This window comes from Trachypithecus francoisi, unplaced genomic scaffold, assembly GCF_009764315.1.
Source record: "Trachypithecus francoisi isolate TF-2019V2 unplaced genomic scaffold, Tfra_2.0 Lachesis_group12, whole genome shotgun sequence".
NCBI classification, from domain to species: domain Eukaryota; kingdom Metazoa; phylum Chordata; class Mammalia; order Primates; family Cercopithecidae; genus Trachypithecus; species Trachypithecus francoisi.
This window is the reverse complement of record NW_022681457.1, coordinates 96,981,551-97,045,234: the sequence shown is the minus strand read 5'-3', so window position 1 is coordinate 97,045,234 and position 63,684 is coordinate 96,981,551. Positions and strand designations below refer to the sequence as shown.

The 63,684-nt window shown below is 42.7% G+C and overlaps 1 protein-coding gene and 1 non-coding gene across 4 annotated transcripts; both read left to right on the top strand.

Moving 5' to 3' along the window:
• Positions 1–7,813: 7,813 nt before the first annotated feature.
• Positions 7,814–60,911, top strand: STX12 (syntaxin 12). Of its 3 annotated transcripts, none has more exons than XM_033227553.1 (9): positions 7,814–8,079; positions 25,909–25,978; positions 30,148–30,247; positions 38,663–38,800; positions 46,972–47,015; positions 48,917–49,022; positions 54,745–54,817; positions 56,848–56,930; positions 58,855–60,911. In XM_033227553.1, exons 1-9 carry the CDS (start codon positions 7,962–7,964, stop codon positions 58,951–58,953), a joined length of 831 nt encoding a protein of 276 aa, XP_033083444.1. In that variant the 5' UTR covers positions 7,814–7,961; the 3' UTR covers positions 58,954–60,911. The 3 variants fall into 3 exon arrangements, with proteins under 3 accessions (XP_033083444.1, XP_033083445.1, XP_033083446.1); XM_033227554.1 differs by lacking the exon at positions 58,855–60,911 and adding an exon at positions 57,095–57,532; XM_033227555.1 differs by lacking the exon at positions 7,814–8,079 and adding an exon at positions 20,273–20,277 and having other exon boundaries at positions 58,855–59,762.
• Positions 60,912–61,144: 233 nt separating this feature from the next.
• Positions 61,145–61,251, top strand: LOC117093994. The gene has a single exon (XR_004441335.1). It is a non-coding gene; the product is annotated as a U6 spliceosomal RNA (small nuclear RNA).
• The last annotated feature ends 2,433 nt before the right edge of the window (positions 61,252–63,684 follow it).

Sequence of the window (63,684 nt, the reverse complement as noted above, 5' to 3'; positions counted from 1 at the left end):
TTGGAATCCATGACTTCTCCGACTACCAGGGCTTGCCAGGCTGTCCCTCCAGCAAATTATCAACCCTATTTGAAAAGTGAGACCATGTAGTGCTATGATGTCAGGCTGCCTGAAGTGGAAACTTCCTGTCTGTACTTACCTTAGAGTTACTGTGAGGATTAAATAATACATATAGAAGTGTTTTGTTTGTTTGTTTGTTTGTTTTCAGAGTCAGATCTCAGCCAGGCGCGGCGTTTCACACCTGAAATCCCAGCACTTTAGGAGGCTGAGGCAGGTGGATCATGAGGTCAGGAGATTGAGACCATCCTGGTCAACGTGGTGAAACTCCCTCTCTACTAAATATACAAAAATTAGCTGGGTGTCGGCTGGGCGCGGTGGCTCACGCCTGTAATCCCAGCACTTTGGGAGGTCGAGGCGGGCAGATCACAAGGTCAGAAAATCAAGACCATCCTGGCTAATACGGTGAAACCCTGTCTCTATTTAAAAAAATACAAAAAATTAGCTGGGCGTGGTGGCGGGCGCCTGTAGTCCCAGCTACTCAGGAGGCTGAGGCAGGAGAATGGCGTGAACCCAGGAGGCGGAGCTTGTGGTGAGCTGAGATCGAGCCACTGCACCTCCAGCCTGGGCAGCAGAGCGAGACTCCATCTCAAAAAAAAAAAAAAAAAAATTAACTGGGCATGGTGGCACGTTCCTGTGATCCCAGCTACTCAGGAAACTGAGGCAGGAGAATCGCTTGAACCAGAGAGTCAGAAGTTGCAGTGAGCGCAGATCGCGCCACTGCACTCCAGCCTGGTGACAGAGGGAGACTCAGTCTAAAAAAAAAAAAAAAACAAAAAGAGTCAGATCTCGCTCTGTTGCTCAAGCTAGAGTGCAGTGGCATGATCATAGTTTACTGCAGCCTCGAACTCTTAGACTCAAGCAATCTTCCTACCTCAGCCTCTTGAGAAGCTGGGACTACAGGCACAAGCCACTATGCCCGGCTACATGTAGAAGTCATGTAGCTGCTAGGCACTCCAGCCTGGGTGAACAGTGCTTGGCACATAGCATGCACTCAATTTTGTAAGCTATTATCACCTATGACTTCTACAGAATCAACATTTTATGTTTCCTAAGAAGGAAGGTGATAGAGGGATAAATTAGAATGATGTATGTTTACTTGTTTTTTTGCTTCCAAAGTCACTTTATTCCTAGGTCACTTCTAGGCCATCAGACCATTATTGCAACCCACAACTTTTATAACCTCTTTTTCAACTCCACATTACCTACCTCATATATGCCACTTTATTGCATTGATTCCTAGAGTGCCATTTAAGTATGTGTGTGTCTGTGTGTGTGTGTATAAAATTGGCATACACTAAAATAACCCTCCTTAGTGCACAATGAGTTTTGACAAGTGTATGAAGTTGTGTAATCACCACCATAATCAAGATATGGAACATATTCATCAACCCCAAAAGTTCCCTTGTGTCCTTTGGTGACCTTCCCTCCACATCAGCCTTTATGCAACCACTAATCTGATTTATATTCCTATACCTTTGCCTTTTAGAGAATGTCATACAGCCAGGTGCGGTGGTTCACGCCTGTAATCCCAGCACTGTGGGAGGCCAAGGTGGGCAGATCACCTGAGGCCAGGAGTTCAAGACCAGCCTGGCCAACATGGTGAAACCTCGTCTCTACCAAAATTACAAAATGAGCTAGGCATGGTGGCACATGCCTGTAATCTCAGCTACTCGGGAGGCTGAGGCAGGAGAATCGCTTGAGCCTGGGTGGCAGAGGTTGCAGTGAGCCGAGATCGCGCCATTGCACTCCAGCATGGGTAACAAGAGTGAAACTCCGTCTCAAAAAAAAAAAAAAGAGAATGTCATATAAATGGAATCATATAGGATATGGCCTTTTATGTCTGACTTTTTTCACTTAGCATATGTGTTCGAGATTCATACGTGTTTTTGCATGTCTCAGTAATTTATTCCATGTCTCAGTAGTTTCTTTTATAGCTGAATAGTTTTCCACTGTGTGGATGTACCACAGTTTATCTCTTCAGCAGTTGATGGACACTTGAGCTGCTTCCAGTTTTTGGTTATTATGAATAAAGCTGCCTTGAACATTTGCATACAGGTCTTTTAATAGAAATGTGTTTTTATTATTCTTGGGTAAATATATAGCAGTGGAGCTGCTGAATTGCTGGGTTGTAAGGTAAATTTATTCTTAACTGTATAAGAGACTGTAAAACTATTTTCCAAAGTGACCATACCATTTTGCATCCCCACCAGCAATATATGAGCACTAATTTTAATACAGTATTATTTGCAATCTAAGTGAATTTCCCCATTAACTCCTCCCTAACAGTCTCCAGGAAGCTCACCATACTGATAGTGATAGTGATACTTTACGATCTTGGATTACTGCACCCTCTGCCTCCCAGGTGCAAGCCATCCTCCCACCTCAGCCTCCCAAGTGGCTGGGACTACAGGCATGTGCCACCATGCCCAGTTAATTTTTGTATTTTTTGTAGAGACAGGGTTTCACCATATTGTCTGGGATAGTCTCGATCTCCTGAGCTCAAGTGATCCATCCTTTTGGCCTCCCAAAGTGCTGGGATTACAGACATGAGCCACTGCACCTAGTCCTATTCTGACTTTTAATAACATAGATTTAATTTAGCCAGTTTTGAACTTAATAAAGATGAAATGATACAGATTGTACTCATTTTATGTCTGGCTTCTATCTTCTCCTTTTTTTTTTTTTTTTTTTAAGAGACAGGGTCTCGCTCTGTCACCCAGGCTGGAGTGCAGTGGTGCGATCATAGCTCACTGCAGCCTTGACTTCCTGGCCTCAAGGATCCTCCCACCTTGATCTCTCAGGTAGCTAGGACTACAGGTGTGCACCACCATGCCTGGCTAATTTGCATCTGGCTTCTTTAGCTATGCATTGTTGGGAAGAGGTCACCTATGTTGTTCACACAGCAGTAGGCCATTTATTTTTGTGCTCTATAATATCTGTTTATACAAACCTCTGTTGATGGATATTCAAGTTGTTTCCAGTTTGGAACTAGTAAAAATAAATACTGCTATGAACTTCATAATAACACCAAATTGGAAACAATGCAAACATCCATCAATAAGAGAATGGATAAGTAAACTGTAAGTATATTTATATGAGGAAATACTAATCAGTAATAAAAAAAGACCAAACTACTGATATATGCAACATCATGGATAAATCTCAAAAATATTGTCTTAATTGAAAAAAGCCAAAACTAAAGAATATAAAAAATATGAAGTCCAAGAGCAGACAAAGCTAATCTGTAGTGATAAAAATCAGGAAGTAAAGGCCGGGTGCAGTGGCTCACGCCTGTAATCCCAGCACTGAGAGGCTGAGGCAGGCGGATCATTTGAGAGGCCGAGGCAGGCGGATCATTCGAGACTAGCCTGACCACGGTGAAACCCTGTCTCTACTAAAAATACAAAAAAATCAGCTGGGCATGGTGGCGCATGCCTGTATTCCCAGCTACTCGGGAGGCTGAGTCAGGAGAATCGCTTGAACCCAGGAGGTGGAGGTTGCAGTGAGCCGAGATCATGCCACTGCACTCCAGCCTGGGTGACAGAGTAAGACTCCATCTAAAAAAAAAAAAAAAAAATCAGTAAGTAACTTCCAGTGATGAGGGAAATGGATTAGAAAGGAGCATAAGTCAAAGAAAGTTTCTGGGGTGATGATGAAAATGTTCTATCTCTTGGTTTGGGTGTGGAAGTAACATGGGTGTGTCAAAATCCATTGAGCTGAACACTTAATATCTATGCATTCGATTGTATATCAATTATAACTCAATAACAATCAAATGTAAGGGCTGAGTGTCATAGCTTACTCCTGTAATCCCAGCACTTTGGGAGGCCAAGGTGGATGAATCGCTTGAGCCCAGGTGTTTGAGACTAGCCTGGGCAACATGGCAAGACCACATCTCTACCAAAAAAAAAAAAAAAAAAAAAAAGAAAATTAGCCAGGTGTGGTGGTGTGTGCCTGTAATCCCAGCTACTTGGAGGCCTGAGGTAGGAAGATGGCTTGAACCAGAGAGATTGAGTCTGCAGTGAGTTGAGATCATGCCACTGCACTCCAGCCTGTCTCAAAACAAACAAACAAAAACAGTAAATAAGTATAGAAAAATGCTGCTTGGTCCTAAAAATGTTCCTATGGACTATACCTGGTTTTTGGAACACATATAGTTGGGTATATAGTTAGGAGTAGAATTGCTGGGTCATAGGGTGCATGGGAATCCTGGCTCTGTCACTTAACAGCTGTATGACATTAGGCAAGTACCCAGAATCTCCAGTTTCTTTATCCATACCAAGGAGCTAATATCACCTTGATGGGTGCAAACCCATGAAGACTACTTTCGTTAATTAACAAAAGTATGTAGTGCTAAGAGACATTTTCTCTAAAGCCACAGATTTTTAGAAAATTTGTTGCTCAAATTATCAAGAAGAATGGAATATACCACTCTTACCTGGAGGATCAGTTACTTTGGTGCAGAAGAGCAGCCTCAATTTCTAACGCAGGTGCAGAGCTTCAGATAAGGGGTTTCCAGACACAACATTCCACATTTATCTTGGCATCATGGTTTCCAAGGAAACAGGATCTTGTTAGCTGGGGCCTGATGATAATCCCTTTACACATAGCCTGGTGTGTTTAGGGGCTATCAAAACACTGCTTCTTTAAAAATTTATCTACATTTCTTTCCCCCAAATCCTGGAATAACTCACTGTCTTCCTGTGTTTTGCGACATGCTGCATGATTCCTTTGGCGTGCAGTTTCCCTTGCAGCAGCAAGTTAATAAACTTAACTTTTTCTGACTACAGGTGGTCTTTATCAGATGGGTTTTATCTTGAGATTACTGATAATGTACACAGAATGTGTTCATACTGCCTGGCACCTAAGAGGCATTTAAGAAATGATAAAATTATTATTTTTATTATTCATGTGTTAATCCAATAAATGTTTGTTTGACATCCAGTATTTGCAAGGCACAGATTTACTGCTATGAGAGATGATCCCTACAACCTCCGCCTCCCAGGCTTAAGCTACACTCCTGCCTCAGGCTCCCGAGTAGCTGGGACTATAGGCTCAGGCCACTGTGCCCAGCTAACTTTTGCATTTTTGGTAGTGACATGCTTTCGCCATTTTGCCCAGGCTGGTCTCGAACTCCCGAGCTCAAGCAACGATCAGCCTGCCTCAGCCTCCCAAAGTGCTGGGATTCCAGTAGTGAGCCACTGCACCCAGCCTTAAAACGATTTTTATTGTATATGGAGAAAGAAAACAATATTTTTAATTCCTATAAGAAAAATACCTTTACTGAACTTCACTTTAAATAGTGTGAAATGTAAATTTAAAAATTAGGCCGGGCACGGCGGCTCATGCCTGTTATCCCAGCACTTTGGGAGGCCGAGGCGGGCGGATCACGAGGTCAGGAGATCGAGACCATCCTGGCTAACACGGTGAAACCCCGTCTCTACTAAAAAATACAAAAAGCTAGCCGGGCGAGGTGGCGGGCGCCTGCAGTCCCAGCTACTCGGGAGGCTGAGGCAGAAGAATGGTGTAAACCCGGGAGGCGGAGCTTGCAGTGAGCTGAGATCCTGCCACTGCACTCCAGCCCGGCCGATAGAGCGAGACTCCGTCTCAAAAAAAAAAAAAAAAAAAAAAAAAAAAAAAAAAAAAAAAGAAACAGTAAGGTTGTATAATAATAACCAAAACAGGCCTGTGCGGTGGCTCACGCCTGTAATCCCAACACTTTGGGAGGCCGAGGCGGGCGGATCACCTGAGGTCAGGAGTTCAAGACCAGCCTGACCAACATGGTGAAACCCCATCTCTACTGAAAATACAAAAATTAGCCAGGCTGTGGTGGTGCATGCCTGTAATCCCAGCTACTCAGGAGGCTGAGGCAGGAGAATTGCTTGAACCCAGGAGGCAGAAATTGCAGCGAGCCAAGACTGCGCCATTGGACTCCAGTCTGGGCAACAAAGAATCCATTTCAAAAATAAAATAAAATAACCAAAACAAGAGCCCCCAGATGTCATCCATCTCTTTCTAGAGATAGGGAAAAAAATGCTCTCAAATTCTCCAACGAAAAATAGAGATAGCCACCCTTAAAAAATCCTAAGGGGCCGGGCGCGGTGGCTCACGCCTGTAATCCCAGCACTTTGGGAGGCCGAGGCGGGTGGATCACGAGGTCAGATCGAGACCATCCTGGCTAACACGGTGAAACCCCGTCTCCACTAAAAATACAAAAAACTAGCCTGGCGTGGTGGCGGGCGCCTGTAGTCCCAGCTACTCGGGAGGCTGAGGCAGGAGAATGGCGTGAACCCGGGAGGCGGAGCTTGCAGCCAGCCGATATCGTGCCACTGCACTCCAGCCTGGGCGACAGAGCGAGACTCCGTTCCCCCCCACCTCCCCCCAAAAAAAAAATCCTAAGGCTAGTGGGTGGATCGTTTGAGCCCAGGAGTTCGATACCATCCTGGACAACATGGCCAAACCCCATCACTACAAAAAATATAAAAATTAGCTGGGCGTGGTGGCTCACGCCTGTAATCCCAACTACTCGGAGGCTGAAGTGGGAGGATCTCTTGAGCCCAGGAGAAGGAGGTTGCAGTGAGCGGAGATCGTGCCACTGCACTCCAACCTGCGTGACAGAGCGAGATCCTGTCTCAAACAAAATTAAAATAAAATAAAGAAAAAACCCTAAGGCCATATACAGGCTCATTCACTTGGGGTCTCCTTTCATCCAGGCAAGCAGCTTTCTGTCTTTGCATTTTCCAAAGACTGCAAAGCAGGCTGGGGTGGGGTGGGGTGGGGTGTAGAACACAGGAAACGCAGCCAGTTCCCCTTCACTTCTCACCATCTTGATCTCCTCCCAAACCAAAATCCTATGTCTTTCCTTTTAACATACGCTTACAGAAATGCAGTCTTCTGTAGGAAAATTGAGGTCATGCATTCCAAATTATTTAAGGGTATGATTTTTAAATTTTAGGAATCTAGTTCTCCAAGAAATCCTGGTTTGGGATATAGATGAACGAGCTATTTGGGAGAGATTTCGATGAGAATGAATTTTAGAGAAGTAGCGAGGTGAGGAGAGAGTCAGTTTAGCGTTTGGGTTTTGCAGTCAAACTTCAGCAAGGCGAACTAACCTCGCTGGTCTTAATTTTCTCATCGGTAATAGGGAAAATAATAATGCTGACATTGATGAGTTACTTTACTTCAATATTTAAAAAACCCACTCTCCGTTATCTATTCTAATGATAAAAATATAGATAGAGCCTCATCCCTTGCTGTGAAAAATCTTATGAACAAGTGAATTGCGGTGAGGATTCACACATAGTATGTGCTTAATAAACATTATTATTTTACTGTTTAGATTAGAAGAGGGGTGGAGGGAGAAATGAAAGCGGTTTGGAAACTCCAAATACTACCAAAGCCCTGGGGATGGAAGTGGAGAGGAATTTCGTGTTACGATTTGGTTCCTGGTCTGAGTTTCAACGTTGAATACTCCCATATTTGGGCCTGAATTCTCAAAACAGAATAGGATGTAAGGGCTGAGATCATCTGGTATAGTTTTACGCAAATCGAAAATTCTTGCCTCTTGTCAATGTGCCCTGGCAAGAAACAACACCTCCACCCCAGCTCATCCAATCTCAGCCCCAACTAGGTGACGTCATCTCTCCGCCCCGCAACCCCCAAGCCCCGGGAGTCCTGTCCTAAACTACAGTCCCAGCCCCAGTCCCAGCGGCGCTTGCGCACTTTGAACCGGGGCGGGGAGGACGCGTGCGCGCTGCGTGAGGGCGGGACTAGTGCGCACGCAGCCTTAGCTCCTTCCCCGCCCTTGCTCTTCCCAGTTTCTCCGTCAGCCTGCGGGTCCCGGCTGGCGGCTGCTTCCGGTAGGAGAGTGGTGTAGGGCGAGCAGGTCTCGGCTCCTCGTCATGTCATACGGTCCCTTAGATATGTACCGGAACCCGGGGCCCTCGGGGCCCCAGCTCCGGGACTTCAGCAGCATCATCCAGACGTGCAGCGGCAACATCCAGCGGATCAGCCAAGCCAGTGAGCCGGGGTACCGAGCTGGGGGGCGGGAGCTGTCCCCGGGACAGGCCTGGGTGAGAGTGCCGGGTCGCGGAGCCCGGCTGGGGCTATGGCCGAGGCCACACCTGGGGCTGTCTCGGGCTGTCCACCCTGGGGGCGGTGGGCTTGCCTCCCCCAGTCTGTCAGGCCCGGGCTGCCCGAGGGTCCCCGGCCCCAGCTGAAGCTTGAGCTGCTTCTCTGGAGTTCTGCCCCCACGGTGCTGGGACCAAAACAGCCGACTTGACAGCCCGAGGGTGGGAAGGGGAGTGTGTGTCATCTTGAGAGCTGTGAGTGCGTTGACTTGTTGACTTGGCGCAGTGGTCAGCCGAGTTTCTCCTGTCATCCACCTTCCTCCCCACCCACCTCGCTTTCCTCTTAGGCCAGTTTGGATGGGGTTGTTTACTGATTTAGCCTTTAGGTTTACATTCTGCTCAGCCCCTGGCTCCTCGGAAATCAGCAACTTTCAATTAAGGGAAGTGGAGACTGCATGTGTTTGGGTGACTTCATACACAGTTCTTCCTGTAATGAATTCGGAAATCAGACACAATGACTGGTATTTGAGAGGTGGGATGACTTCTGTTTTAATAAAGATAATTCACCAGCAACATTTCAACTTACATTATTTTGTCTTTTGTAACAAAGCATCGGGGTGTATTTTTGGATTTCAGGCAGATGAGGCTTTTGTTTTCCTTCCCTACTTAGCTGCTCTTGAACAAATCTGGTACACAGGGAAGCTAAGAGACTTAGCCACAACCACAGAGCAAATAATGCATGGTAGAGTTGGTGGAATTTAGAATGGTATTGCTTGTCTCAAAACTCCCTCCTCCCCATTAGGGTCTGAGTGAAACTGTAGCTGAATGAGTCAAATACAGGGTGTTTCTTGGGCTTGAAAATCATCTTGGAGCCTTATAAACAGGAGATCAGCAGCAGCTTTACTTGGAAAGAATGGTGGTCATCATCCCTATTGTTTATTATTGTGTTTTGTGAGCTTGGTGTACTCTGTTAATAGGCAGAATTAGTCCTGAATTACAATTCTGTATTTTAAATAATATCACTTTGCTTTAGTTTTTAAACTTTAAAAAATTTTTCTTTTTTGTAGAGATGAAGTCTTGCTGTGTTGGCCGGGCTGGTCTCAAACCCCTGGGCACAAGCACTTCTCCCACCTCAGCCTTCCAAAGTGCTGGGATTATAGGCGTGAGCCACTGTGCCCAGCCTAATTTTTTTAATTTTAAAAAATTAAATAATTTTTTAAATTTGTTTTTTTTAAGAGACAGAGTCTAGCTCTGTCACCCAGGCAGAGTGCAGTGATCTGAGTGAAGTGGAACGATCCTAGCTTGCTATAACCTTGAATTCCTGATCAGCTTGCTGAGTAGCAAGGACTACAAGGATGCATCTACCATGCCAGGCTAATTTTTAAATTTTTTGTAGGGATGGGGTCTCACTATGTTGCCCAGGCTCACTTTGCTTTTAAATCTAAATATATATTGTAGAATTTGAGAAGTTTCTGATCAAAAGCAGTTGAGACTCTGGAAGTGAAAGGAAGGGTATGTGACCTCTTAAAATCCAGAATAAAAAAAAATATATATGACCACTGGTTAGAAAGTATAGTACATTCCAGTTTCCTTTTGTGAAGGAGCTGTAATACAGGTTAGATCAAAAAATTCTAGTTCAAGGCTGAAATTTTCTTGTTGAGGCTAAATCTGATTTTAATATCTATTTGCAAAATATTCATTCAACATGTATTCAATATTATATATAATATATATTATAATATATAATATAATATTATATACAATATAATATACACATGAAGATGGATAGGTGGATACATGTTGAATGAATATCATATACATGCTGATATATATATATATAATATATATATATAACCAGAATACTCCCAAAGGTAGATCCAACATACATTTTTAAATTTACATTTAAATTTTTATTTTGAGACAGGGTCTTACTCTATCACCCAGGCTGGAGTGCAGTGGCAAGATCTCAGCTCACTGCAGCCTCAACCTCCCTGGCTGAAGCAGTCCTCCTGCCTCAGCCCTACAAGTAGCTGGGACTACAGGTGTGCACCACCATGCCCGGCTGATTTTTTTTTTTTGAGATGGAGTCTTGCTGTGTTGCCCAGGCTGGAGTGCAGTGGCACAATCTTGGCTCACTGCAAGCCCCGCCTCCCGGGTTCACACCATTCTCCTGCCTCAGCCTCCTGAGTAGCTGGGACTACAGGCGCCCACCACTACGCCCGGCTAATTTTTTGTATTTTTAGTGGAGACAAGGTTTCACCGTAGTAGCCAGGATGGTCTCAATCTCCTGACCTTGTGATTCGCCTGCCTTGGCCTCCCAAAGTGCTGGGAATACAGGCGTGAGCCACTGCTCCTGGCCCATGCCTGGCTAATTTTTATATTTTTTGTAGAGATGGAGTTTCACCATGTTGTCCAGGCTGGTCTTGAACTCCTGTTCTCAAGTGATTCACCCACCTTGGCCTCCCAATAGGCCAGGATTACACGTATGAGCCACCATGCCTAGCCTTCAACATACATTTATTTGAGTATGTAGTAAGTGTAAGAACTGACATGGATCTTTCAACAGAGAACCTGCAGAGTACATAAGCAAAATAAAAGTTAAAAGGGATTGGTGCTATAAAAGACATAAAAATAACATGAAGGTATTCTGGGGAGAGAGAGATTGTTTTTAATTGAGAAGGCATTATGGCATTTGAGTTATGTCTGGAAAGAGGATGGAAAGATTTGGACCTTTGAAGGTAAAGAGAAGAGCATTCCAGGAGGGAATAAAATGAACAGGCATCATAGTGGGGAAGCATAGGGTATATCTAGAAGAGTAATTTAATTTGGCTAGAGTGGTGGATTCCAGAAAGTAGTGGGAAAAAAAGGATTGAAAGGTAAATTGGGGCCCAAACATGAAGGACGTTAAATGCTAAGCTAAGGGGCTTGGATTTAGTTCTTTAGGAAAGTGTGAGTTGAATTCAAAGGGAGAGAGACTGAAATCAGAGATACCAGTTAGAGCTGTGAACATGAAAAGAAAGGAAACGATAGGAGAGGTTTCCTTGGTGATAGAATTGGTAAGATTTAGCTATTGATTGGGCATTGGGCCCAAGGGGATCATTTAAGTCAACTGTTAGTAATATTAATAGCTAACGTTTGAGTACATACTGTGTTCCAGGCAGTATGAAAAGTGCTTTATTTGCATTATCTTATTTTATAATAACGCTGAAGCACCAGGATCATTTCCATGTTATGTATTAGGAAACAAACTATAAAGGTTAAATAATTGCCCTGCTAACAAATGACAATATCTCAATTTGAAACTAGGTCTGTCTCTTATGACCAGCAATTTGTCTTTTTATAACTTTTTATTAATATTACAGTTCTGGGCTGTGCTCAGTGGCTCACACCTGTAATCCCAGCACTTTAGGAGGCCAAGGAGGGAGGATTACTTGAGGCCAGGAGGTTGAGATTAGCCTGGACAATATAGCGAGACCCCATCTCTACAAAACAAATTTAAAAATTAGCCAGATGTGGTAGCATGTGCCTGTAGTCCTAGCTACTTAGGAGGCTGAGGCTGGAGACTCTCTTGAGCCCAGGATTTGGAGGCTGCAGTGAGCTGTGATTATACCACTGTACTCCAGACTGGGTGACAGAGTAATACTTTGTCTCTACATAAATAAATAAATAAAATTAAAAATAAATAAATCAATAACAGTGCTATAGCAGTTAACACTTCAGGTTTATAAGTATGCAAATAACTTGTTTTTTCACTCTCTAGAGGACACTCTGTGGGGGAAATACCTGAAGCCGTAGTGCTTTCTCTTCTTGTGGTGTGTTCATGTCCTCCGTCAGTTTGTTAGCTCCTTTGAGTCAAGGGGCATGACTTATTCATCTTTATATTTCCAGTACTTATCTCAGTCCCAAACATATGAAAGATTCATTGATCCACTATGCAACAAATATTCCTGGAACTCCTGCTATGTGCTGGGGTAAAGCAATGAACAAGAGGTAAAATCCCTCCCATTATTGCATATGTATGTGTATTTGTGTGTGAAGGGGTATGTATACACACATATGTACACACACATATAATTAATGTCAACTAATAATAAATGCTGTGAAGAAAAAGCAGGTAAGTAGATAGAGAGTCAGGGAAGAGGGAGGGTGGGTGTACTATTTTAGTTGATCAAGGAAGACCTCTCTGAGGAGGTAACATTTGAGTGAGTAGACATGTGAATGAAGTGAGCAAGAGAGCTGTGTGAGTAGTTGGGAAAGGCGTTCTAGGTATAGGGCAAGAGCAAAGACTGATGTGTTCAAAGAAGAGCAAGGAGGCTAGTATGGCTGGAGCACAGTTAGAAAAAGGAGGGTTGGCCGGGCGCGGTGGCTCAAGCCTGTCATCCCAGCACTTTGGGAGGCCGAGACGGGCGGATCACGAGGTCAGGAGATCGAGACCATCCTGGCTAACACGGTGAAACCCCGTCTCTATTAAAAATACAAAAAACTAGCCGGGCGAGGTGGCGGGCGCTTGTAGTCCCAGCTACTCCGGAGGCTGAGGCAGGAGAATGGCGTAAGACCCGGGAGGCGGAGCTTGCAGTGAGCTGAGATCCGGCCACTGCACTCCAGCCCGGGCGAAAGAGCAAGACTCCGTCTCAAAAAAAAAAAAAAAAAAAAAAAGAAAAAGGAGGCAAAATAGGGAAAGAGGCCAGAGAGGTAACCAGGGATCATATTATATAGGATCTTGATGCATAATAAATTGTATCAAATTGATTTGAACGAATGAGGCATTTCTACCATTTTGGAATTCTTCCTGCCTCTTTCCCCTTGTACTGTGTGGTACATACCATATCGTGTGACCCTAGGCAGTGTGAGTTGAAATTTTTCCAGGCCGGGCATGGTGGCTCACGCCTGTAATCCCAGCACTTTGGGAGACTGAGGTGGGCGGATCACCAGGTCAGGAGTTTGAGACCAGCCTGGCCAACACTGTGAAACCCTGTTTCTATTAAAAATACAAAAAAATTAGCCAGGCAAGGTGATGCATGCCTGTAATCCCAGCTACTCAGGAGGCTGAAGCTGGAGAATTGCTTGAAGCCAGGAGGCGGAGGTTGCACTGAGCCGAGATCGTGCCACTGCACTCAGGTCTGGATGACAGAGCGAGACTCCCGTCTCAAAAAAAAAAAAGGAATTCTTCCCTAGGAATTGTTTGGGGAGAAATGGGAAGTCTGAAATTGATGGGATGACATTGCATCTACTCAGTTATCAAGCTAGTACCTATCCCCAAACCTTGCCAAGAGACCAGCACACCCAAATATACCCTTAGAATGTGAGCTCACAGACATATACATATACCCACATACCCATTCAGTCCTGCAAGGACTTGTACCCATTAAAAGTTTGAGAGAAGTTATTCTTTTTTCTAAACTGTTGAGCCACAGATGTGGGGTTGGAATTGCTGAGCACATCCAGCCTGAGATAAGGCACCTCACTGCGTGAGTTGTTACAGGTACGGCTAAGGGTGACTGCCCGGTACAAGTGGTGGTTATCAGTATGCGTTGGGTACAGAGGAAAAATATTTGACTTACTGTGGAACGAAGTGTCTGGGCAAGTATTGCTGAGGCAGATATAGCTAAAAACCTATTAACCTCAAAGTTAACTCTGAAGGGATTGAAGAACAGCATTTCTGGCCGGGCGCGGTGTCTCAAGCCTGTAATCCCAGCACTTTGGGAGGCCGAGGCAGTCGGATCACCTGAGATCAGGCATTCGAGACCGGCCTGGCGGCCAACATGGCAAAACCCCCCCTCTGCTAAAAATCAAAAGGTTAGCCGGGCGTGATGGTGGGCGCCTGTAGTCCCAGCTACCTGGGAGGCCTAGGCAGGAGAATTGCTTGAACTGGGGAGGCAGAGGTTGCAGTGAGCCAAGACCAAGATTGCTCTACTGCACTCCAGCCTGGGCAACAGAGTGAGATTCCATCTCAGAAAAAAACAAAAAAACAACAACCAAAAAAACCCAGCAGCATTTCTGTTCTTTATGTTGCTATTGATGTGATCTTGTTTACTAACAGAATAAGAAGAGTGGAGGTCTCACTCTGTCACCCAGGCTGGAATGCAGTGGTGCAGTCGTAGCCCACTGTAACCTCAAACTCTTGGGCTTTAGCGATCCTCCTACTTGAGTCTCCCAAGTAGCTAGGACTACAGGCATGTGGCACTGCGCCTGACAAGTTGTAAAAGTTTTTTAGAGACGGGGGTCTTGCTGTGTTGCCCAGGCTGGTCTTGAATTCCTGACCTCAAGCCATCCTCCTACCTCAGTCTCCCAAAGCATGAAGAGTTTAACTTTTAAATTGATTATTATGAAATCCTTGGGGTTCTACTTTCAAAGTTATTTTCATGTTTGCCCCTTACTTTTTATGTTTCTTTGCCGTCCTCTTAAGTCTTCATCAGCTCAACATCTGTATTTCAGCAGCATATTCATAGTGTCTCTGATTATGGTCTCGCCCCATTCTAGTTTATACTGATAATGCTATCAGCACTATGTCTAAAGTCCTGTTTTTATTATACTGCTCACTTCTTCAAGAGCCTGAAGTGGCTCTCTGTTGTCTACTGAATCAGATGTTTTGTTTTGTGGTTTTTTTTTTGAGCCAGAGCCTCACTTTGTCACCCAGGCTGGAGTGCCATGGTGTGATCTTGGCACACTGTAACCTCCACCTCCTGGGTTCAAGCATTTCTCCTGCTTCAGCCTCCTGAGTAACTGGGATTACAGGCCCCTGCCACCACGCCCAGCTAATTTTTGTATTTTTAGTAGAGACAGGGTTTCACCATGTTGGCCAGGCTGGTCTTGAACTCCTGACCTCAGGTGATCTGCCCATCTCGGCCTCCCAAAGTACTGGGATAACAAGTATGAACCACCACGCTCGACCTGAATCAGATCTTTTTTTTTTTTTTGAGACGGAGTCTTGCTCTGTCACCTAGGCTGGAGTGCAGTGGTGCGATTTCGGCTCACTGCAAGCTCTGCCTCCTGGGTTCACGCCATTCTCCTGCCTCAGCCTCCCGAGTAGCTGGGACTATAGGCGCCCGCCACCACACCCGGCTAATTTTTTTTGTATTTTTTTTTTTTTTAGTAGAGGCGGGGTTTCACCGTGCTAGCCAGGATGGTCTAGATCTCCTGACCTTGTGATCCGCCCGTCTCGGCCTCCCAAAGTGCTGGGATTACAGGCATGAGCCACCGCACCTGGCCCTGAATCAGATCTTAATATTCCACCTTGCTTTCACTTCCTGCGATCTTAACCCAAATTAGCCATATTTTCTACTCTTCCTTACCCTTTGCTAGGAAGGCTATTTTCTTTACGTTCCTCAACTCTATCTTTGGTTTATATTTTGCTCATTTGGTTCCTCCTTTTTTTTTTTTTTTTTTGAGACGGAGTTTAGCTGTTGTTAACAGCCCAGGCTGAAGTGCAGTGGTGCGATCTTGGCTCACCGCAACCTCCGCCTCCCAGGTTCAAGCGATTCTCCTACCTCAGCCTCCCTAGTAGCTGGGATTACAGGAATCCCACGACGAATTACAGGAATAGCCACGACGCCCGGCTAATTTTATATTTTTAGTAGAGACCGGGTTTCTCCATGTTGGTCAGGCTGGTCTCGAACTCCCAATCTCAGATGATCCGCCCACCTCAGCCACCCAAAGTGCTGGGATTACAGGTGTGAGCCACTGCGCCTGGCCTTTGGTTCCTCCTTTTTTTAGTATCTTTTCTCTCCCTACCTCATTGGCTATCTAAATTATACAAATCCTCTCAGTTGTGCATAAGTCCTGCTCATAGCAACTAAGTTTTTCTTTGCATTTTTATTTTTGAGACGGAGTCTTGCTCTGTTTCCCAGGCTGGAGTGCAGTGGGGCGATCTTGGCTCACTTCAACTTCCACCTCCTAGATTCAAGCGATTCTCCTGCCTCAGCTCCCCAGTAGCTGGGATTATAGGCGTGCACCACCACGCCTGACTAATTTTGGTATTTTTAGTAGAGACAGGGTTTCACCATGTTGGCCAGGCTGGTCTTGAACTCCTGACCTCAGGTGATCTGCCCGCCTTGGCCTCCGAGAGTGCTGGGATTACAGGCACCCAGCCTTCTTTTGCTTTTGAAAGATAAAGTGAAGTCAGAAAGATCATGGACTCTGCAGGGTCAGCACATCTGTGACTGAATCCCTCCTCTTCCATGTATTAACCTCAAGCAGGTTATTTTCCCTTTCCGTGTGTAACCCCATTTATAAAATGAGTGAAATTATTAAAAAGGGATGTTTGAGGCTGGGCACAGTGGCTCGCACCTGTAATCCCTGCACTTTGGGAGGCTGAGGTGAGTGGATCTCTTGAGCTCAGAAATTTGAGACCAGCCTGGGCAACTTGGCGAAACCCCGGCTCTACCAAAAATAAAAAATTAGCTGGGTCTGGTGGTGCACACCTGTAGTCACAGCTACTTGGGAGGGTGAGGTGGGCAGACCGCTTGAGCCTGGGAAGCAGAGGTAGCAGTGAGCCGAGATCACGTCACTGCGGAGGTTGCAGTGAGCTGAGATTGCGCCACTGCACTCCAGCCTGGGTGACAGAGTGAGACGCTGTCTCAGAAAAAAAAAGTGGGGGATGTTTGAAAGTGTCTAGTATACTACCTGGCACATAGTAGGCATTCAGTAAATGGTGACTTTATTATTTTTATTATTTTGAGATGGAGTCTCGCTCTGTCACCCAGGCTGGAGTGCAGTGGCGTAATCTCAGCTCACTGCAACCTCCACCTCCCTGGGTTAAGCAATTCTCATGCCTCAGCCTCCTGAGTAGCTGGGATTACAGGCTCGTGCCACCACACCCAGCTAATTTTTGTATTTTTAGTAGAGACACGGTTTCACTATGTTGACCAAGCTGGTCTCGAACTCCTGACCTCAGGTGATTTGCCCACTGCAGCCTCCCAAAGTGCTGGGGTTACAGGTGTGAGCCACCACGCCCAGCCCCAATGGCGACATTATTAATACTTGTTGAATTCCTTGCCCCACTATAGTTTAATAGGTAGGTAGGCAGACTCAGGAGTCATATTGCCAGGATTTGAATCCTAGATCTGCTTCTTACTAGCTGTGTAAACACATTGCTTTACCTATTTCTCAGTTTCCTCATTGTTAAAACGGAGTTAATAATACCTATTTCATAGGGTAGTGATGATTAAATGAGATAATTCATGTACAGTACCTGCTACATAGTAATTGCTTAAGAAATGTTAGCCAGGCGCAGTGGCTGTAATCCCAGCACTTTGGGAGGCTGAGACAGGCAGATCACAAGGTCAGGAAATCAAATCCATCCTGGCTAATACGGTGAAACCCCGTCTCTACTAAAAATACAAAAAAATTAGCCGGGCGTGGTGGTGGCGCCTGTAGTCCCAGCTACTCAGGAGGCTGAGGCAGGAGAATGGCGTGAACCCGGGAGGCGGAGCTTGCAGTGAGCAGAGATCGGGCCACTGCACTCCAGCCTGGGCGACAGAGCGAGACTCCGCCTCAAAAAAAAAAAAAAAGAAATGTTAGCTCTCATTTTGGTGTTTTTCCTTTGAATTTATATTACAAGCAATTTTCCCTCACAGTTTAGCACTTATGTTATATATTCTTTAATTCAAGCTTTTTGATATTGTCACTCCAAGCAGAGAGATCACTGTTAGTTTTGTGGAGACCGTGCATCATACATTTATCTTTAGCCACAGTGCCTGGAACAACATTGGATATATAGCTGGCATTCAATATGTACTTAATTTATTTTATCACTGCTAAGTACATTTTTCTTGGTCTTGCGTTTGATAATAATAGCTATCTTTAATTGAGTGCTTTTATGTGCCGGACATTGTTCTAAATTTAGCTTCGTATCATCTCATTTCATCCTCACAACAACCATATGAAGATTCTCTTATTATTTTCATTTTTTAGGCAAGGAAACTAAGGCATAGAGGAATGGAGTCTTTTACTCAAGATCACTCTGCCAGGAAGTAGCGGGACCAGGACAAGCATAGGCATAAGCAGTGTTTTCTTTTGTTTGTTTGTTTTTTTGTTTTTTTTTTTTTGAGACAGGGTCTTGCTCTGACACCCAGGATGTGCCAGTAGTACAGTGGTGCCATCATAGGTCACTGCAACCTTGAACTCAAGGGATCCCCCCACCTCCACCTTCCAAGTAGCTAGGACTACAGGCACGCACCACCACATCCAAGTAATTTTTAAATTTTTTGTAGAGACTGGCTCACTTTGTTGCCCAGGCTGGTGTCAAACTCCTGGGTTCAAGTGATCCTCCCACCTTGGCCTCCCAAAGTGCTGGAATTACAGGCATGAACCACCATGCCTGGCCATATAGGCAGTCTTAATTCAGAGCTATGCTGTTAACCGTTGAATATGCTGAAACTGGTATGGTTAAAGGGAAATTATACCTTTGATATTTAGTATCCATTTTCACTTTAGTCTAGAACTTTACTGTTATAGTACAGTGGCTATTTTTTAAAGTCAGGTTGAAGGACACGGTGACTCACACCTGTAATTCCAGCACTTTGGGAGGCCAAGGTGGGCGGATCACCTGAGGTCAGGAGATTGAGACCAGCCTGACCAACATGGTGAAACCCCATCTCCACTAAAAATACAAAAATTAGCAGGGCATAGTGGCGGGCACCTGTAATAATCCCAGCTACTTGGGAGGCTGAGACAGGAGAATCACTTGAACCCGGGAGGCAGAGGCTGCAGTGAGCTGAGACTGCACCATTGCACTCCAGCCTGGGCAACAACAGCAAAACTCTGTCTCAAAAAAATAAAACATTTTTTTAAAAAGGTAATTTTCATTGTAGTGATATAAAAACAGAATGTAGGCCGGGCGCGGTGGCTCAAGCCTGTAATCCCAGCACTTTGGGAGGCCGAGACAGGCAGATCACGAGGTCAGGAGATTGAGACCATCCTGGCTAACACGGTGAAACCCCATCTCTACTAAAAAATACAAAAAACTAGCCGGGCGAGGTGGCGGGCGCCTATAGTCCCAGCTACTCGGGAGGCTGAGGCAGGAGAATGGTGTAAACCTGGGAGGCAGAGCTTGCAGTGAGCTGAGATCTGGCCACTGCACTCCAGCCTGGGGGACAGAGCAAGACTCCATCTCAAAAAAAAAAAAAGACAGAATGTAAACATAATTTTCAGAGTAAAACACCGAGATGACTTCATTTTATAATCACCACATCGGCTATCATTTTCTCATTTGGTGTAAATAATGTTTTTTTGTTGTTGAATTTGTTTGTTTTTTAAAATACTGAATTAGAGCATTAGATCCTGTTAAATGAAGAGAAATCTTTTTCCTACCTCTGATGATAGTTACTTTCAATATAATTTGACTTTGCTTTGACTTTGCTTTGGATGAAGGTTCATTTGGAGATTCAGATTCTCCCAATATCAGCTAAAAGCACATAAGGAGTTTTCAGTTTAGAGTAGTTCCTAGTGTGGATGTTAGCTGTAATGTATAACAAATTGATTTGCTTCATACTCTTTTAAAAGTTTTAGCCAGGATATGCTTTTTTAAAATGAGAGGTCAGTGATAGGAGAAATTGAGTCCTAGTTGTTTTTTTGTTTTATTTTGTTTTGTTTTTGAGATGGAGTCACGCTCTGTTACCAAGGCTAGAGTGCAGTGGCACGATCTCAGCTTAGTGCAACCTCCGCTCCCGGGTTCAAGCAATTCTCCTGCCTCAGCCTCCTGAGTAGCTGAGACTACAGGCATGTGACACCATGCCTGGCTAATTTTTGTATTTTTAGTAAAGACGGGGTTTTGCCACGTTGGCCAGCCTGGTCTCAAAACCCCTGACCTCAGGTGATCTGCCCACCTTGGCCTCCCAAAGTGCTGGGATTACAGGCGTGAGCCACCATGCCCAGCAGAGTCCTAGTTTTAAAAGAACAAAATTGCTTACACAGAACTGAAGGACTTGTCTTTACCTTTGGCCTAGTCATCTGGTTTCTAGGATTATGTAACATTTCATAGGAAAAAACCAATTATTTTCCTCCAAAAAGTTATAGCACGTCGATCTAACATAAAACCTTCATTTACTAGGATGCTTGGAAAAGGAGTTTTCTCATTAACCAAGTTAGCCAGAAGATTCAACTCATCCTGGTAAAAATATTTCCAAAAAGCATCACTTGGCCAAGCACAGTGGCCCATGCCTATAATCCCAGCACTTTGGGAGGCTGAGGCAGGTGGATCACCTGAGGTCAGGAGTTTGAGACCAGGCTGACCAACATGGAGAAACCCCATCTCTACTAAAAATACAAAAAGTTAGCCAGGCGTAGTGGCATATACCTCTAATCCAAGCTGCTCGGGAAGGTGAGACAGGAGAATCACTTGAACCTGGGAGGCAGAGGTTGTGGTGAGCCGAGATCGCACCATTGCACTCCAGCCTGGGCAACAAGAGCGAAACTCTATCTCAAAAGAAAAAAGTGTCACTTTACTTTTTAATTTTTTATTCATTTGTCTATTTTTTGAGACAGAGTCTTGCTCTGTCGCTTAGGCTGGAGTGCAGAGGCATGATCATAGCTCACTGCAGCCTCAAACTCCTGGGCTGGAGTGATCCTCCTCTCTCAGCCTCTTGAGTAATCAGGACTACAGGCATGCGCCACCATGCTTGGCTAATTTTTAAATTTTTTGTAGAGGCAGTTCTCACTATGTTGCCCAGGCTGGTCTTGAACCCCTGGCCTCAAGTGATCTGCCCACCTTGGCCTCCCAAAGTGTTGGGATTGTAGGTGTGAGCCACTTTGCCTGGCCTCACTTTTCTTTTGATATTTTAAGTATGCTCAAGGGCAAATAAATGTATGTGTAAACATGTTATTCCTTTGTGTGCTTTAGGTTTACTGAAGGATACATCTCTTAGATGTACAATACATGAGCCACCGAGTTACTAGTTTTGAACAAATCCCTGATGTTGGTGATTATAGAGGGCAATATACAAAAAGTTCTGCTTCTCTGGGTTCCAGTAAACTATGACACTGTTGTCCTTATGATTTGAGTTTTAGGGTGTCTGATACCTGAGTCTTGCTCAAAAATTTAAAGAAAATATCTTAATATTTAGGAATTTAGAAAGTGTTAAGGCTTAGATTCGTTCTGGTGCTTAGCTAGCAAATGACCCTATAATGTCCCCAACACCCCCACTTCCTCAACCCCTCCCTATCTCTACCCCCCAAATTCAGGTCATCCCAACAAAGGAAATCAGAAAAGTCTAGATGAAGAAGAGTTCTCCACTGAGAACACGCAGAGAACAGCTGATTATTAATTGATTTTTTTCATATTCTATGAAATTCCCATAGCTCTGTAGCTTATTTAATAAATTTTGATAGATGATTAATAACTTTAGCATACTTCTAAAGTTTCCAAGGAATGCTCTACTTTTTAAATACAGTAAGACGAGACCTATTTCCTTCACTTTTTGTCAGGTCTACCTTTGTGTGTCATCATATATTCAACTATTTTCTGGATGGGTGTGTGTGTGTTGGGAGGAGTTATACATACACAAAAATGAGTAGAATGCGGTCTCTGCCTTCTAGAGGCATATAGTCAGTCCAGTCCTGTTTGTACCTTGCATTTATGAAGTTAAGAAAGTCACAGGTGGAACCTTTCTAAGCCAAACTTCTGGGTTGCAAAAGTACTCATTGGTTACACAGCATAATTCTGCGACTGGAGCTATTTCACTGTTACTGAGTTTTGGAATTGAGCAGTGGTGCGAGTACTTAGAGATCATTTAGTTCTCACATAGTTGTAAGGATTTAATGAGAGAAAATAAAAACCTTACACAAATAGTTTAAGTATTCAGTAAATGTCACTGAAATCTGAATATCATCTATAATTGGTGAAAAAGAGACCCAGTCAAAAGAAATGACTTGCTTAGTGCCATGCATCTAGTTAGTCGTCAAGTCTGGCTTAGATTTCAGGCCTCATTATTCCTAGCTTATATTCTTCATTCATATCTTCTGCCTCAAAGAGCTTGCCAGAATGTAAAAGGGAGGCTAACTCAATTAATCAATAATTTTTTTTTTTTTTTTTTTTGAGACGGAGTCTTGCTCTGTCGCCGGGGCTGGAGTGCAGTGGCCGGATCTCAGCTCACTGCAAGCTCCGACTCCCGGGTTCACGCCATTCTCCTGCCTCAGCCTCCCGAGTAGCTGGGACTACAGACGCCCGCCACCTCGCCCGGCTAGTTTTTTGTATTTTTTAGTAGAGACGGGGTTTCACAGTGTTCGCCAGGATGGTCTCGATCTCCTGACCTCGTGATCCGCCCGTCTCGGCCTCCCAAAGTGCTGGGATTACAGGCTTGAGCCACCGCGCCCGGCCAATTAATCAATAATTAATTATGTATCACCTGGGTGCCTGGCACTCTGCTGGACTCTAGTGAGTACAGAGGAGTATTCCCATAGGTGCCAGGGAGCTGGAGAAGGGAGCAGGTTAGAGGAAGGACATCAGCCTATCTGGAGCAGAGAGCTATTAAGTTAGGGAGGTATCAGATAAGTAGGGTGGGGCTAAGTGGAACACTGGGAAATCTAGGACTGCCCTGTGTGACTACATTCTTTTTCCTGTAAGAGTCAGCCTTTTGAGAGAATGTAATGTGGCACATTCCACTGGAGTTAGTCCTGAGTTTGAATTCTGCTTGTAATGACACTCTGCTCAAAACTTACCAGTGATTTCCCATTTCATTAAAATTCAAAGTCCTCATAATTGTTTGCAAGGCCCTATACAATCTGGGTCCCTACTACCTTCTTGGCCACCTCTTTACTGTCTCTTGCTTACTCTGCTCTAGCCACCCTGGCCTCCATCATATCAAGCACCCTTGCTTTGGGGACTTTGTACTGATTACTCTCTTCTCCTAGAATGCTTCTCCCCAAGATAGCTGTGTGGCTTGATCTTTCACTTTGGATCTCTGCTCAGTGTCACCTTATCAGAGAGGTCTCTCTGACCACTGTATATAACTAGTATCCTCTACTCACCGCTGTCACTTCAGCCCTTACCTGAATTTATTTCTATTTATACTCTGACCACTCTGTATAACTAGTATGCCCACCGCTATCACTTCAGCCCTTACCTGAATTTATTTCTATTTATATAACTTATCACTACCTGATATGTTTATTACCTATCTCTTTTCCTTAGAAGACTCTTGAAGGCAAGTGTCTTCTAGGACATGGAATAGTGTAGAGTAGGTCCTCTACTCTGAATGAATGACTGACTGAGTGAATGAGTTCTGTTAACTCTCATGAGCCTCATTGTGCTCATATGCAACAATGGAATAATAATGCTTACTTAAAGGATTTTTGGAGTCAAATAAGTTAATGCTTGTCAAACCCAGTGTCTAGTACATCATAGTAGATGCTCAATAAATGAAAATCCATGCCCTCTTTCATACATTATTTTTATGGCTGTCCAGTTAATAGCTTTAGTGGTATCCTGATTCCCATTTGACTTAGATAACAAGGACATACCACATGTTAGTGATGAAGAAAAGTGGTTGTCACACATAATGCTATCTTAGCAGAATGCAGTAATTATAGTGCTTAAAATTAGAACCATGGAACCACTGAGCTATAGGTAACCCTCACTTAGTAGAATAGATATATTTTAGAGAAGTCTTGTCAAAAGGCAAATTTTGAATTAAGTGAATCCTATATTTCTGTTATAAAACTGGAATCACATTTTTGTTAGGAAAACATGGTCTCAAAATAAGATGAAATCATAATCTGAAGTGCTACCACCCTATATATACTTGACTCTGGAAATGTTTGCTTTGTATCTCCAACAATGCAGTAATTTTGGCCAGGGAGAAATAGCTTGTATTTACTACTAAGGACTGAGTTGTTCCATTTCTGTTTAGGAATAGAAGCACCCAGCAATCAGTTAGAAGATTTTTGCCTAATCGTTGCTTCTTATCAGATTTAGGGACTATTAGCATGTCATTAGTATTGTAAGGTAACTGATACTTAATAAATTTTAGCTTACTTTTTTACTAATCTTGGTGACCAAATTGGGGACATGATTATGACTGTGTCCCCCAAATATTGTTATTTTAAAGAGTACCATTACCAAAAAGTGAATTTGGAACAATTAATTTTTAAATTTCAAAATTCTAGTAAGTGAGGGTTCTTTCTTGTTGGACATGAGAGCATTATATGTATACTGTTTCTATAATATTCACAAATTATACAATATACATCGGTTTCCTCATTTTCTTCCACTGAACCAGTCATTTAGCAGGCTGGTGTTTCACAAGTGAAACTGGCATTAATCCAGAGAGGATAGAAAGGGCTCTCACAAAGAAGGCTGAATGGCTGGAAGAGCCATTATGTTATGTTATTTCTTGAAGTTCTCTTGAAACTTGATGGTAAGTGTGTTACTTCTGGGCAATGAGTACTCTATTCATATGTTCTGTACTCCAGTATTTGTAATAAAAGACAGTGAATACTCTTGGAAAGCAAGGAAGCAAACGAGAAATCATGTAACGAACTTCCAACCTCTGTGATGAATAAATCTCCCCCATCCTCACCAGCAACCAGAAAAAGAAAATAGAAAGTAAGGCATAAAAGAAATGAAGGGCTCTATTGTTACAGAAATCAGTAAGGGACAGGAGTGTTCAGAGTCCCAGGCAGGCTGGTATTAGAGTATTCCTCCTTATTGATAGATGATCAGTTCCTCTGGACCTCTGCTTTCTTGGTCTAGGATAGGAGTTAAACATCTAGGATTCAAACATTACCATTCCTAGTCTTAGCAAATATCTAGGAAAAGGTAGAGAAGGCTGAACAAAACCATATATTTGACTGTATGATGGTATAGACAGCACAGTTGAAAGAACATAACCATTGGAATCTGATGTACTGGGCATTGAATTTTTGCTCTGCTACTTATTAATTGTATATGCTTGTATAAGGTACTCAACCTCTCTAAATACACTTCCTTACCTGCAAAATGAAAGTGTATCTATTAAGGGTGACTCACGCCTATAATCCCAGGACTTTGGGAGGCTGAGGCGGGTGGATCACAAGGTCAGGAGATCGACACCATCCTGGCTAACATAGTGAAACCCCATCTCTACTAAAAATAAAAAAAAAATTAGCCAGGCGTGGTGGCGGGAGCCTGTAGTCCCAACTACTCAGGAGGCTGAGGCAGGAGAATAGCATGAACCCAGGAGGTGGAGCTTGCAGTGAGCCGAGATCGTGCCACTGCACTCCAGCCTGGGTGACAGAGCGAGATTCTGTCTCAGAAAAAAAAAAAAGAAAAAAAGAAAGTATATCTACTTGAGATTGCTGTTGTGAAAATTAAAAACAGAATGTATATAAAGCTCTTAGTATATAGTGCCTGGCACTTAGAGGTGCTCAATTGGTGGCAACCCATTATTAGTAATAAGTATACATTGTCTTTCCAAAAATATTTGCTATAGAAAAATTATTGTATTTGATTTGATTTTTTTTTATTGTTGCAAATTGATATCTGGCCTAGAGGCCCTGCTAAAGGTGTTGAAATTTTTAACCATTGCAATAGGAGATCTAGGAAAACTAGCAAATTTTGGGGGGATGATAAACAAAACCACCACCTTCTACTTAGTGACATAGTTACTCTATAGGAGAAAGGTGAACCTTATAATTAGTTTTTGGAGGAATGTATGTGTCAAGGTTTTGATCATAGCGTGGTCTCTGTTAGTTGCATGTATTAATACTTATTCTGAATGTGAAGAGACCAGGGATCTTAGAAGTAGGGTACTCATGATGAATGTATTTTTCTTTTGAATAAATCTTTTTCTTCCTATCTCCCCAGCTGCTCAGATAAAGAATTTGATGAGCCAGCTAGGAACTAAGCAGGACTCAAGCAAGCTACAGGAAAATCTGTGAGTAACTTCCTGACAAGGTTGGGTTTTGTGAGGGCCATTTGAGGACACAGTGTCCTTGCTGCACGGCAGCTTAGGTTTCACGTCTGGGAAGTCAGAATGAGAGGCGGTGGGTCATGAGATAATAGTTGGATCTAAAAGAGGGGCAACAAAGTATATTAATGGATTGTGATTTCCACTGCCTTTCAAAGTCCTGGAACTCTGGTCCTTTCTCCTCTTGGGCAGTTTAGCAGAACAATTTAAGGAAGTAGAAAAGGGAATTTGTACCGCTATTAAACTATATTCTACTCACAACTCTGCCTAAATGAGCTTCCTCGTTGGCGTAGGACTCTGTATGATCTAGTCTAACTGGATTTCCAACTACAGTCAGCCTTCCATATCCGTAGGTTCTGCACCTGTGGGTTCAACCAACCACAGATAGAAAATATTCAGAAAAAAGGTCTCTATGGAAGATGTACAGACTTTTTTCCTTGTCATTACTGAAACAATATAGTATAACAATTATTTACCTAGTATTTACATTGTATTGTGTCCAGAGTTGGTTCCTTCTGGTGGGTGCTTGGTCTTGCTAACTTCAACAATGAAGCCGCAGACCTTCACAGTGACTGTTACAGCTCTTAAAGGTGGTGCGAACCCAAAGACTGAGCAGCAGCAAGATTTATTGTAGAAAGCAAAACACAGCTTCCACAAGGTGGAAGGGGATCTGAGTAGGTTGCTGCTGCTGGCTGGTGTGGCCAGCTTTTATTCCCTTATTTGTTCCCACCCATGTCCTGCTGATTGGTCCATTGTACAGAGTGCTGATTGGTCCATTGTACAGAGTGCTGATTGGTCCATTTTGCAGAGCACGGATTGGTCCATTTTACAAACCTCTAGCTAGCCATAGAGAGCTGATTGGTGCATTTTACAGTCCTAGCTGCAGAGTGCTGATTGATGCATTTTACAGTCCTCTTGTAAGACAGAATATTTCTCAGAGTTCCCACCCAATCCAGAAGTCCAGCTGGCTTCACCTCTCAGTATTAGGTAGTGTAATCTAGAGATGATTTAAAGTATATGGAAGGGGGTGCCGGGTGCAGTGGCTCACGCCTGTAATCCCAGCACTTTGGGAGGCTGAGGCGGGCAGATCACCTGAGGTCAGGAGTTCAAGACCAGCCTGGCCAACATGATGAAACCCCATTTCTACTAATAATACAAAAATCAGCTGCTCGTGGTGGCAGGCACCTGTAATCCCAGCTACTTAGGAGGCTGAGGCAGGAAGATAGCTTGAACCCAGGAGGCGGAGGTTGCAGTGAGCCAGGATTGCACCATTGCACTCCAGCCTGGGCAACAAGAGTGAAACTGTCTCAAAAAAATAAAAATAAAAAATAAAGTATACAGGCCGGGTGTGGTGGCTCATACCTGTAATTCTAGCACTCTGGGAGGCCGAGGTGGGCAGATCAACTGAGGTCGGGAGTTCAAGACCAGCCTGACCAACATGGTGAAACCCCATCTCTACTAAAAATACAAAAATTAGCTTGGCATGGTGGCACATGCCTGTAATCCCAGCTACTCTGGAGGCTGAGGTAGGAGAATCACTTGAACCTGGGAGGCGGAGGTTGCAGTGAGCTGATATCGCACCATTGCACTCCCAGCCTGGGTGGCAACAGTGAAACTCCGTCTCAAAATAAATAAATAAATAAATAAATAAATAAATAAATAAAGTATATGGAAGGGTATGCATAGGTTCTGTGCAAATGTTATGCAATTTTATGTCAAGGATTTGGCAGGAGGAGGCCCTGGGGGACTACTGCGTATATATTATTAGCAAAATGTAATCAGAATGGCCCAAGGGGAGCCTGAGGGAGAAAATAGTAGACTGATAGTAGGGACTCCTGATTCTTTTTATCATATCCTCTTCTGCACCATTTCTGCTTTTAGTGCTGTTCTTCATCTTTAAAAGGTACTGAGCAAGCTGGGAGCAGTGACTCACACCTGTAATCCTAACACTTTGGGAGGCCAAGGCGGGTGGATCACGAGGTCAGGCGATCGAGACCATCCTGGCTAACATGGTGAAACCCCGTCTCTACTAAAAATACAAAAAATTAGCCGGGCATGGTGGCACATGCCTGTAGTCCCAACTACTCAGGAGGCTAAGGCAGGGGAATCGCTTGAACCTGGGAGGCGGAGGTTGCAGTGAGCTGAGATCACGTCACTGCACTCCAGCCTGGGTGACAGAGCAACACTCTGTCTCAAAAAATATATATACAAAAATTAGCTGGGTGTGGTGGTACACACCTGTAGTCACAGCTGCTTAGGAGGCTGAGGCAGGAGAATTGCTTGAACCCAGGAGGCAGAGGTTGGAGTGAGTCAAGATCGTGCCACTGCCCTCCAGCCTGGCGACAGAGCAAGACTCCGTCTCAAAATAAATATATATATATAAAATATACATATAAAATAATATATAAATATAAAATATATATCTATGTATATATCTATATATGTATGTCTATATATGTGTATATATGTATGTACATATATATGTGTATATATATATATCAAGCATTATTTTTTGTTTCCTACCCTAGACAATGTGAGGTGAGAGAATGACTATTATTTGTGAGCTTTTCCAGGGAAATGTGAAATATCTCTGGGTATTTTAGTACTACCTGGGATATTCAAGCCACTGATTGAGTCCCTCTTGCTTCTGACTCTTTTTTAAATCCTGGAGGCCCATTTGCAGTCCAAAAAAAACATTAATAATTAGTAGTGTGGTGTGTTAGCCCATTTGGGCTACTATAACAAAACACCATAAACTGAGTAGTTTATAAACAACAACTTTATTTCTCATAGTTCGGAGGCTGGGAAATCCAGTGTCAAGGTGCTGGCAGATACAGTCGGATGAGGGCCTACCTTTTCATAGGTGGTGCCTTCCTCTTGTGTCCTCACTTGGTGGAAGAGGCAAGGCAACTCTTTGGGGCCTTTTTCATAAGGACACCAATTCTATTCATGGGGGCACCACTCTAATGATCTAATCACCCTCCAAAGGACCCCATCTCCTAATATTACCACCTTGGGAATTAGGATTTCAACATATGAATTTTGCAGGGACACTAACATTCAGGTCATAGCATGTGGTTTCACTGTCGTCCCAGAAAGCCTTTGTAGAAATGGCTGGATAGTAGAGGAAACCACAAATGAAAGGAGTACTTTTTGTATTTCTACTACTTTCAGTTCCACTTAATATATTACATATTATTTCCTCTTCAATTCCCCTTCCTCCCTACTCCTTTTGTATTTTTAACAGGTAGGGCTTCTTTGTTTTGGAGGGAAGAGCCAGAAAGTCAGGTATAAAGAGCAGATAGGAAGCCAAGGATAAGGCTAGAAAAGAGCCAGCTTTTTTTTTTTTTTTTTGAGATGGAGTCTTGCTCTGTCACCCCTGCTGGAGTGCAGTGGCCGGATCTCAGCTCACTGCAAGCTCCGCCTTCCGGGTTTACGCCATTCTCCTGCCTCAGCCTCCCGAGTAGCTGGGACTACAGGCGCCCGCCACCTTGCCTGGCTAGTTTTTTGTGTTTTTTAGTAGAGACGGGGTTTCACCATGTTAGCCAGGATGGTCTCGATCTCCTGACCTCGTGATCTACCCATCTCGGCCTCCCAAAGTGCTGGGATTACAGGCTTGAGCCACTGCGCCCGGCCAAGAGCCAGCTTTTTAAAGCAAGACCATGGGATTAGATCTTTGGAGGTTGTTCCCTAGGGTAGGTAGGAAGCTATGCTTTTAATACACATTTCATCTAACTGTCTGTGCCTAGATTCTAGTCAGCGGACTATGGCAGTAATAAGAGAGTTCAGTATGTTTAAACTACTTGATTTAGATGTGGGCGGCAATTGTTCTTTTTATATTTTTATGAGAACTGCTGATATGCTTTTCTTCTCTTCCCAAAGAGTTAAAATTCCTGATCTGTGCTTTCTTCAGCAGATTATTAAAGCAGATTGTTTCTGCTCAGTGAAGGTACCTTGAAGTGGGTTTGCCTGGGTAATATTTCTGGAATTTTGTTGTGAACCTGGGCATCTAGGGACTCATTTCTTCAAAAGGCCCTTCATTCCCTACATTATGAGACACTTTGAGAACAAAGTGGTTCTGAGTATAACCCTCTCAAGAAGTGACAACATCCTGAAACATATCTTTTCTCTCTTAGGCAACAGTTACAACACTCTACAAATCAGCTCGCCAAGGAAACAAATGAATTGCTGAAAGAATTAGGGTCCTTGCCCCTTCCCTTATCTACTTCAGAACAGGTTGGTATTTTCTGTTTTGTTTATTAATAGGAAAGGACTTTGTGTTAGTAGAAAGGCAGTATGTAGAACAAAAAAAAAATAAGTTGGCCTTTGGTGCCGGATTGATAGACATCCTCTGCACCTTAGTTTCTTATCCATAAAGTGGGGGATATGTGACTGTTGGGGCAATAGAAAGAATGTGTGCACCATATGTGGCAAAGTGCCTGCGTTTAGTAGGTAATCAATATGTGGTGGCTGCTGCTATAATTAATAACATATTATTAATATATTAATAAAATGGAGTTAACTGAAGAGGAATCTCAACGTTTACATCTCTTTGGGGTTTGGCTAGCAGTTTTATGTTTGTAGGCTTGCTCCTTTCTCCTAGTTTTTTTTTTTTTTTTAATTATTATTTTTATGTTGTTGTTGTTTTAGAAACAAGAGCGCAGTGGTGCAGTCATAGCTCACTGCAGCCTCCCACTTCTGGGCTCAAGCAGTCCCCTCCCCTCAGCCTCCTGAGTAGCTGTGACTACAGGCATGTGGCAGTGTGGCACCACACCCAGCTAATTTTAACAATATTTTTGTACAGACAGCATCTTTGTTTCCCAGGGTAACTTGTTGTTTCAAGCAATCCTCCCGCCTCAGCCTCCCAAAGTGTTGGGATTACAGGCGTGAGCCACCATGCCCAGCCTTCCTAGTTTGTTTTGTATCCATTATCTATAAATTTTAATGAAACATCTTTCTTTCATGTTTTGCAGTTACCTTCAGGTTCTGTCATGAGTTATTCATAGGTCTCACTCAGGTTAAGGAACTGCTCAGGGAAAAAGAGTTCTCTTTTCAAGTCATTTTCTTCTGTGGCCATTTAAATCCTTTAGAAACACACAATTTTTACTGAGATTCATTGTTCCCTTAATATGCAACATTCTCGAAGTCAGATGTGTCCCTTCTTCATCGTGGCTTGACTTGTCATTCATGATGTACCTCAGGTCTCCAGTAAAAAAAAAACTTTCTGCATCTACCTTCCTATTATGATTCTGTTTTGCTTTTAGCTTCTATGCCATTTGTGGTGGCACTTAACTTTTATTGCTTTTTTAGTTTTATTTTATTTTTGAGATAGGGTATTACGGTGTCACTCGGGCTGAGTGCAGTGGCAATCGTAGCTCACTGCAACCTTGAACTCCTGGGCTCAAGGGTTCCTCCCACCTCAGCCTCCTGAGTAGCTGGAACCACAAGTGTGCACCACCACACCTAGCTAAATTTTTAAATTTTTTGTAGAGATGGAGTCTTGCTATGTTTTCCAGGCTAGTCTCAAACTCCTGGGCTTAAGTGATCCTCCTGCCTTGGCCTTCCAAAGTACTGGGATTACAGACATGAGCCACTGTGCTTGGCCTTTATATTGCTTTTTATTACTGAACTTTTTAAATGATAATGTCCTACCTATATCTGATGGCTCTGAAGACAAAGCCTTTCAACTTCCCTGTCCTGGGTTGTTTTTCAAAGTATGGGTTGTGGGTAGTGGAACATAAAGTCATTTTAGTGTATTAAGGTGAGCATTTAAAAAATCTTAAATGGAGTAGAAGTATCAGAGTCTATACTATGTAATAATGGTAAATATTGTTTTTTTTTGTTTTTTTTGTTTTTTTTTTGAGACGGAGTCTCGTTTTGTCGCCCAGGCTGGAGTGCAGTGGCCGGATCTCAGCTCACTGCAAGCTCTGCCTCCCGGGTTTATGCCATTCTCCTGCCTCAGCCTCCTGAGTAGCTGGGACTACAGGCGCCCGCCACCCCGCCCGGCTAGTTTTTTGTATTTTTTTTTTTAGTAGAGACGGGATTTCACCGTGTTAGCCAGGATGGTCTTGATCTGCTGACCTCGTGATCCGCCTGTCTCGGCCTACCAAAGTGCTGGGATTACAGGCTTGAGCCACCGCGCCCGGCCAGTAAATATTGTTATATGAAACTTTTATTTCATACATACATATGTGTATGTATGTATGGATCATGATGTCAAATTCTTTTTTTTCTTTTGAGACGGAGTCTTGCTCTGTTGCCCAGGCTGGAGTGCAGTAGCACAATCTTGGCTTACTGCAACCTCCGCCTCCCAGGTTCAAGTGATTCTCCTGCCTCAGCTTCCCAAGTAGCTGGGATTGCAGGCACCCACCACCACGCCTGGCTAATTTTTGTTTTTTTTTTTTTTTTTTTGAGACAGACTCTCGCTCTGTCGCCCAGGCTGGAGTGCAGTGGCCGGATCTCAGCTCACTGCAAGCTCCGCCTCCCAGGTTCACGCCATTCTCCTGCCTCAGCCTCCGGAGTAGCTGGGACTACAGGCGCCCACCACCTCGCCCAGCTAGTTTTTTTTGTATTTTTTAGTAGAGACGGGGTTTCACCATGTTCGCCAGGATGGTCTCGATCTCCTGACCTCGTGATCCACCCGTCTCGGCCTCCCAAAGTGCTGGGATTACAGGCTTGAGTATTTTTAATAGAGACAGGGTTTTGCCATGTTGGCCAGGCTGGTTTTGAACTCCTGACCTCAGGTGATCGGCCCAGCTAGGCCTCCCAAAGTGCTGGGATTACAGGCGTGAGCCACCATGCCTGGCCCATGATGTCAAATTCTTATTGTAAATCTCTGTCAAAAAAAATTGAAAATCACTAGTTTAACCTAATAAACTGTTCCATGTAGCATATCTGGAGTTTTGGCCCCAAGTTGCAGAAAAGAGAGGAGGACAAGAGGCTTTGTCATCCTGCTACAAAGTAGTTACCCTTTGGTTGTCTATATATGTTATTCTAATTGTTACTCATGCTGATGTTTCAGTTATGGGCCATTTCTCTCTTGCCATCCAATATCTCCAAACTGCTGCCAGGTTACCCATTTCTTCCTCCTAAGCATGCACTTAGGGAATACACACTTGTAGATAGTTTTCATAGTAACAAAAAAGGAGTCGAAGGGTCTAATGCAGAGTAGTGGAAGTATTTAAGAGTTAAGTAGTAGCCTAAGCAAAATATAAATAGAAAATCAAATCTGCTACCAAAACAAAATTCATCAAATGTCTTCCAAAACCAAATAGAAGTTATTTTTGGATTATGCATGTTGTTGTTCCTTTCCATTATCTTGGATCATTAAGAACATGAAATAGATCTACAGACATACTGTCCTGGTGAAATATAATTCCTTGATTCCCCTCTTGTTACGCTCAGTATCCTTTTGTTTTTCTTCTCTTTTCTCATCTAATTAATCTTAGTCCCATCACCCATCTTTTCACTACTGTTTTATACATCAAACCATACTCCTACTTTCAGTTTTTTTCCATACTTACATACTTTCATCAGTGATTGAGTTACCCAGTCCAGTGGCTTTTTAGGTTTTTTGTTTGTTTGTTTGAGACAGGGTTTCACTCAGTTATCTGGGCTGAGGCGCAGTGGAGTGGCGCAGTCGTGGCTCACTGTATCACTGTAGCCTCAACCTCCCAGGCTCAAGTGATCCTCCCACCTTAGCTTCCTGAGTAGCTAGGACCACAGGCATGTGCCACCACACCCAGCTACTTTTAAAACATTTTATAGAGACAGGGTCTTGCTATATTGCCCAGGCTGGTCTCAAACTCCTGGGCTCAAGCAATCCTCCCTCCTTGTCCTCCGGAAGTGCTGGAATTATAGGCATGAACTACCACGCCTGGCCCTTTGTAGAGTTTTTTTTGGTTTTTTTTTTGGAGACAGAGTTTCACTCTTGTTGCCCAGGCTGGAGTGCAAACGGCGCAATCTCAGCTCACCACAACCTCCACCTCCCGGGTTCAAGCGATTCTCCTGCCTCAGCCTCCCAAGTAGCTGGGATTATAGGCATGCGCCCCACGCCCAGCTAATTTTGTGTTTTTAGTAGAGATGGGGTTTCTCCATGTTGGTCAGGCTGGTCTTGAACTCCCAACCTCAGGTGATCTGCCCGCCTTGGCCTCCCAAAGTCCTGGGATTACAGGCATGAGACACTGCACCTGGCCATAAAGAGTTTTTATTCACCTTTTTTTTTTTTTTTGAGACACAGTTTCACTGTATCACCCAGGCTGGAGTGCAGTGGCATGATCTTGGCTCACTGAAACCTCTGCCTCCCATGTTAGAGCAATTCTCCTGCCTCAGGCTCCCAAGTAGCAGGGACTAGAGGTGCACACTACCACGCTAATTTTTGTATTATTAGTAGAGACAGGGTTTCGCCATGTTGGCCAGGTTGGTCTCGAACTGCTGACCTCAAGTGATCTGCCTGCCTCGGCCTTCCAAAGTTCTGGGATTACAGGCGTGAGCTACTGTGCCTGACCTATTCACTTTTTTTCTGTTTCCTTTGATCCTCTTGCCGACCCCATCTGCCTTGAAGCTTTCCTCTTGCCATGACTGTCTTTCATTCTATCCCCCAACTCTGGAGATCCCCAAGTTGAGTCAGCCTCCTTCCTGGACTCCATATCCTCCTAAGAGTGGGCATGCCCCAGGGTTGTGCCATTGATCCTGGAATTATTTCACTCTATGCTTTCTCCTTAGGAGTCACCTGCTTTTATGACCTCCCTTTCAACTTTGTGATCATGACCTCCAGATCTTTTTCCAATCTAACCCTTTCACTTCTGAGTGCTTGGCCCATATCTTCAATTCATGTTCTGACATCTCCTCCTGAAATAAACTACCTTCATATAAAACTTGTCTGATACTGAGTTTCTCATGTTTCACCCAAACCCCTTAACTAAGTTCATTGACAATACTTAACATCACAGAAAAGTTTGTGCCTTTTGACTTAATATTCTCACTCATGCTAATTAGCCCTAAGGGAAAAAAAAAAAATTCTGAAGGTAAACACACACACACACACAGTCTATATACTCTGGAGCCAAATTTCCTGAATTTAAATCCATCTTTGTCACTTACTGTGTGATCCTGGGCAAATTACATAGCCTCTGTGGTGCTTTCGTTTTCTGAAGTGTAAAGTTGGGACTATAATAATGCCTAATTTATAGGTCATTGTAGAGATAAATGAATTATTATGTAAAGCACTTAACAGTAGTACTGGTACAATGTAAGCACTATATAAATATTAGCTATTACATTGGAGCTCACTTTAACTTTATAATATTTAATAATTGTGAAAAATCTAGAAGGAATATTTACATAAAATATAGGTCAACTTGATGGAATATATGTAAGTGATTAAAGATCATGGCCGGGCACAGTGGTTCACACCTGTAATCCCAGCACTTTGGGAGGCTAATGCGGGTGGATTGCTTGAGTACAGGAGTTTGAGACCCAGCCTGGGCAACATCTCTACAAAAATTAGCTGGGCATGGTGGCTCATGCCTGTAATCCCAGCACTTTGGGAGGCCGAGGCGGGCGGATCACCTGAGGTCAGGAGTTTGAGACCAGCCTGACCAACATGGCAAAACCCCATCTCTACTAAAAATACAAAAATTAGGTGGGCGTGGTAGCGGGCACCTTTAATCCCAACTACTCAGGAGACTGAGGCAGGAGAATCGCTGGAACTCAGGAGGCGGAGTTTGCAGTGAGCTAAGATTGTGTCTTTGTACTCCAGCCTGGGTGATAGAGCGAGACTCCATCTCAAAAAAAAAAAAAATTAGCCAGGCATCGTGGTACACATCTGTAGTCCTAGCTACTCAGGTGGCTGAGGTGAGAGGATCATTTGAGTCTGGGAGGTTGAGGCTGCAGTGAGCTGAGATCGCATCACTGCACCCCAGCTTGGGTGACAGAGCAAGACCCTGTCTTAAAAACAAACACAAACAAAACATAATTGTAAAGTGTATGTTAACATGGAAAATGTTCATGGTGTACTTAAAAGTTATGATAATACTTTGCATGGTGAGGTTAGGGAATGATGTCCTCCCTGTTATTGTTGTAATTTTGTTTATGCAAAAATAAAAATCTCAGAAGAAAAAGTTGCTCATCTAAATTTGCTTTTAGTATTACCATCACTCTTTCAGGTTTGAAATTTCAGTCGTTCTTGACTTTATCTCTCTTTCCCCACCACCAGTCAAAATGTTTCTTAAATTCATTTTTTATGATTTTATTACTGATACTGTGTCCTCCTAACCTTCAACCTAGACTATTGAATTAGTGATCTGTTTGACTTGTTTCTTTTTTCCATTCCACCTTTTACACCATCACAGACTAATTTTTTTAAGTTACTATTTTGTACCCATGATGTTTCTTGCTCAAAAATCTTCATTGCTCTTTGTTCTTTAGAGGTTGAACCTCAAACTCATTCGCTTGGTGGTTTTTTTTTTTTTCCCCGAGAGGGAGCCTGGGTCTTTCACTCAGTCTGGAGTGCAGTGGCACGATCTCAGCTCACTGCAACCTCCACCTTCCAGGTTTAAGCAGTTCTCCTGCCTCAACCTCCCACATGGCTGGGACTACAGGTGTGCACCACCATGCCTGGCTAATTTTTTGTGTTTTCAGCAGAGACACAGTTTCACCACGTTAGACAGACGGTCTCCATCTCCTGACCTCATGGTCTGCCCACCTCAGCCTCCCAATAGCTTGGCGTTTTGTTTCATTTTTTGAGACCGAGTTTCGCACGTGTTGCCCAGGCTGGAGTGCAATGGTGCGATCTCAGCTCACTGCAACCTCCACCTCCTGGTTCAAGCCATTCTCCTGCCTCAGCCTCCCAAGCAGCTGGGATGACAGGTGCCTGCCACCATGTCCAGGTAATTTTTTGTATTTTTAGTAGAGACGGGGTTTCACCATGTTGGCCAGGATGGTCTTGAACTCCTGCCCTCAAGTGATCCACCCACCTTGGCCTCCCAGAGTGCTGGGATTACAGGCGTGAGCTACTGTGCCTGGCCTAACTTGGCATTTAAAACCTGCTACGGTTGGCCCCTTTCTTACCTTTCCAATTTTGTATTTTAGCTACTCTCATTACTAAACCTGTAGTTCCAACCAAACGGTCTGCCTAGAGATCCTCTTCAAGTTCTGCCACGATGCCTTTGCTCACACTATTCTCTTGCTTGGATTTGCCTTACCCCTTCTTTCTGCTTATTCATTCCTTCCTCTTACTTCACTGTCCACCTTCTCTTGAGGCCTTTCTTGACCACTTGAGTTCTTACTGATTATTCCTGCCTCTGAACTTCTGTAGTACTAATTGGATATAGCAGTTATTTATAATTGACTTTGTTACTTGTCTGTCTATATCCTTTATTTACAAATAGATGGCGAGCTGTTTGAGGTCAGGGGTGAGTTTTCACTTCTGTGTTCTTAGAACAGGACAATGCTGTCAGTATATGGTGTATGTGTGTGTTTTTTTGTTTTTGTTTGTTTTTTTTTTTTGAGACAGGGTTTCACTCTGTTGCTCAGGCTGGAGTACCTGGCATGATTTCAGCTCACTGCAGCCTCAACCTTCCAGCTCAAAAGATCCTCCTGCCCCAGCCTCCTGAGTAGCTGATGTGTACCACCACGCCCGGCTACTTTTTTTTTATATTTTGTAGAGATAGGATTTTGTCATGTTGCTCAGGCTGGTCTTGAACTCCTAGGCTCAAGTGATCCTCCTGCCTCAGCCTCCCAAAATACTAGGACTACAGGTGTAAGCCACTGTGCCCAATCTCAGCATATGTTTTTTGAGACACAGAAGTAACAAGTTTAGTAGAGGTAGTCTGTAGATAAACAAAGTACTTATCAAGTCTCAAAGATTTTAAACCTCACTAAAAGCCTGTGAAATGCTTCTATAGTTTACAGGGAAGCTGTGAATTCAATATAGATGAATAGGGTTTTAACATTTTAGCTAAAACCCATCTCTGTTTGGGTTCAATTGTAGTCCAGAGGTATTTATTCTCTTTTATATTCTCCAGGGCACCAAAATTCTGAATTGCAGTTCTTTGGAGATTACTTTAGAAATTAAATACAGGCTGGGCACAGTGACTCACACCTGTAATCCCGGCACTTTGGGAGGCCAAGGCAGGCAGATCACCTGAGGTCAGGAGTTCTATAATAGCCTGGCCAACATGGCAAAATCCCGTCTGTACTAAAAATACAATAAAAAAATTAGCCGGGCATGGTGGCGGGCACCTGTAATCCCAGCTCCTCAGGAGGCTGAGGCACAAGAATTGCTTGAACACGGGTGGCAGAGGTTGGCAGTGAGCTGAGATCATGCCACTGCACTCCAGCCTGGGCGACAGAGCGAGACTCCATCTCAATAAAAAGAAAAGAAAAGAAAAAAAAAAAAAGAAGAAGTTAAATGCAACCCAGTTCCCAGGTTTGTCAGAATGAAAGAAGAAAAATTCTGACTTGGTCTATAAGTATTAACGAGGGACTTAAGCTAGCAAAGAGCACATTTATTAATTTAAAGAAGAGACTATTTCATATTAATGTTCCTAGTTGGAAATCTTTAAGGGATATAATTTTGCTTTTAAGTAGATTAAAACCAAGTGATTCTGGGTTAATATGAAATCTCAAGTTCTTGCTTGATTTCCTTAGCGCCAGCAGAGACTTCAGAAGGAACGCCTCATGAATGACTTCTCTGCAGCCTTAAACAATTTCCAGGCTGTGCAGAGAAGGGTATCCGAAAAGGAAAAGGAGAGTATTGCCAGAGCAAGAGCTGGATCTCGTCTTTCTGTAAGTTGATTCCCAAAAGAAGACCTTTGCAATATCAGAATGTTCTTTCCCAAGTTTGTGTTTTTTTTTTCTTTTTCTCTTTGACCAATAAACATATAAGTTAACTGCTGTGAAAATGGCAGGTTGGTGTAACCTACGTAAAAAATATGTATGCATGTGATCATAGCCTAGACAGGAATCTGAATGAGGGTTAAGAGATATAGGAAGAACTATGTCTAATTTTCTTTTTTATTTTGATATATTGGTTTTAACGTTAAAAACTTGAAAATAAAAATAATGAATCTGTGTCCTGGAATATAATGGGCTAGTTTATTTGGACTAGCCCTCTGTTTTTGAAAAGGATGACCAAATACTGGATTTTAAAAATCCAGCTTCTCAAAAGTATCAAAGATTTATGAAAATATTAAGATAAAGCCTGAGAGGTCACCAGAACACTGAAACTGCTTTTGCATTGAGTGTCTTTACTGAAGGCAAACTTGAACTTCAGTTTTGATATCCTCATGGCATGAGGAGGATAAAAGTCAAAGCCAAAGGTCCACGCAAGATGGAGAATATAAAAGAAGGTACAACTCAAATTGAACTGGGCCATAAGAGACTATATCCTTAGAATATTAAGTCAAAAGCAAACTCTCCTATCCCCCAGCAGATTGCAAAAAGATTGCATTAGCACTGAACTCAGCAGATGGAGGAAGAGGGCATGAGGGAGGAGAAATCCAGACAAGATTACCACAAAGTAACCTTCTTCAGGCAGATTTTCTGCTCAAATTCATCCTACCTGAATGGTTCAGTGGTCCTGGACTGGTACAGTCACCTATGTGCAGGGTAGAAGCAAACACAGATTCCTTCTAGAAAGACACCTTTATCCTAGCCCTGAAATAATACTCTCAAATAATTTTTCTAGGGCAGTAAGTACCAGTCACTAAAAATAACCATGTGTGCAAAGAAACAAATTACTCTGAACAAGAATTAGTAGAAACAACAGTGAAGTGAAATATACCTACAAAGACTTTGTATATTAGAATTATAAGACAACTATACTTACTGTGTTTAGAGACATAAAAAGCTGAAAACCTCTGCAGGAAACTACACAAAGCTTTGAAAAAGTGTCAAAAGAATTTCTAAAATGGAAAGATATAATACAGAAATTTAAAAACTTAGTGGATGAGTGGTTTAACTAGAAAATTGGTTAGAAGATATTATCCAGCATGTAGCATAGGGGGTTAAAAAGTTAAATATGGAAGAAAGATTATGAGAAATGGAGAATGGAGAGAAAAGATCTAGTGTAGTTTTAACTGGAGTTATAGAATGAGAATAGGGCAAACATAGATCAGAGGTGATATCTGAAGAAATAATTACTGATAATATTCCAGAACTGATTAAAAATACTAGCCTACAGTTTCAAGAAGACTAACAAATCCCAATCAGGATAAATAAAATCTCTAATGTAGATATATCAAAGACAAACTTCAAACCAGAGACAAAGAGAAAAGTCACAAAGATAGCTGGAGAAACATTAGAATATCTTCAGAGATACAATAGTTAGATTGACAGTTGACTTCTCAACAACAGTGGAAGCCAGTAGAGTGCTCTTGAATGTTGATGAAGGACAATAACTGCCTACCTAGGATTCTAAATCCAGTGAAAATATATGTCAAGAATGAGGGCTAATTAAAGACATTTTCAATCAAAAGAGAGTTTTCTATCAGCACCTTATTGAAGGAAATTCTAAAGAATATATTTCAAGTGGAAGGAAAGTGATCTCAGATGGAAAGTCTGAAAAGCAGAAAGAAATGAAAAAAAAAGTGGTAAATATGTGAGAAGATAAATCACAGACAGGAAGAAGACATTGCTGTATGTTTAATAGCAAAGGACTAGCATTTAGAATATATAAAGAATGGCCGGGCGCGGTGGCTCAAGCCTGTAATCCCAGCACTTTGGGAGGCCGAGACGGGCGGATCACGAGGTCAGGAGATCGAGACCAGCCTGGCTAACACGGTGAAACCCCGTCTCTACTAAAAATACAAAAACTAGCCGGGCGAGGTGGCGGGCGCCTGTAGTCCCAGCTACTCGGGAGGCTGAGGCAGGAGAATGGCGTAAACCTGGGAGACGGAGCTTGCAGTGAGCTGAGATCCGGCCACTGCACTCCAGTCCGGGCGACAGAGCGAGACTCCGCCTCAAAAAAAAAAAAAAAAAAAAAAAAAGAATATATAAAGAATTCGGCCAGGCGTAGTGGCTCACGCCTGTAATCCCAGCACTTTGGGAGGCCGAGGTGGGCAGATCACGAGGTCAGGAGTTCAAGACCAGCCTGGCCAACATGGTGAAACCCTGTCTCAACTAAAAATATAAAATTAGCTGGGCGTAGTGGTGCATGCCTGTAACCCCAGCTACTCTGAAGGCTGAGGCAGGAGAATCGCTTGAACCCGGGAGACAGAGGTTGCAGGGAGCTGGGATTGTGCCACTGCGCTCCAGCCTGGGGGACAGAACAAGACTGCATCTCCAAAAAAAAAAAAAAAAACCCAGAATTCCCATGAATCAATATGAAAAAGAAAGATACAACTCAATAGAACAAAAGTTATCAAACTTTTTGATCTCAGGAACCCATTACACTCCTAAAAATCATTAAATTCTCTGGCCGGGCGCAGTGGCTCACACCTGTAATCCAGCACTTTGGGAGGCTGAGGCGGGTGGATCACCTGAGGTCAGGAATTCGAGACCAGCCTGGCCAACATGGTGAAACCCTGTCTCTACTAAAAAATACAAAATTAGCTGGATGTGGTGGCCAATGCCTATAATCCCAGCTACTCAGGAGGCTGAGGCAGGAGAATCGCTTGAACCCGGGAGGCGGAGATTGCCATGAGCTGAGACCGCGCCGCTGCACTCCAGCCTGGGCAACAGAGTGAGACTCTATCTCAAAAAAAGAGAATGAGTGCTGAGAGAAGGGTGAAGCCCTTTATAAAACCATCAGATGTTGTGAGAACTCACTCACTATCACGAGAACAACATGGGGAAAACTGTCCCCATGCTTCAGTTTTCTCCATCTGGTCTCACCCTTGACTATTGACCATCTCGCCTTGGATTATTACAATTCAAGGTGAGGTTCGGGTGGGGACACAGAGCCAAACCATATCAGACCCCAAAGAAGTTTTGTTTATATGAGTCATATCTATTGATGTATACTGTATTAGAAATTAAAACTGAGAAAAATTTTAATGTTTCTTTATTCATTTACAAATAGTACACTTATGTATTAACATGAATATAAATTAGATTTTTTTATGCACATGGGGAAAGAAGGAATTAGATTTTTAATTAAAAACAAATTGTTTTTCCAAGAAAAAAATTAGTGGGCATAGTAGCATTGTTTTCATTTTTGCAAATTTTTTTTTTAATGTCTGACTTACCAGAAGACAGCTAGATATTCATAGCTGCTTTTGTTTTTTAACCTCCATACTAAAGATGTAAGTGATTTATATACCACCATTATAGTATTAGAATATTCTGAATTTGACTATTTACTTACTTTTACCAGTGAATGTTATACTTTCATATGTTCTCATGTTACTAATTATTACGCTTTTCATTCAGCTTGAAGAACTCCCTTTAGCATTTCTTATGAGGCAGGTCTAGCGGTGATGAACTGTCTCAGCTTTTTTCATCTAGGATTGTATCTGCTTCTATATTCAGTCTATTGTGATAGGTTGTTCTGGTTGAAGTATCTGAAGAAAATACAAGCTGGCAGAAATATACAATTGAAAAAGGAATATTTTTATAACCTTTTCAGATCATTTTTGATACTCTTCTTTGATACTACATCAAAACTTGACAAAAGTTAGTTGCATTGTAGAATCTAAAACCATTATAATGACTTCATACTCTTTTACATTAACATCTGTTGGTCTATGTTATACTTTGATTGGATCTTTTATCCATGCATGATTTTTATAGCATCATGCATTTATCATTTGGATAATATTGGTTCCCTGAGTTAGACAGCTCTTCCAAATATCGATACATTTCATTTTACAATATTAAAAAAAATACACGTTTCCATCAGTTTCTCCAGAAAAGTCTTTAAATATTCGGAAACTCTTACAGTGGTAGATACAAGTCTTCCAAAATTCTATTTTTATTTTTACTTGAAAGCTACATTTTTATCATTGGCAACAAACACCCTCTGTTGTTTTCCTTGAAGTGACAGGCTCATACTTATTTTCAAGAAGTTGTCTGCCAAATACCCATCTGAAAAGTTTATATGTTTACATTCATAAAAGTTTTAAAGTGTTTAAATAAGTTTTTAGTAAGTTCTTATAAAATTATATTGAATAAGTAAAAATGGTATTCCCTAAAAAAAGTGGCTAGTTCAGCCTGCAGTTCCATTACACAAGTGCTTTTCCTAGAGACAAACATTGTATTTCTTTATGCAGCAGAAGTAGTTTATGTGCACTTCCCATTTCACAATACAGAATAGTAGAAAGATGTGTATTGAGGGGTCAAGGTTTAATTAATAATTTGTATGGCTTTGAGGACACACTGACTTTTAAAATACTGTGTGTGGTGATGAAGAATACAATAATACTAGGCAATTTGGTGCCACTGCCTTGAGCCATTTTATCTACCTGTATTAGGCCATTTTCACACTGCTGTAAAGATACTACGTGAGACTGGATACTTTGTAAATAAAAGAGGTTTAATTGACTCACAGTTTTGCATGGCTGGATAGGCCTCAGGAATCTTACAACCATGGTAGAAAGCCAAGGGGAAGCAAGGCATGTCTTACATGGTGGCAGGAGAGAGAGAAAGAGAGTGCAGGGGAAATACCAGACACTTAACAAACAACCGGATCTCATGAGAACTCCCTCACTATCATGTGAACAGCATGGGAGAACCACCCCCATGATCCAATCACTTCCCACCAGGTCCCTCCCTCTGCACGGATTACAATTCGAGACAAGATTTGGGTGGGGACATAGAGCCAAACCATATCACTACCATTGCCTTTTTTTAATTTTTGATTTTTGTGGGCACATGGTAGGTGTATATATTTATGAGGTACATGAGATACTTTCATACAGTCATGTAATGTATAATAATTACACCATGATAAATGGGGTATCTATCCCATCAAGCATTTATCCTTTATGCTACAGACAATTAAATTATACTCTTCTAGTTATTTTTGAATATATAATTAATTATTATTGATTATAGTCACCCTGTTGTGCTATCAAATACTAGGTCTTATTCATTCTTCCTATTTTTTGTGCCCATTAACCATCCCCACTTCCCCGCCACCAGTCCCCCACCATTGCTTTTGCTCCATCCTGTTGATATTTATACTCATGGAGCAAATAAACACATTAGTATTATTTTGAGTAATGGTCAAATGAAAAGGTACTCAGCTTCTTTAGTAATGGTGAAATTACAGATTAAAATAATAATGAAATACTATTTCATGCCCACAAGGAGGGCAGAAGTTTAAAATTCTGTGAACACTGGGAGTTGTCATTATGGATATGATGCAACGGGAACTTTTTTATCTGGCCAGTGGTATAAATTAGAACAACTACTTTGGAAAACATTTTGGCTGTTTTTGGCTCTATCTTCAGAACACATGCAGACCTTGTGATCCAGCAATTCTACCCTAGAGAAACCTGTATGTGTTATACCAGGATGTATGTACAAGAATGTGCATAGCAGCGTTGTTTGTAGTAGTCAAAAATTGGAAACATCCAGATGTCTGTCAACAGTTGAATGGATAAATTGTGATATGTTCATACACTATAATATCATACAGCAAATAAAATGATTGAACCACAGTTACATTCAGTATCAGAGATGGATGTGGTATAATCTGGAATGATTCAAAAAAAGCACTAAAGAATATAAACGGTATAATTCCATTTATGTAAAGTTCAAAAACAGGCAAAATGATATTGAATAAGGATATATCTCACTATTCTTAAAATGCAAGAAGATGATTTTCACAAAGTCAAGATAATAGATACTTTAAAAGGGAGGGATGGAGTTGTGATTGGAGAAGGGCACATGGGTGGGCTTTTAGGACTCGCAGTGTTATTTCTTGATCTGGGGAAAAGGTAAAGTAAAAAGAAAAAAAAACCCCAAAACCCACAGTGTTCTTCTGAGTGGATAGAAATTTGAAATTCTCTTCATTTTGCTTGTCCTGTATTGCTATTATAAAAGGGGTAAGCTTTTTAAAAATGAAAATACGTTGATTTTTACCATTTTTGCTTTGTTTTATTTTTATTTTATTTGTTTATTTTTTCTGAGAGGGAGTCTCGCTCTGTCGCTCAGGTTGGAGTGTGGTGGCATGATCTTGGCTCACTGCAATGTGTGCCTTCTAGGTTCAAGCAGTTCTCCTGCCTTAGCCTCCTGAGTAGCTGGGATTACAGGCACCTGCCACCATGCCTGGCTAACTTTTGTATTTTAGTAGAGATGGGGTTTCACCATGTTGGCCAGGCTGGTCACAAACTCCTGACCTCAAAGTGATCTGCCCACCTCGGCCTCCCAAAGTGCTGGGATTGGGATTACAGGTGTGAGCCACCGCATCCGGCCTGTTTTTAAAGTATAAAAGTAATACATTCATTAGGCTGATTTTTTAATAATAATGATATTTATTCTTATAGCTTGATTAGAAAGCATACTTTTTCCTCATCAAACAGTAACACCTGAAAGACTCGATTGCTAGTCTTTCACCAAATGCCAAAAGTCCTGGTAAATTCCCTTTTAAAGTAACACTATGTGCTTGCCTAACTTTCTTAATTCAATAGTATTAGATAAATTACCGTTGGAAATACTATTTTTCAAAAATGTTATTATGTGCCAAAGAGGAGACTATGATAAATCAGAGTTATTATAAGAATTAAACAAAATAATGTACAGAATAATACGTTCTCAATAAATTCTGTTAAGTCAAAATCTGCCACGATTTGAAGCAGCCTTCTTGAAAATAAAGGTTAGTGGGCTGGGCACTGTGGCTCATGCCTGTAATCCCAACACTTTGGGAGGCCGAGGTGGGCGGGTCATGAGGTCAGGAGTTTGAGACCAGACTGGTCAATATGGTGAAACCCCGTCTCTACTAAAAATACAAAAATTAGCCAGGCGTGGGGGCATGCATCTGTAGTCCCAGCTACTCAGAAGGCTGAGGCAGAAGAATCACTTGAACCCAGGAGGCAGAGGTTGCAGTGAGCCAAGATCGCACCACTGCACTCCAGCCTGGGCGACAGAGTAAGATTCCGTCTCAAAAAAAGAAAAGAAAAGAAAGGTTCGTTTATGTGTGTTTATGCCAAATCCCATGTCTTCAGAGTTTAATATATATTGATGATAGATTGATTAGCAACTTTCTCAAGGATCTCATATACTCTTTTTTTTTTTTTTGAGACGGAGTGTTGCTCTGTTGTCCAGGCTGGAGTGCAGTGGCGCAATCTCAGCTCACTGCAACCTCTGCCTCCCGGATTCAGTTTTCCTACCTCAGCCTCCTGAGTAGCTGGGACTACAGGTGCCCGCCACCACGCCTGGCTAATTTTTTTGGTATTTTTAGTAGAGATGGGGTTTCACCATGTTGGCCAGGCTGGTCTTGAACTCCTGACCTTGTGATCTGCCCGCTTCAGCCTCCCAAAGTGCTGGGATTACAGGCGTGAGCCACTGCACCCAGCCAGATCTCATATACTCTTGACTACACATCAGTAAAAATCAAAAAACCTCAGGAGAAAAAAAGGTAACACCATTTACATTAGACTGATTTTTGAAGTGAGTCTGCTTTAGTGCCTAATATGCTATGTCCATTTAAAAAATTTTTATATATTCTGAAATTTTGTTTTCTTGCAACTTTTCAACTTCTCTTAATCTACCTCCCCCCAAATTTTAAAATATTTTGTTGTTATTTTTATTGTTAGCCCTCTCTCCTACCCTTATTATTCTCTACCCTGTTCAGTATGGTTTCTGTTCAGGACTCAAACTGGAATGCAGATTTTCTTCAACCACTTTACACCCACTTCTTGGTTGAGACAGATTGCCAGAGTCCTATGTAATCTTACAGATTCTGTGGGTGTCAAAGGATATTGCTTCTTTATACTATGCTAAGGAAGCCCTTGTTTTGTGTGTCTGTGACTTGTTTCTGGATGACAGCAGCAATAATGCCATCTACTTTCTAGGCAGAAGAGAGGCAAAGAGAGGAGCAGCTGGTCTCATTTGACAGGTAATAGAATTATTTATACAACCTGCTGGATAGTTGAAATGGGAATCTATCTTGTTATATTTCTTTTAATTTCAAAATCAGTGAATCAATGAAAAAAACAGAGGGCAAAAATAAGGGGGTACCTGGGGTAGATAACATAATCCGCAGAATAAAATTAAAAAGTCAAAACCATGGGCTTTTCCAAGTTTTTTGAGTTATGGAAGGAATAATTTCAAGATGAATAAAAAATTCCAGGAAACCATTGATGTCTATGTGTTAAGCATAGAGCTTGACTCCCTAGTAATAAGTATGAACCCACATGTCTACAAATTAAGAGGTCTAAGTCATCTTACCTCTAATTCAGATTTAAACCTATCAGAGTTCTTGGGTCTCTGTTGACTCATTTATAAAATGGAAGCAACTCATCCTTCTAGGAGTATTAAGAGGGAAACCAGACAATTTGCATCTGAATGATGTTCTTAACTTCTCCAGAGTAATCCCATAGAGGTGTATTTGTGGTATTAGTTCAGAACTTGATATGTTTTAGCATAGATACACATCCATTCCTCCCAACAACACTATGAGCACCTCAAAGGCCTGGGAACTCTATCTTACTTAGTTTTGTATCTCTAGCATGTAGAGGACGTTATTTAAACGTTGTAAAGGTGAAGTATGATTTATGATACTGTTGGGAAAATGCATCATAATGGAATTTCAAAGTCTTTTATATCTAGTATAATAAGTAATATGTTTTCCTTTTAAATGCTTGAAAATAAAGAGGCGGTGGGTCATGGTGGCTCAAGCCTATAATCCCAGCAGCGCTTTGGGAGGCTGAGGCGGGTGGATCACCTGAGGTTCAAGGAGTTCAAGACCAGCCTGGCAAATATGGCAAAACCCCATCTCTACTAAAAATACAAAAATTAGCTGGGCGTAGAGGCAGGCGCCTATAATCCCAGCTGTTCTTGAGGCTGAAGCAAGAGAATCGCTTGAACCCGGGGGCCGGAGTGAAGTGAATGCCACTTCACTCCGGCCTGGACGAAAGAGCGAAACTCCATCTCAAAAAAAAAAAAAAAAAAAAAAAAGAGGCAGACTTAGGTAGCTCAAGCCTGTAATCACAGCATTTTGGTAGGTTGAGGGAGGATAGCTTGAGGCCAGAAGTTTGAGACCACCCTGGGCAACAAAGCAAGACCCCTGTTTCAAAAAAAAATAAAAAGAAATAAAGAGTTATAACATTTCCCTAGCTTTCTGTTAAGAGGGTTTTTTATGCGTTGTTTTTTAATAGAGATGAGGTTTTTGCTATGTTAGCCAGGTTGGTCTTGAACTCCTGGCCTCAAGCAGTCCTCCTGCCTCAGCCTTCCAAAGTGCTAGGATTACAGGTGTGAGTCTCCATGGCTGGCCTGTTAAGAGGTATTTAACCCAAAGCAACCTCAAGGAAATTTTTGAAAACCAGGAGATGTGATTCTGTTGAACTAACTGGCAAAGCACTGATAGGTCACTTAGCTTGCTCTTCTCCACCCACTTAGTACTGAAGGTACCAATGCAGCTTGCACTTTGAGAGTGCTCTGGAAGATGATGGGGCAACATAATTCAGTGAGTTCAAATCTCTGGCTACTTTCCTTGTCTGGCAAGCCCCAGTGAGATTACAGAGTATACCCCTAAATGGAAACAGCCAGGAGTCCCATCCCTCATAATTCTGCTACATGTCAGCTTTGTCCATGGAAGCTGAGTCTTTGTTTTCCTGGTATAATCAGCTCTTTGCTTCCGGATATGAAGAATGTGGCCCTCCAGTACTTTATTGATAGCAGAGGCGTGGAGCCCTGGTAATGTCTTTGCATAGGTTCTGCTGGCAATAGAGATGCTGGAGATATGTCTTGTTATGCCTTTGAGAGGAGAAATCACCTAGTGTGCTTGTCTCCCTGCAGCCATGAGGAGTGGAACCAGATGCAGAGCCAGGAGGATGAGGTGGCCATCACTGAGCAGGATTTGGAACTTATTAAAGAAAGAGAGACAGCAATTCGGCAGCTGGAGGTGAGAGCCAGGTCATGTTTTTTATTTGACTCAGTGTATCTGCAGGTATCTGGACTCGTTAGTTCACTTTAATTCTTTTAGTGATTATGAAAAAGCATAAAATGTGTCATTGTGTGATTTGTGTTTTTTCTGTCTCTGTGTAATCATGGTGGGTTTCAACTACTGTTTTTTTGTTTTGTTTTCTTGGATGGAATTTCGCTCGTTGCCCAGGCTGGAGTGCAATGGTGCAATCTTGGCTCACTGCAACCTCTGCCTCCTGGGTTCAAGCGATTGTCCTGCCTCAGCCTCCTGAGTAGCTGGGATTACAGGCATGCGCCACTATGCCCGGCTAATTTTGTATTTTTAGTAGAGATGGGGTTTCTCCAGGTTAGTCAGGCTGGTCTTGAACTCCCGACCTCAGGTGATCCACCCACATCGGCCTCCCAAAGTGCTGGGATTACAGGCGTGAGCCACTGCGCCCGGCATGAACTACTGTTATAACGGTATTGGCTTTGGTGCTCAGGAGTACTCAAATCCTTTCTTCAATCACCACATCTTATACGGATCACCACATCTTATTTCTCCTGGAGAGATATACATGGAGAACAGAACAAGGCAGACAGATATTTTATTGGTCATTAGAACTTTGACCTCAAATCTCAGTGCCAACCTCCGGGTTAGGCAGGACTCCATGGAGAGCCCCTTTGCTTAGTCTGAAGAGCCCAGAATAAAGGCAGGCCAAAAATCTTGCTCCATTTTTATATATCCTAAAGTCTAATCCCAAGTTGTAAATCTTATCCCTTCAGTGGGTCAGAGAAATAGGAACAGTTTTTGAGGTGGAGGTTGAGGGAAAAGTCTGTAGGCCTTTCTTACCTAACTGAGCTTTCAACTTTAATTTTGCACAGTGACTAATAAAATGTCTTTTTTTTTTTTTTTTTTCAAACTGAGTCTCGCTTTGTCGCCCAGGCAGGAGTGCAGTGGTGCTATCCCAGCTCACTGCAGCCTCCCCCTCCTGGGTTCAAGAGATTCTCCTGCCTCAGCCTCCTGAATAGCTGAGACTACAAGTACGCGCCACCACACCCAGCTAGTTTTTGTATTTTTAGTAGAGACAGGGTTTTGCCATGTTGACCAGGCTGGTCTTGAACTTCTGACCTCAAGTGATCTGCCTGCTTCAGCCTCCCAAAGTGCTGGGATTACTGGCATGAACCACTGTGCCCAGCTAAAATATCCTTAACCCTGAGTTTTCTGCAGTTTAGTTTTCTCCGAAGGTAGAAGGCTGCCACCGCTGGGATTGGGGGAGGAGAAAAGGAGAGAGGGAAATTTTGAGCAGTGGTTCTGAACTGTGACTGCATGTGAGGATCACCTGGAGAAGATTTTTTTTTAATGCCCAGCTCTCATCTAGCACTAATTATTTGATGGAATAATGTGAAATTCCTGTTTATTATATGTTAAACATGGGCAAATATCCATTATTTTATATGGTTCAAACTAATAAATCATAGTTTCTGGGCATGAGGCCCTGGGCATGGGTGTTTTTTTAAAAAGTTCCCCCAGGTGATTATAATGTGCAGCCAGGGCTGAGACCCACTGGCCTAGAGGCCATCAATGTCTGTTTTAATTTATTTATTATTTGAGTCAGAGTCTTACTCTGTTACCCAGGCTAGAGTACGGTGGCGCATTCTTGGCTCACTGCAACCCCTGCCTCCTGGGTTCAAGCGATTCTCCTGCCTCAGCCTCCCAAGTAGCAGGGATTATAGGTGCCCACCACCTCGCCTGGCTAATTTTTTTTTTTTTTTTTTTTGAGACGGAGTCTCGCTCTGTCGCCCAGGCTGGAGTGCAGTGGCGCGATCTCAGCTCACTGCAAGCTCCGCCTCCCGGGTTCACGCCATTCTCCCGCCTCAGCCTCCGAGTAGCTGGGACTACAGGCGCCCGCCACCATGCCCGGCTAGTTTTTTGTATTTTTAGTAGAGACGGGGTTTCACCATGTTAGCCAGGATGGTCTTGATCTCCTGACCTCGTGATCCACCCACCTCGGCCTCCCAAAGTGCTGGGATTACAGGCTTGAGCCACCGCGCCCGGCCTTTTCGTATTTTTAGTAGAGATGGGGTTTTGCCATTTTGGCCAGGTTGGTTGTGTCTGTTTTTAGATGGGATAGTTTATCCTTAAGTTATGATTATTTTATTGCCTTCAAAAATGTCATCTCTTTACTCTTTTTCACCTACTGCTACTACTAATTGAATTAATTGTCTAACATTAGAAATATGGCTAAGTGCAATGGCTCATGCCTGTAATCCCAGCAAGTTGGAGGCTGAGGCAGGATGATTGCTTGAGCCCAGGAATTCAAGACCAGCCTGGGCAATGTAGCAAGACCTTACCTCTACATAAAATAAAAAATTAGCTGGGTGCTGTAACATGTACCTGTGGTCCCAGCTACTCAGGAGCCTGAGGTAGAAGGATCACTTGAGCCCAGGAGATCAAGGCTGCAGTGAGCTATGATCATGCCACTGCAATCCAGCCTGGGCAACAGAGCAAGACTCTGTCTCAAATAATAATAATAATCCTTCCTTTAAAAAAAAGTTACTGGCTGGGCGCAGTGACTCATGCCTGTAATCCCAGCACTTTGGGAGACTGAGGTGGGTGGATCACCTGAGGTCGGGAGTTCAAGACCAGCCTGGCAACAGAGCGAGACTCTGTCTCAAAAAAAAAAAAAAAAAATACAGTCAGCCCCTCGATATATGCAGGTTTTGCATCCTCAGACTCAAGCAGCCGTGGATTGAAAATATTTTTTTAAAAAAGCAAACTAAAAAATAACAATACAATAAAAAATAATACAAATGTAAAAAGCAATACAGTGTAACAGTATTTTACATAACACATTGTATTAGTTCAGTACATTACTAATACAATGTAAGCGCTATGTAAAATAGTAATATAATATAGTAATGTAACATTATATAAGTAATGTAGAGATGATTTAGAATATAGGAGAGAATGGGCATAAGTTATATGCAAATACTATGCCATTTTGTATCAGAGACTTAGAGGGAGGGAGTCCTGGAACTAATCCCCTGTGAATACCAATGGACGAATGTACTGTTATAGCAGAGTGGAGTGAGACATATGGAGCTAAGGAAAGAAATGTAATGGATACCAGGGTATAACGGATCACTGCATATTCAACAGAGGAAAGTCCAAATTCCTTAGCCTAGGTTCAATTTTCATATCTAGTAATTTCCAAACTCTGACATACAAATTCTATGTTATGGCAAAGCTAGGTTATTTCTCTTTAACTGAGTTGCCTTTCTGTTTATATGACCTCTCCTTTGCTTCACGGCACGACTCATGTCCTACCTCTTCTGCACAGTCTTCCTTTACTCCACACCTTTCTATATCATTAATTCAGTAATTTCCTATACAGTACTCTTTCTTCTTCTTTTATTGTGCACTTATTCCCCACCTCCACCCCAGTTAGCTGTATTCACAGCAACTAGTAGACTGCCTCAACTATGGTAGACTCTTAGCAAGTGACTGAAATGGTGACAAGACTTGCTTTAGCAGATAGTCCACTATAGTAGACTCTTAGCAAGTGATTGAAATGCTTGCCAAGTCTATGATTCCAATTACCCTTCAAACTTGGAAGGGAATTGCCCTCAGATTTCCATAGGGTCGTGCCCCATATGACCATCCCTTTAATAAGACAGGTTTCCATTGTCTTTCTTCTGCCTGATTATGAGTCAGAAAAACTCAAATATAGGCCGGACGTGGTGGCTCACACCTGTAATCCCAGCACTTTGGGAGGCCAAGGCAGGCAGATCAGTTGAGGTCAGGAGTTTGAGACCAGCCTGGCCAACATGGTGAAACTCTGTCTCTACTAAAAATACAAAAATTAGGGCTGGGCACAGTGGCTCGCGCCTGTAATCCCAGCACTTTGGGAGGCCAAAGCAGGTGGATCACTTGAGGTCGAGTTTGAGACCAGCCTGACCAACATGGTGAAACCCCATCTCTATTAAATATAAAAACTTAGCCAGGCATGATGCTGCATCCTGTAATCCCAGGTACCTGGGAGGCTGAAGCAGGAGAATTGCTTGAACCCAGGAGGCGGAAGTTGCAGTGAGCCGAGATTGCACCACTGTACTCCAGCCTAGCAACAAGAACGAAACTCCACCTCAAAAAAAAAAAAAAAAAAAAAAAAATTGCCGCGCGTGGTGGTGCACGCCTGTAATCCCAGCTACTGGGGAGGCTGAGGCAGGAGAATCACTCAAATCCAGGAGTTGGAGGTTGCAGGGAGCTGAGATTGTGCCACTGCATTCCAGCCTGGATGACAGAGCAAGACTCTGTCTCAAAAAAAACAAGTGAAAAATAAAAATAAATAAAAAAAGAAAAGAAAAGGAAGGAAGGAAAGAGGGAGGGAGGAAGGGAGAGATAGAGAGAGAAGGGAGGGGAGGGAGGAGGCCGTGCGCAGTGGCTCATGCCTGTAATCCCAGCACTTTGGGAGGCTGAGGTGGGAGATAAGGAAGGAATGGAGGAAGCGAGGGAGGGAGGGAAGCTGGGCATGGTGGATCACGCCTGTAATCCCAGCACTTTGGGAGGCCGAGGCGGGCGGATCACAAGGTCAGGAGATCGAGACCACGGTGAAACCCCGTCTCTACTAAAAATACAAAAAATTAGCCAGGCGCTGTGGTGGGCGCCTGTAGTCCCAGCTACTCGGGAGGCTGAGGCAGGAGAATGGCGTGAACCCGGGAGGCGGAGCTTGCAGTGAGCCGAGATCGCACCGCTGCACTCCAGCCTGGGCGACAGAGCAAGACTCCGTCTCAAAAAAAAAAAGAGAGAGAGAGAGAGAGAAAGAAAAGGAAAGAAGGAAGGAAAGAGGAGAGAGAAGGAAGGGAAGGAGGGAGGGAACGAAAGGGAAGGGAAGGAGGGAGGGAACGAAAGGGAAGGGAGAGGGAGAGAAGGAAGGAAAGAGGGAGGGAGGAAGGAAGAAAAGAAGAGGAAGAAAAAAGGAAGGGAGGGAGAGAGGGAGAGAAAGAAGGAAGGAGGGAGGGAGAAAGACCCAAATATAGGGGATTTTACCAATGTTAAATTCTTTCACTGCTGTTAGGAAAATAAGCTGCAGTTCAGCCCACCGAGCTGATTTGTTTTTCCCTTCTTTGATCACAGTAGTAAATAGGATGTAGTCCATTCACTTTGGAAATGCTATCCACAAACCATCAGCTTTTTGTCAGTCAGCTGGGAGTTACTATAGGGCATTGTCCAGTGATGATAGAATCCAGCAGCTCCTCACACAGTTCCAGAGACAATCCCAGGGGAAAAGAGGCTCCTTGCATTCCTCAGATAGCATGATCTTGTATAAACATTTAAATTCTGTAGTCCAAAGTCCCAGTGGTTGTCGTCAGGAGGCACTCACAGGCTTTTGTCACAAGGCCTAGCAGTCTCCGCATAGGGCTGTCACACCAAGAATTTGTCCATATCAGCACTCCAGCCTTCTGCTGTACTGTTTCGACTTGGGCGCTCTTACTGGTTCCCATGTAGCATGTCTAATTAACGTTGCTTGAAGGGTGAGTTTATGTGCCTTCTGTTTTACAATATTAGGTAGGCAGCAATAGATTATTTTTTGTTTATGGAGAAAGCATGCTTTATACAGCCTTAAAAACACACATGTTAATAGATAAAACTAGGTATGTGAGGGAAACAAATCTTCTAACATGTTGCTTAATGTTAGTTAATTGTTTTTTGTCTTCCTTAGGCTGACATTTTGGATGTCAATCAGATATTTAAAGATTTGGCCATGATGATCCATGACCAGGGTGATCTGATTGGTATGTATTATTGATACCTTTAACCTCAAGGTGAGTGGATAGTATTTGGCATGTATCTGTAATCCCAGCTACTCAGAAGGCTGAGGCTCAAGCACCATCTAGGAGTTTGAGGCCAACCTGGGCAACATAATGAGAATTTGTCTCTTTTAAAAAACAAAAAAAAAAAAAAAGAAAGAAAGAGAAAGGAGTTAGGCTGGGCGTGGTGGCTCACACCTGTAATCCCAGCATTTTGGGAGGCCAAGGCGGGCAGATCACGAGGTCAGGAGATCGAGACCATCCTGACTAACACTTGGTGAAACCTGTCTCTACTCAAAATACAAAAAATTAGCTGAGCCTGGTGGCACGCACCTGTAGTCCCAGCTACTCGGGAGGCTGAGGCAGGAGAATTGCTTGAACCTGGGAGGCGGAGGTTGCAGTGAGCCAAGATCGCGCCACTGTACTCCAGCCTGGGTGACAGAGCGAGACTTCGTCTCAATAAAAAAAAAAAAAAAAAAAGGCTGGGCGCGGTGACTCAAGACTGTAATCCCAGCACTTTGTGAGGCCGAGGCGGGCGGATCACGAGGTCAGGAGATCGAGACCATCCTGGCTAACACGGTGAAACCCCGTCTCTACTAAAAAATACAAAAAAACTAGTCAGGCGAGGTGGTGGGCGCCTGTAGTCCCAGCTACTCGGGAGGCTGAGGCAGGAGAATGGCGTAAACCCGGGAGGCGGAGCTTGCAGTGAGCTGAGATCCGGCCACCGCACTCCAGCCTGGGCAACAGAGCAAGACTCTGTCTCAAAAAAAAAAAAAAAAAAGGAGTTAGTCATATCAGCTATAGAATTATAGTACATTTAGGAATGCCATTTTAACAATTACCAAATTTATTTTTCTTAGCAATATTCTTATGTTATCAAATATAGAAATTAAATGAGGCCTCATGACTACTCAGTCCCACTGACTTCTCTGTAAGTCTTTGTTTAGAGAAATAGCTCTCAGCTTCCCAGCTTTTATCTCTATAAACTTGCAAAATTATGGGGTAACTCTTTTTTTTTTTTTTTTGAGACAGAGTTTTGCTGTTGTTGCCCAGGCTGGAATGCAATGGTGCGATCTCGGCTCACCACAACCTCTGCCTCTTGGGTTCAAATGATTCTCCTGCCTCAGCCTCCCAAGTAGCTGGGATTACAGGCATGTGCCACCACACCTGGTTAATTTTGTATTTTTAGTAGACGGGGTTTCTCCATGTTGGTCAGGCTGGTTATGAACTCTCGACCTCAGGTGATCTGCCCACCTTGGCCTCCCAGGTGCTAGGATTACAGGCGTGAGCCACCACACCCAGCCAGCAACTCTTTTTTTAAAGCTTTCTATGTGGAAATAATTTCAAGTTTATTAAAAGTTGCAAAAATAGGGTGGGCATGGTTGCTCACACCTGTAATCCCAGCACTTTGGGAGGCTGAGGTGGGAGGATCACTTGAAGCCAGGAGTTCAAGACTAGCCTGGGCAACATAGTGAGACCCTGTCTTTGCAAAAAAAATTAGCCAGGAATAGTAACATGCACCTGTAGTCCTAGCTACTCAGGAGGCTGAGGTGGGAAGATCACTTGAGCCCAGGAGTTGGAGGCTACAGTGAGCTATTACTGTGCCACTGCACTCTAGCCTAGGCAACAGAGTGAGATTTCGTCTTTAAAAAAAAAAAAAAGTAGCAAAAATAAAAATATCACAAGGACCTTCTTTATACCCTTTACCCAGATTTACCTCTTGTTAACATTCTATCCCATTTGCTTTATTATGTATTGTTTCTCTCTTTATGTGTATATACATAATTTTTTATGAATCATTTATGGGTAAGTTAAATACTTCATAACCCCCCAAAATTTATTGTTTTTCCCCAAAGAATAGGGCTAGTCTCTTATCAAGGTAGTAACTCGATTTCATGGCTGGATAGTTTGGATAGTGGTAGTGAAACCAGAACCCATAACATCAGAAATCTGTTCAATTTGCAGTCTTGAAACATCTGGGTGTGTTAAAACATCCTCTGTCCTTCCTTTTGCAGATAGCATAGAAGCCAATGTGGAAAGCTCAGAGGTGCACGTTGAAAGAGCCACTGAACAGTTACAGCGAGCTGCTTACTATCAGGTAAAAGTGGGTACCAAAGAAAGTCACTCTGTGTTGTAGACTTTTTAGGCCATCAGAGTACATTGACATATTGAGAACAGCTACAGCCTTTTGCTTAGGTTTAAGCTAAAGGAAAGTAGCCATAATTGCAGTTCCAGTTCTATTTTTAGTATTTTCCTTTGCAGATAGATCTACAAGAGAAAATCACAGCTTGAATAAACTTACCAGAAGCCTAGTAACTGCAAAGCTAACCCTATAAACTAATATGATACCTAAATCTGCTATGAGGCGATTTTATATCCCGAACAGCTGAATGTATTTCAATTAGGATAGTAAGAAGTGCAGTTCAAGTAGAAGACTTCACAGATACTTTATGTTGACTGTTGCCATAGCGCATGGACATAGAATCAACTTCGACTGCTATTTATATATGAATAAATAGGGTTAATCATTCTGAAACTGTTCCTGTAAAGTGAAATCCTTCTATATGTTAGTCGAAACTCTGTTTTTTTTTACTTATCCAGATCTTTATCTCAGTGTACAAATAATGTGAATGAAGTCCTTCTTACTTCCCTTCAATTTGGTGTCGCATGGCTTTTTAGAAATAAATAGCGTTTCAGTTATTGTCCGTGTTCCTGGGATAGCTGTGTTTTACCCGGGAGTGCTCGTAAAGAAATTTGTATTAATAATAGTGTTTCCTTTAAAAACTATGTGATTGGGCCGGGCGCAGTGACTCACGCCTGTAATCCCAACGCTTTGGGAGGCAGAGGCGGGCGGATCACGAGGTCAGGAGATCGAGACCATCCTGACAAACACGGTGAAACCCCGTCTCTATTAAAAATACAAAAAATTAGCCGGGCGTGGTGGTGGCCGCCTGTAGTCCCAGCTATTCAGGAGGCTGAGGCAAGAGAATGGCGTGAACCCGGGAGGCGGAGCTTGCAGTGAGCCGAGATCGTGCCACTGCACTCTAGCCTGGGCGACAGAGCGAGACTCTGTCTCAAAAAAAACAAAACAAAACTATGTGATTAATTTAGTGTCCAACAGTAAAGGAATAATTAAGTAAATTATATATATCCACTCGTTGCATATGAGAATTAAGAGATGTTATGAAGAGTTTATAACAGAAAAATGTTTATACTAAACATTAAGTGGGGAAAAACATCAAACATCATACAGTGTGATCCCAGTTAGGTCAAATAATATACATAGATAACAAATCAGAAAGAAATACCATCAAAGTGTTGACAGTATCATCTGTGGGTGATTTTTTTCTCCCTCTGCTTGATGTATTTTTTTTTTTTACAATGAAGGTAACAGTTTTATACGTATTATAAAATGTTATTAAAATACACGTGTACACATAACTTATTTTATTGCAAATAATGCCTGGCAGCACAGGTATAGCTCCTTTGCAAAATTGTATGTGGGGACTTGGAATTAAAACTTTAAAACTTGCACTACTCAGCTGGGTGCGGTGGCTCACACCTGTAATCCCAGCCCTTTGGGAAGCCAAGGCAGGTGGATCACTTGAGGTCAGGAGTTCGAGATCAGCCTGGCCAACACTGGCGAAACCCCGTCTCTACTAAAAATACAAAAACTAGCTGGGCATAGTGGCACATGCTATAATTCCAGCTGCTCAGGAGGCTGAGACATGAGAATCACTTGAACCTGGAAGGCGGAGGTTTCAGTTAGCCAAGATCACACCACAGCACTCCAGCCTGGGTGACGGAGTGAGACTCTCTAAAAAAAACACCAAACAAACAAAAAACACTTGCACTACTACCTAATGCTGCTGACGTAAGATTTCTGGGAAAGTCTCTGCATAATTTTGCATAGATAGAGTTAATCTTTAATTACAAGGAGACAGATTTATGAAGCATTCTTGGAGTCTTACACATAAAAATTTTGTTTCATGAGTGTCTTGTTTACATATTTCTTTCCTCAGAAAAAATCTCGCAAGAAGATGTGTATCCTGGTGCTTGTCCTGTCAGTGGTTATTGTAATCTTGGGACTTATTATCTGGCTAGTTTATAAAACGAAGTGATTGCCTCCGATCGTTCTCCCGCTGAGCTGTTTTCAAGGGCAAGTGCTTGGTGAAGTCTTGCCAGAACAAACTGATCACAAGAAGACAGCATACACCAGAACGTCCTGTAATCATTTAGTTAGAAACTAACTACTAACTAGTCTTTGGAATTAGTGACCTATGGAGACAGTATTTATCAATTTATTGATTCTATTGATTTCTCAAATTAGGAATTAACTTATGTGGATTTTGCTTCCTCTTGTATTCTGATTGCCCTTCATCCCAAGTGTTTACTGAAAATTCCATTCTAGATATTCTTGTTTTGACAAATGACACTACAGTCTCGTAATGTTGTCTTTTATGTATATACAAAATTTACCTTTTTACTAGCAACTGAGATAGAGTTACTTTCTGGCACCCAGTATATTGGAGTCTGTCAGAAACTGTATAATAGGCCACCAGTTTTTATTATTTAACATTTTAATTTGAATTTCTAAGAAGCCTATTCTCTATTTGGAAAGATTCTGGCACTATACTTAATTGGAAGTTAAAAAAATTGTACATGTGATCCAGAGTAAATGAGAAGTCTCTATCTGAGCTGGTCAGTTACTGGAGTACGTTACTAATCTGGGTTTAAAGTTTACTTCATTATTTGCTAGTGTCATCCACAGCAGTTCATCCTCATCCACACTAAGCCATCTTGTTAGCTTTTAAAAGAAATTAATTTAATTAACATTAATATACTCTATGGGCTCCCTCTCCCACCTGTCTGCATAGAAAGGCAGAATTAGACATAGCATGCTTTGGAAAAGCAAATAGGAATGGTTGGGAATGATTTAATCTTGTTGTTGTTGTTGTTCACTTGTGGTTCTACATTCCTGGTGAATGATGAATGTTGCTATCAAAGGGCTGCCCCCAACCTTGTAAGGGTTGCTGGGCATTTGAAGGCAGGAAGATTTTTAAAGATAGATTGAGGTTGGTTTAAAATTATTCCTGTGAACCAACAATAAAGCAAATAAGAGGTTCATTTTTGTAAATAATACTGGTTTCAAATAGTGATGTTAGATTAACCTAATTTATAAACAAGAGATTAATATCTCCATGCATAGTTTTAGACAAAAAATGTGTTTCAATAAAATTACTGTCTTGTAATATAAATGTTGTCCACTTCCCTTTTCCACAGGCCTAGAACAGTTAAAGGGAACATAGTTTGTTTAGGCTCCCACATAAATGTGAATCTGGCCAACAACTTTGGTTCACCCTTTAGTGAATTAGAGGATTTGGCTACCCTGAGTATATTTATATTCATTTCTTCCATTCTCCTTCTGTTATTATATTTAATCTTCTAAACTAAACTAATGTGAACAGTAGGGAAACAAGGGCCCAAATGCATAAGTTTCTTTGCACTCTTGCACTTACTTAATACAAATAAATGTTTTTTAAAGCTTTTGTAGTATGTTTTTATGAGTTAACATCCTAATGAGGTAGGTATTAAGTAATGTGCTGTCATGAGAAAAATTGAGACTTCCAAGAAAACTGGAGACCAGGTGTGGGTTGGTTTGGGGACGGAATAGGTGTAGCTGCCTTTCCTTGAAAAACAGTGTAGAGATGGCTGGGCGCAATGGCTCACACTTGTGATCCCAACACTTTGGAAGGCTGAGGTGGGAGGGTCAGTATATCGGTATGTCTGAGCCCAAGAGTTCAAGACCAGCCTGGGCAATATAGCAAGACCCCATCTCCATTTTTTTTTTTAATGATTTTTTAATTTTAAAAAAGTACAGGATAGAGCTGTTGGGGTGGCACAGTGGCCCAAAGAGCAGCTTCAGAGATAATTCCTTGGTTCTATGACCACTTTTTAACTCCAAATTACAGTCAGACTTGGACACATCATTTGTAACATTATAGGAAAGAAAAAAGTCTTGGTTGTGAAAAACAATTGCATTTGGGTAAAATAAAGTGACCATGCTTCTGTTCTGTAACACTATGTGACCCGTGGTTGTTGTAATGGTGATCATGGAGAGCAAATATGAACTTGGCCTAGATTTTAAATGCCCTAGAATTTGTGGTAGTTGCCAAAGAGGTTCTCCTAGGTGGTCCTAATAAACCTATTCACAGAATTCTCCTTATCTGTGCCTTGATTATCATTGGGAGCATCATGATCTAGGACAGCAGTTCTTAACATGGCTTCACATTAGAAACTAAAAAAAATATAGTGCCCACTTTGGCGGCACATATATAAACTGGGAACAATACAGAGAAGATTAGTATGGCCCCTGCACCAGGATGACATGCAAATTCTCTCTCACTCTCTCTCTCTCTCTGTGTGTGTATATATATATACTTTTTTTCTCTTTTTTATTTTTGAGACAACGTCTCACTCTGTCGCCCAGGCTGGAGTGCAGTGGCACAATCTCAGCTCACTGCAACCTCCACCTCCTGGGTTTAAGCAATTCTCATGCCTCAGCCTCCCGAGTATCTGGGATTACAGGTGCTCACCACGACGCCCGACTCATTATATATATATATATATGTATATATATATTTTTTTTAGTAGAGATGGGGTTTCACCATGTTGGCCAGGCTGGTCTGGAACTCCTGACCTCAAATGATCCGCCAACCTCGGCCTCCCAAAGTGCTGCAGTTACAGGCATGAGCCACTGGCGCCTGGCCAAAGCGCTCTATTTAAAAAAAAAAGATTCACGGCCGGGTGCGGTGGCTCACGCCTGTAATCCCAGCACCTTGGGAGGCCGAGGTGGGTGGATCACAAGGTCAGGAGATCGAGACCATCTCTGGCTAACACAGTGAAACCCCATCTCTACTAAAAATACAAAAAATTTAGCTGGGCATGGTGGCAGGCACCTGTAGTCCCAGCTACTCGGGAGGCTGAGGCAGGAGAATGGCGTGAACCCAGGAGGCAGAGCTTGCGGTGAGCCAAGATCTTGCCATTGAACTCCAGCTCTGGGCAACAAAGCAAGACTCCATCTCAGGGGGAAAAAGAAAGAAAAAAGAAAAAGTAACTTAACCTTTAGGCCCCAAGTTTTCTCGGTAGCTCTTTTCCAGCTACAAAAGTATCTGATTATAAGGACCCACAGCAGTTTAGTGTGAACATACAAATTGTATTTTTGCCTCTATCTTCCTTTCATTTTCTCACCGCCTTTTCTACTTCTTTTATGGAATATCCCAGGAGTACTGAGTAGATCTAGCATTCTCTCTTCCAGTGAATTATTAATAAAACTATGGACTGGGCACAGTGGCTCACGGCTGTAATCCCAGCACTTTGGGAGGTTGAGGTGGGTGGATCACTTGAGGCCAGGAGTTCAAGACCAGCCTGGACAACATGGTGAAACTCTGCCTCTTCTAAAATTACAAAATTAGCCAGGCATGGTGGCGCACGCCTGTAATCTCAGCTACTTGGGAGGCTGAGGCATGAGCTTTGCTTGAACCTGGGAGGTGGAGGTTGCATTGAGCCAAGATCGCACCACTGCACTCCAGCCTGGGCAACAGCAAGACTCTGTCTCAAACAAAAAAAAGAAAAAAAACTATGATATTGTATAAGGTATAAACAAGGTAAAGTAGAAATGTGACTGTGGCTACTTAATCTGGGAATGTTCCAGAATAACAACTTGCTAAATGTTAGATAGATACTCCCAGGGGAGCATGTGTGTGTACACATGCGCGTGTTCGTTTTGCTAAGGGATAAGGATGGGAGTGTTCACCCACTGCAGTGCAAAATATCAAAATGAAATTACCATTCAGTCTATGCAAAGTAAAACATTCTGAGCCGCCTCTATTCAATATTTTTTTTCTATTCAGAAACTGTCCTCAGTCATGGGAATGCAGCTTTTGCTTTTGGTCACTAATTGCAGACCAGAGCCCAACTCAGATCTCAGTCCATCCTGTTCCCTAAGGCTGGGAATCACCTGCTGCTTCCCTACTTTTCAAAGCATAGGGCCAGGCACAGTGACTCATGCCTGTAATCCCAGCACTTGGGGAGACTGAGGCGGGTGGATTACCTGAGGTCAGGAGTTCGAGACCAGCCTGGCCAATGTGGTGAAACCCTGTCTCTACTAACAATACAAAAACTAGGCCGGGTTTGGTGGTTTGTGTCTATAATCCCAGCATAATCCCAGCACTTTGGGAGGCCAAGGTGGATGGATCACCTGAGGTCAGGAGTTCGAGACCAACCTGGCCAACATGGCAAAACCCCGTCTCTACTAAAAATTCAAAAATTAGCTGGGCATGGTAGCAGGCACCTGTAATCCCAGCTGCTTGGGAGGCTGAGGCAGGAGAATCGCTTAAACCTGAGAGGTGGAGGTTGCAGTGAGCCAAGTTTGTGCCATTGCACTCCAGCCTGGGCGACAAGAGTGAAACTCCATCTCAAAAAGAAAAAAATAATAAAATAACAAATAAGAATACAAAAATTAGGTGTGGTGGTGTGTCCCTGTAATCCCAGCTACTCAGGAGGCTGAGGCAGGAGAATCGCCTGAACCTGGGGGGCGGAGGTTGCATTGAGCAGAGATCACACCATTGCACTCCAGCCTGGGAGATGAAAGCAAGACTCCATCTCAAAAAAAAAAAAAAAGTTTTTAAAAAGTCTTCTGGCAGGGCATGGTACCTCACACCTGTAATCCCAGCACTTTGGGAAGCTGAGGCAGGTGGATCACCTGAAGTTGGGAGTTCGAGACCAGCCTCACCAACATGGTACAACCCCAGGTGTGTGGTGGCACATGCCTATAATCCCAGCTACTTGGG

What these genes read in the sequence shown, in the direction of transcription:
- STX12 (XM_033227553.1), top strand. Translation starts at nt 7,962, where the DNA reads ATGTCATACGGTCCCTTAGATATGTACCGGAACCCGGGGCCCTCGGGG. An exon ending in CCTTATCTACTTCAGAACAG is followed by an intron (nt 30,248 to 38,662) that starts GTTGGTATTTTC and finishes TGATTTCCTTAG; the next exon opens with CGCCAGCAGAGACTTCAGAA. An exon ending in CAGCAATTCGGCAGCTGGAG is followed by an intron (nt 49,023 to 54,744) that starts GTGAGAGCCAGG and finishes TGTCTTCCTTAG; the next exon opens with GCTGACATTTTGGATGTCAA.